The sequence below is a fragment of the Cupressus sempervirens genome, chromosome 11 (genome assembly GCF_028749045.1).
Source record: "Cupressus sempervirens isolate cs-2001-9-10 chromosome 11, ASM2874904v1, whole genome shotgun sequence".
NCBI classification, from domain to species: domain Eukaryota; kingdom Viridiplantae; phylum Streptophyta; class Pinopsida; order Cupressales; family Cupressaceae; genus Cupressus; species Cupressus sempervirens.
Genome location: NC_143128.1, coordinates 729,398,682 through 729,470,770, shown reverse-complemented (window position 1 = coordinate 729,470,770; position 72,089 = coordinate 729,398,682). Strand labels below are relative to the sequence as shown.

General features: G+C 34.4%; 1 protein-coding gene across 2 annotated transcripts; it reads right to left on the bottom strand.

Annotated features, from left to right (window-relative positions):
- Positions 1-30,357: 30,357 nt before the first annotated feature.
- Positions 30,358-56,079, bottom strand: LOC149531707 (transmembrane 9 superfamily member 2-like). Of its 2 annotated transcripts, none has more exons than XM_089811757.1 (7): positions 55,828-56,079; positions 43,996-44,036; positions 43,258-43,840; positions 42,950-43,087; positions 42,479-42,635; positions 41,878-42,362; positions 30,358-31,062 (listed from the first exon to the last, which is right to left on the bottom strand). In XM_089811757.1, exons 1-7 carry the CDS (start codon positions 55,983-55,985, stop codon positions 30,843-30,845), a joined length of 1,782 nt encoding a protein of 593 aa, XP_089667883.1. In that variant the 5' UTR covers positions 55,986-56,079; the 3' UTR covers positions 30,358-30,842. The 2 variants fall into 2 exon arrangements, with proteins under 2 accessions (XP_089667883.1, XP_089667884.1); XM_089811758.1 differs by lacking the exon at positions 55,828-56,079 and adding an exon at positions 54,726-54,811.
- Positions 56,080-72,089: the final 16,010 nt, after the last annotated feature.

The following is a 72,089-nucleotide window of genomic DNA, read 5'->3' as shown; positions in this document are numbered from 1 at the left end:
ATTATTTTATTGATGAAGAGGATTTGAAAAGGAGAGATAGCAAAGTGAGCTAGTCAAGTTGTTGAGAAGAGAAGTTAAGTATCATGGAATCAAAATGGGCACTTGATAAGTTAGTCATTGACAAGATAATGTGTTATTTTACATTAAGTAAAGAAGCCATGTGAAATGATGTATGAGTGAAATGAAAAGTAGTTGAGTAAAAATCTAAGCTTGACTAAGTACTAGTGTTGGTCAATCAATGAAGTAGTTGAAACAAAAGATTAAGGAACTTAAGAAGAATCTGAAAAAATAGTATAAGTTGAGTGCTAGTTATGGCCAAGCAAGTTGGAGTATTGATCGAGTGTTACTAATAGAAAATCAAGATAGTAAATGCTAGGTAAGATAGAACAATTTATTCTAAGCTACATAGTATTGACCAAGGAGAAGAACTTAGTGATTGTCGAGTGAAAGCAAAAGTTACAGTTTCTAAGAGAATCAAGTTTGAGGTCAACATAGTTGAATTTTTGAGATGATAAGAATACATAGATGATGATTGATGAGATAGAGTATTTAATGTATGAATTGAGTTTGTTATGTGATTTAAGACAAGGATTTGATAATAAGTTTCTAGAAGTATCAAAAAAAATAAGAGAACAAAATGATGGAAGGATTCGTTGAATCTAGCGTAACCCTAAGATCTATGGTGATTTTTAAGTGGAAAAAGATCATTATTACCTATTTAAGGAGGCATAAGAGATGTTTCCTAAGGTTTTTTTTTTTTATTGGAGATCTTAAAAAGAACCTATGGAGAGAAGAGAAGAAGAAGAGAAATGAAGAGATTAGTGAAGTCTGATTGCTTGAAGGGATGACAAGCATATCAATGATGGAGGTGATAATGAAGGCTATTCAATGAACCAGAAAATAATTGAATGGAGATCTGAATTTTTTAAGTGAGTTGTGTTTTATAGACCAAACCTACTATTATATTCTAACCATTGTGGCAGTCAAAATCCTTTAATCAAGGTTGACCTAATAGTCATTTTGTAAATCATTTAATCAAGGTGATATTCTAATGCAATGGTCCAAACTCCTCTAACAAGGTCACTCCTAATAGGGTGATTAAATCATTTAATAGGGTCACATGTAATAGTGTGTTTTATAACCTTTAATAGGGTTGGCTCTTAACCAAGCTCACTTTAAAAGACTAAAAAAGTGGTAGCATGTTACTTGTTGGTTTTTCCCAGATTGGGTTTCCACATTGAATCCTACTATCATTTACATGTGTGAACATTATTCTATGCATGCTATTTTTATAGTTGTTTATTTTAATGTTAGTCAACGCACATACAAAATAGAGAGTTAAAGAATGTTAAGTTGTTAATATGTTACTATATAAGTCACTTATTTATTTTATGAGATTGTTTGAAGTTAGTAAAAGTTGAATTGGTACATCTAGATTTGAGGATAACTAATTTAACCCCCACCCCCCCCCCCCCCCCCCCCTTAATTATTCTAATAATTCTAACACTTATATCTTTGTATAGTTCATACTATTCCTTCTACTCGAATTGTTTTAGAGAAAAATGAATATTCAAGAATAGTTGTTGCATTAGAGTAGGGAGAACAAACAAATGTTGTAGACTATGCAACACTATGGCACAATAGACTTGGGCACATGAGGGAGAAAGGTATGAAATTACTTTCTTCAAAGAAAGTTTTACCAAGTTTGAAATCTATCAATATGGATATATGTGAAAGATGTGTGTATGGAAAATGAAAGAGAGTTAGCTTTGTAAAGAGTGGGAAGGAAAAGAAAAATAAGAAATTAGAGTTTGTATACATATATATGGGGACTAGTTCAGGTAACTTCCCTTGGTGGCTCTCATTATTATGTTACATATATTGATGATACAACTAGAAAGTATAGTTTTATTTCCTTAGACAAAAATCTGATTTATTTATAGCTTTTAAGAAATGAAAATGCTTAGTTGAAAATTAAGTTGGTAAAAGATTAAATTGTCTTAGCTTTGATACTGGTGGTGAGTATTGTAGTAATAAATTTAAATATTATTGTTCCACTAATGGTATTCATAGCTAGAAAATTGTTCCAAGGACTGCACAAGAAAATGGAGTAGTTGAATGCATGAACAGGACAATAATGGAGTGTGCAAGGAGTATGAAGTTACATGTTGGGTTACCCTTAAACATGTGGGTGGAGGTTGTCGATGCTACTATATATTTGATTAATAGAGATTCATCTACTCCTTTGGGTTGTGATACTCTAGAGGAAGCATGGACTAGTAAGAAGGATGGCCATTCTTTTCTCAAAACCTTTGGTTGTGAAGCATTTACACATATAGATTCTAAAAATATAATCAAATTGGAAGCTATATCTAAGAAATGTATATTTTATGGATATGGAATTGATGAATTTGGTTATAGGCTTTGGGATTTTGAAAATCATAAAATTGTAAGGAATAGAGATTTCATATTCAATGAGAAATTCTTATACAAAGATATGTTGCAGCAACGTGAGAAGAAAGTAAATGATTATGTAGTGTTGGATGATACTCAAAAGGATAATTTTTCAACAATCCCTCAATGCTCCACAGCAAGCACAAAAAAAAATACCACACAATAGAGTGAATGTTAGATAGTCAATGAGGCTAAGTATACCTACAAAAAGATTCCCTCACTCTTTGTATTCTATTTTATTAACAGATGTTGTTGAACCTGAATGTTATGATGAAGTTATGTAGGTGAATACAAATATTCAATGGGAGTGTGCAATGACAAAAGAAATGGACTCCTTACTGAAAAATTAGACTTGGGATTTATGCAAGTTACTTGTAGGTAAAAGGGATTTATAGAATAAATTGCTTAATAGGTTGAAAGAAGAGGATCGAAATAATAAATAATTTAAAGTTAGATTAGTTGTAAAAGGATTTGCATGGAAAAAGGGCATTGATTTTGATGAGATATTTTCTCTTGTTGTTAAAATGACTTCTTTTTGCACTATTTTATGTATTATGGCTACTAAGGATTTGTATTTGGAGCAGCTTGATGTTAAAATAGCTTTTCTTCATGGTGATTTGGATGAAGATATATATATATATATATATATATATATATATATATATATAGAGAGAGAGAGAGAGAGAGAGAGACAAGGATTTGAGGTCAAAGGTAAGGAGAATTTAGTGTACAAATTTTTAAAAAAATTATATGGCTTGAAGAAAGCACCTCAACAATGGTATCTTAAATTTTATAGTTTTATGCATGAGCATGAATACACTAGGCATCATTCATATCATTGTATTTATTTTAAGAGGTTGGATGATGAAAACTACATTGTTTTATATTTATATGTTGATGATATGCTTGTAGTTGGGTCTAAAATGGATCACATTAAGGGGTTAAAACAACAGTTAGCACATTCATTTTCTATGAAGGATTTGAGGGCAAGAAAAAAATCCTTGGTATGAAAATTTGCAGAGATAGGAAGAATGGAAAATTGAAATTATCTCAAGTTGATTATATTGAGAAGATTTTGCAACATTTCTCTATGGAGAATGTCAAAGCTATCAGCACACCTTTTCCTAGTCATTTAAAATTGACTAAGGAGTTGTGTTTAAAGACATAATAAGAGGAGGATAAGATATCTAAGGTACCTTATGCTTCAGTTGTAGGGAGCTTAATGTATGGCATGGTATGTACTAGGCCTGATATTGCACATGCAGTAGGAGTTATTAGCATATATATGAGTTATCCTAGGATTGAGCATTAGAATGCATTCAAATGGCTTCTAAGATATTTGAGAGGAACATCTATTAAATATTTACATTTTGGGCGCTTTACTACTAATTTACAAGGCTATGTTGACTCAGATTTGATAGGGGATTTTGATACCATGTAGATTACTATAGGATATGTATTTACTATTGGTAGCATAGTTGTGAGTTAGATTTCTTGGTTAAAGAAGGTGAATTCTTTATCTACTACAAAGGTAGAATATGTATCTCTTATAGAGGCAAGCAACAAGATGATATGGCTTCAATTCTCCATGGAAGAGTTGGGACATCCACAGAGGGATAATTATTTGTATATAGATAGTCAAAGTGGCATTCATCTTGTAGATAATTATGCTCTACATTCAAAGACAAAATGCATGCAATTGCAATACCATTTCATTCAATTAGTTTTGGATGATGGATAGTTAAGTTTGGACAAGATACATATAGATGATAATCCTACAGATATGTTTACAAAGGTAGTGACAAAGGAGAAATTGAACTCCTCTTCAACTTCAGTTGACCTTCTAGAATTAATAGAATAAAGGAGTAGTTGAGTCCAAGGTATTTCAATCCAGTGGGGGCTTAGTGGAGTAACGGTATTGCTACATGGTCAGTCTCCAAGAGGGAGATTGTTGTCTAGTCTAGAGCTTGATTAGTCCCCAAGTAGAATATTTTTAGCTTGTGGTGACTAATTAGAGAAGTATTGTACACTCACCATAATTCCTTGGTTTGGAGTTGGGCCCCGAACATGGGATTGGGGGTGGTAGCTCCCAATACAACCAAGAGTGATAACTTAGAGCTATTAGGGGTTTAGTGGTGTAGCCCTAAGAAAAATAATTTGGGGCTATTTTATTGGCTAGTTTTTTTGGGGCAACCTCTAGGGCCTACTATTGGTACACCCAATCTACTATGCTACTAAGATAGGTTAGAATAGACATCAACCATCTCCCTCCCTACTAGTTTTTACTAGATGCTCCAGCTCACCTCCTCCCCTATCGGCAAGAGTTGAATAGATATGTCAAACTAGACATCTACAGATAGTATATTATCTAAACCTAGGTTGATCCTATGGGGGATTTACACTTGAGGATGGCATTCTATACTGAACACTTCTGGGATATTTAAGACGGGATCATTTGGCACCTAATCTACTTACATAGATAGTGGACCCATGCCTTATTTATCTCCCTTGGCTCCTTCAGGGCAGGCTCTCACTAACTCAAAATTCAAATCAACCACCATATCGTAGAGAGGATCAGGTTTGTAGACTTTGTTCCATGGAGGAGGTAGAATCTGAGACCCATTTCCTTTTTAGATGCCCCATATACTATGAGATCATAGGGAGATTCTATTATTTGTTTAGAGAGTATAGATCCCTTTTGGACTTCTTCAGGTACATAGATCAGCATTGCCTTGCACTCTAACTTCATGAATCCATACAGCTTTGTGACCAGACTTTGTAGCTGTCTTTCCTAAAGGGTCAAACCTGGGTACAACTTATCACAACCTTCTTCTCTTCCTTATCTCATGCCTAGGGGTATGAAGCAACTATATAATTTCCCTGACGCCGACCACTCTAGATCAGTAAAACCCTATAGTATTCCTCTTCACCAATGACACTCCTCCAGCAGCACTCAATGATAGAATAGAGCCCCTAGGCACCCCCATCCATCTCATTCATTGTTTTCCTTCTTCCCTTTGAGGAATGATCCCTAAACCCTAATCATTTTTAGGGTGACTTTTACTCTCTTCTTCATCTTCTATTTTAGGTTTGTGCTTTCTCTTTTGGCGGCATCATTTGGTGTTTCATTTTATACTATATTCTTGGTTGTAAGCTCCCAACCTCATTGACCCATGTTTTGGTCTCTTGTTGGACACTTATATTATCTTAACTTATCTTATCTATCCCTAATTTTGTAAGCCACCAAAATCTTGTATAAAATGGCTTAGGGTTAGGAATTTCATTTGTGTGATTAGATAGTAGCTTCCTATGCTAGTATTGAGTTGTAAGGAATTACATATTGTAATGATTAGTTATTAAAAATATTGAACTCTTTGTTTGGTGGAGAAAGCCCAAGGATTGGGTGAACCATGTTAAATCTTTGTGTCTTGTGTTATCTTATGTGTACATTAGCACTTTTTCAAATATTGGATATATTTGCATTTAATTGTTATATTTGTCTCATTAGTCCTAATAGTTTTAATCCTAAGTTAAATATATGTTGTAATTTAATGAGGTTTTAATAAATTTATCCACTTTAGACCTTGTCCATTTAGGTTCCCTAACAGGGCATCACATCTATCATCAGAGCCTTAGGTTGCTACTCTAGGAGTTCTGGGGTCCATCTATGCTTAGAGATTGAGCTTTTCTTTCTTATTTACCAAAGCTTAGTCAATAGTAATCTAGAACCAAACCTAACATTAGATAACCTTTGTAAGATCATAGAGTAATTTCTTTCATATCTCTTTGTGTTACAACTCTAGGATACCTCGTGTAACCTATGAAAGGGATAAAGGTAAAGCTCAAAACTTTCCTCCTAGATCTCACTAAGAAAGATCTCATGAGGATTACTAGGAAGAAGCATAACATGGGTATGGTAGAGAAGAAAGAAATTAAATTCAAGAATCCCAAGGTGACCAAATGAGATAGTTAATGAAATTTTGCTAAGGCTTGACCATACAGAGAACATGGTAAATCATGAGGAGGGAAGCTCTTCTCATGATAATAATAGGGAAAGAGATAGAATACCTAGGACGAGAGTGGCAATGGGGAAAAATAAAAACCTAGCAATGAAACACAAGGGGTACTTTCTCATAGTCAAAATACCTCTAATTTTTTGCATTGAAAGGGGATTTGTGGCAAAAAATAATTGTTTGATCTTGAAAGGTTTTTTACCATGCATCCCTTTAATAGTAATGTGGAGGCTAGGTGCACTATCATGCACTTAAGGAATTTTTCCCTAACTTAGTGGTGTGAAGAAGAAGAAAGACTCTAGGTTAGAATTAATACTATTTCTTGGGAACTTTACCTAGACTACTTAAGGGATCAGTTCTTGTCAGACTAATGGAGAAAAAGTAGGGAAGAAGAATTCCACCATTTTAAAAAATAAAGCATGATAATAGAGGAGTATGAATACAATGTGTATGAGCTTAAGCCTTTAAGAGGGTACAAAGATGATGGACGTGCTTGTACAACACTTTATAGAGGATTAAGTGATCACATTTTGGTGGAGTAGTAGTTTTTGAACCTAAGACTCTCTGAGATGTGTAGTCAAGGCCTTTATAGTTGAAAATATTTGAAGATGGCTTTAGGTGATCATTCTAGTATTCAAGTGAATAATATTAGATCAGGAACCAATAATCATTTTTCAAAAGGGGCACACTTTCAAAAGAAAAAAAAATTCAAAATAATAATCAGGGTGGTAGTAAGTCTCAAAACACTTGAACCTATAATAATTATCATTATAAACAAAATTATAATTCTTTACAAGCATTGAATTCTCAAAATGTCAGTAAAGGGACTTATTAGCATTCAAGTGCCCCTTCCTCTTAATATAAGCTTTAACTAACTATAGAGGCATGAATTCATTTCTCATATATTAGATTGTTCAAGTCTCCTATGATCTTTCAAAAGATAGAACTATAACAATAAATCTAGAAATGAGTAGACACACAAATGTCGCTTAAATTTTAAAAAAATGGAACAAATGATAAGAAACCATAACATATAAATTTTTTAATCAATGTCTAACATTTTTTTCAATTTAAGGAACAAACAATGATCTCAGGAAATCATTCATGCTAAATCTACAAGTCATGGGCAAAAAAGTATAAACATTGATCTGACCCTCATTGACTTCTGATCTATTCATCTATGTCCACAACCCACTATGATTTTCATTCCCAAGTGATTTTTTCCCTTTCCCTTATTGGGTGTTTCTAGCCCCCAAATCATCTTCCTCACATCCTTTTCCTTATGCATACATGCTCCCCTTTCATCTCCCTTACAATTTCTACAACTTCCATAACTATCCAAACTAATGGTTGATTTATAAGAAATGGTAAAATGAACCATTAATTTCTGATAAGATAAGATAATTTTATTAATGTCCAACAAAAGACCACAACTTGGGTCTATGGGAATGGAATCTTACAACCAAGAGGATAGTAGAAAAATGGAGCACCAAACAATGTCCACAAAAGAACAAGCACAAAAAATGAAGAAGAAAGCAGGAGACATCATGGAAAATATTAGGTATCCATCTTCAAAGGGAAAAAATCCAACAATGACTTATATAGCCGATAGCTACCATGGACCCTGTGGTGTAGCTGAGTGCTAAAAGAGGAGTTTCATTGGTCACTGATTTGGAATGGTGCGTGTTAGGGAAATTGTATGGTTGCTTCACACCTAGTGCCACAGTTAAGGGTGAGAAGAAGATCATGATAAGTTGTGCCTAGGTCTTATTCATGGAGAATGATAGCTATAAAGTATAGTCACTAAGTTGTAAGGACTCATAGAGATAGAGCACAATGCAATGCTGATCTATGTACCGGAAGAACTCTAAGAGGGATCTGCAATATTTAAACAAACAATAAAATCTCCCTCTAATCTCATAGTATATGGGGCATCTAAAAAGGAAATGGATATCAAATTATGCCTCTACTAAGGTACAAAGTCTACAAACCCAATCCTCTCTAGCAATATGGTGATCGACTTTGATCTAGAGTTGGTCCAAGCCCACCCTGAAGGAACCAAGGGAGATACATAGAGCATGTTTCCAATGTCTATGTAGGTAGTCAAGGCATACAATAATCTCATCCTATATATCTAAGAAGTGCTCAACATAGAATGCCATCCTCAGACATAGACCCCCTAGAGGATCAACCCAAGTTTGTATAATATACTTCCTATAGATGTCAAGTCTAACATGCATGTTCAAATCCTACTGAGAGGGAAGGAGATGAGTAGGAGTGTCCAATGAGAACTAGTAGGGAGGAAGGCAGTCGATGTTTATCCCAACCAATCTCAACAAGATAGTCGCCTGAGCATACCAATAGTGGGCTCTAGTGGTTGGATCAGAGTCTATAATATCAACTAAAGAGAAATAGGCTAAGTAAGAGTATATGTGTTGTTCTTTAGTTGAGTCTAAAAATCCATGAATATGGTGGAGAAACAAGATTAGGTCAAAAATGGTAGCAAGTCTGAATGGGTGGGCTCCAAACTCAGCCAAAATAACACTATGGGGGGTGGATCTATGATATTTGATCATTTGATAGAGGAGTAGAGTTTGAGTATGCTCAATCATGACCTAGTCTAAGTCCAAAAGGGAAGGCCCCCATACCATTGAACCATAGAGCATTGTGGGTCTTACTAAGGAATCTAGGAAGGATAGCTTAGATAATGTGTCCTAAAAGTGGTGTCTGAACCATTGTCTCTCAAGCATGGCAAGGCAACCTAATCCTTGTTGATCTGAGCTAGAATGGCTAATCTCAAGCAGAAATAGGATCCAAAAAACTTAACCCCAAGGTATGTGTAAGATGATGTAATCTCAATTTCCCAACCCTTGAAGTGAAAATGGAGACGTGAGGTCTTCAAACCATTGAAAAGCATAACACAAGTCTTCTCTAGGTTCACTACCAGCTATCACATGTCACAAAAAGATGCATGTCTATCCAAAAGCCTTTAAATACCCTCAAGATAAGAGGCAAGAAGAACCACATCGTCAGAAAAGAGAAGGATGGAGATCAATACCTGGTGTAGATGGCAATCGTCACCCAAAAGTGAGTCATTGAGAAAGGTCTTGAGCTTGTCAGTGTAGATCTTGAACAAAGTGGGTGAAAGAGGGAAGCCCTAATTCACACCAATGGATCTTTGGATAGGGTTGGAGAGGCCCTCGATGGTCCTAAGTCTACCAACCAATGTCTCATATAATCTCATGATAGTCGTCAGTAAGATCTCAGAAATATCAATATCTCTAAGTCTCTAAAAAAGGGTCACTATGGAGATGGAATCAAAAGCCTTACAAAATTCCACAAAACAATTGTAGACTTTCTTTGAGTGGTGTTGAGCCTCCTTGATAATAGCCCATAGTGTCAAGTTATGATGCATGGTCTAGTAGTCTTCCTTGAAGCCTACTTGGCCCTTAGACCTACAATTTATTCTATTAAGCTCACTAGATAAAATTGTTTTCAACAATGTGGCATAAAGTTTGGAAAATGTATGCCCAATCATTATGGTCCTATAGTTTTTAGGATCGGGTGAATAATGTGTCTCAACTATGAGTTCAAGAAACCAAAACAAACCAGTCTATTAAAGAGTGTAGAGAGATAAGGGCCCAAGATTGTGGTACTGAACTCGTAAACCCTCATCATCAGCTGCCCTACTGCATATCATAAGTCTAATGGCCTCATAAATGATGGAGGTGGAGAACAAGTAACAATGGGGGGTGGGATGGGAAGGGGAGCAAGCTGACCCAGGACGTCATATATCATGGAGACATGGGAATTGAGGAGGTGAAGGTTGGGGGAAGATGGGGTTTGGAGATTTCAGGGGAACCTGATGTGCCAAAACATCTTGGGACATTGAATAAGTGTATCATGAAGGAATTTTCCCTATGAAGTAATGTATAACCACTTCTTATGGTGAAGAAAACATTTTTAAGAAAGTTGTATGTTGGTAAAATTGGGGGAATGAGTATCGAAAGCCAAGTGCAAGGAGTGATGGAAAGTTTTACAAGTATCATCAAACCATTAGCTCATGGGGTAAGTACTTTGTTGAGTAGATCTGGGGGTTTTGGGAATGGAGCAGTGGGGGATAGAGAGGAGAGCTAACTCCTAAATCATGGTGGCTAGTGAATGAAACATGGTGGACACCTAACTATGATCTATGAAGCTAGCGGGTTAGAGGAGTCTTCTCAAATGAAAGATAAAGAGTTCTTGATCACTCTCATCAAAATAGAAATGAGTATAGGGTCAAATTTGAGTAGGGGGCAAGAGGTGGGTGGTAGAGGGTGGGAAGAAACATGAATTGAAAGGCTACGGAGAGCATGATCAACCAAGGTAAGATAGGAGATGGTAAAGTTGTGGATGGAGGGGAGGAGAGAAGCAACAGTGAGGATGTAGTCAACCACACTCGCACCCCCACTATGAGGCCAACACATAAAAAGATCAAAACCTAGTAAGAAAGAGAGGTCATTCAGAATCACCAGGTCAGAGGACTCACAAATCTTGGGAAGGTGGTGACCATAGCAAGAAAGAGGCCCACTATAATCCTTGAACAATCATTGAAGCCCCATACTAGTAGGATCCCTCTTTGTAGTACAAATCAAGTTTGACTCATGGTCATACTGGGGGTCTAGAGATCTCTAGTTCATGCATTAAAATCCCCTAAGATGATGATGTCACCCATAGCCCCAAACTTGGAGATGCTCTTGTATAGGTCTATAAAAGGGTTCCCATCCTCAACACTATACATGGCATAAGGTGAGGAATTCGGTGGAAAGTAGCAAACAAAAATGAAGATATCTCTCTAATAGAAGCTAGTGCCCCCAACATGGATCCACATAAATCTAGCCTATGTGTTAGAAAGAATCAATTTGGTAGTACTGAATAGATCATCTCTAATCAAACATGCAACCCCACCAAAATCATGCACACCTCCTAAAGTGCGGACCTCCTTTATATAAACTGAAAGTCATTGATACCCTATGTAACTTGGAAGGGATTGTGCAGGACTCTCATGAGTCTTGGTAACAACCAAGAAATTAGTAGACCCAACTACATTGTGAAGTAAGCCTAGCAAAGATCACAGGGAGCCATTGCCATTCCAATAGTTGACAAGTAGAAAGCTAATGGGGAGCTTAAACCTGCCCAACTATTGGTGATCAAATCATCATTTGGCATGGGTATGTCTCACTTCCCAACCATTGGGAGGTGAGTCACAAATAATTTCTTTTAGATTCCTTATAATTTCCCATTTCTCATTACTCCTTATGTCCACCACGAGACTCCTAAAGTGATTTAGTTCAGCTACCTATGATTTTGTGAGGTTCTTGTCAAGAAATATCTTAGTGGGAAGAGGGAAGAGCTTCTTCTTTGCCCTAAGAGCTTGTAATTGATCGATTAGTGAGAGAAACCTAAGAAAAAGGGTTCCATCATGTCCAAACCATGCTCTATCTAATGTAATATCTGAAATACCCAATTGCTCGCTAAGAAATTAGTAACCTATAGGAAGAGAATCAATGGAGGACGAAGGAAGACCTCTAACCTAATCTTTAGCCAACTTCTCTTGGACAATTTTTTCGATCTCAAGAAAAGCTGTAGTTTTGGAGTTCTTGTAAGTGGAAGCCCAAGATTTAATATGATGCTTTGTGTTAGTCAAGAGAGATGTTTTCTTATTAATGATCTCAATTTTCTTGTCCTTGAGGTTTCTAATATCTCTGAAGTATTCAATAATGGAGTTGATATCTTTTGTAATGCATGTTGTTTGGGTGGTAAAAGTTTCAAAGAGATCATGGATGCGTGAAGAATTAGCCACCACCTACTAGTTCAAGTCATTTAATGTCTCCAATAGGGTGAATAGTGTCTTGGAGAGTTTGGTTCATGGATTCATATTTTTGTAACTGTACTAAGAGACCTTGGGAGACTGCAAAAAGAGAAAGAGTTGTGACTTTTAAAGTTGCATTATCCTTCTCTAGTAATGTTAAGTAGTCAACTATTTGTTGAAATATTGTTGGATTAGGTGGGGGGTCCATGATTCAAAATTAAAAACCATCACTACAAAGTAACAATGCTTATGTAGTACTTGTATAAAAAAATGTAGATACGATACTATGTGACTCTGTCCAAGCATAGGGGACCATATTTCATGAAATTTATTGTGTCAAATAGTTCATGTGTCATCAAATACAGAGATCAAAGGCCGAACATTATGTCAATAGCTCACATGTAATCTAAAATTTGGTCAGAAAGTTGTAGTGATAGCTCTGCTAGCGGCCTTGTAAACTGCTCCCTCCTATTTTTCATGGCACACTACACCCTACAATTTCTCACAACATTGCACCTTCCTACTATAGTTAACCACTCCTTGCACAGAAACCCATGACCCCTGCACTCGGCAACCCACAGTAACCCATGGTAGAACAAAACAAAATAAAATCTAGTGAACCCCACAAAAACCCATGGCATAAGATTAAAGGAAAAAATCCATGGAAACACATGACAAAACCAAGCAAAATAAAATCTAGTGAACCCCACGGCAACCCATGGCAAAGCTACGTCTTCTCGATCACCTTTAGTCACTGGTCTCCTATTGCTTCATGGTGCCTATTGAGAAATTGCTACAATGAAGTAGAACCAGATGAAGTATTTAGAGAAAGAAAAAGAAAAAGGAGTCATTCATGTTATGTTGCACAAATATCTAAACTCATCAAAACCAATAACAAGTGCACTAATTAACCACGAAAAAGTAAACCAATATTATTGATGTTCTTGAATCAAAACCCCTAGGGGTTAGGAACTCATTGGCTAGGTATAGGTAGCTAAAATGGATATGATCTAGGTGTTACAAAAGACTTGAATAAATATGCCTATCATATATTTAGGTTATATATATTCAACAATTTGCTATATTGTCTTCTATATTCAACCATTCCCTTGATTATATGTCATATTACATTATTAGAAGTACTTTTTTATGAGAATCAACTACTGAAGTAGGCATGCCTTCATCTATGATGTAGATTGCTACTTATCAAAAATCATATACTTTGATTTTCAATGCTTTAAGTGTCAAACAATAATTTTCCTTTTTATCAATAAAAGGCATGCCATGAGCATAAGACATAGCAACAAGATTAGGGTTTGGTACAACACTTTGTCCATTACTCAATTTTCATGGCACACAATGGCATGAAAAGTAATATATGGACAAAACAATAGACTAACAAAAGAAATTTCATTATTGAAAAGGAATATAATGATCTAAAAATCAATTATATCTTATAAACAAGAATATAAGGATAAACCCTGACATAGATTACAATCCTAAGATATTAAGAGTTGAAAACAAGAAATTCAAATAAATAAAAATAAAGAAATACACATTTTCAGGAAGGAAATAAAATTCATCTAATCTATATGTCACTATAAACTTCTCATATGGCACCATGAATTTACAAATCCACATAAAAGGACATTATATATACATATATACATACATGTATTGATACATATATACATACATATATATACATACATAAATACATATATACATGTATATATATTTATATACATGTATATATGTATGTATATATACATATATACATACATATATATATACATATATGCATACATACACACACACACACACACACACACACACAAACACACACACACACACACACACACACACACACACACACACACATATGTATGTATGTATAGATCGAACACACACAAACAAGACTCTCAAACTATTGGCAAGGGCACAGATACATTGAATAAGAATCGTAGGTTGGCTACGAATATTATCATTGTTAGAGATTTATATAGATCAATGCAGGTGCAAGCAAGACATGCAATACATTCAGATTGCATCATATATCATAAATTGTGGGGGATATACTTGAGATCGTCATTTCTATAATATTGTAGAGGATAACAATAACCAAAATTATTTCAAGACAATGATTGTGATGCAATTGGTCGAAGTTCTCTAGTTTGTTATCTCTAGCATAATAATTCCTAGATTGTCTCTAGAAATCAATTGAAGCTTCCATTCATGTTTCTCCTTTAGCGGTAAATGGATCCAGGATCGCAAAAAACCCTCTTTCACATCCCTGGTAAAATTACATGGAGACAACATAGGATATGCACATGTTAACTCGGCACCTGTCCGACTCACTGTCTTCAACAATTTTTCATGAAAACATAAAGCTCGTCAATCATCATGAAAAGAAATTGTAAATCTCAAAGAAGTTAAACAGTGGAGGAAAGGTGTCAGTCTAGATTTGGAAAAGCTCATCTTCTCTATGTGATAATTATGTCTGGCCACCAATCATAAAAGAAAAAAGATTTTCTTTTATGTCAAGTCCTCAGTCTAATTTAAAAAATTTGATGGCATTCACAGAAGAAACTAATGGTGCTCGAAAATGAAAAATCAATTAAACACAAGGGCTCAGATAAAACCTAACCTGTAGATGGCTCTGTATCCATATCAAAACCCTAGCAAAAGAAAGGAAAAATAGGTCGAAACATGTGTTGATCCTCCTTCCTACAAATACTCTCACCCGCAACATTCATTAATGCTATCAAAATAGTGAATTCGTTCTCTATCTTAGATAAGACAAATAGTTTGATTCAATCGATCAGGAAGCGATTAAATGTCCTAAAAATAGAAATCATTTAGGAAAAGATGTCGGCAAGAGGTGCAAAGAAGTCAAAGCCTCAGATTCTGTCAAAATCCAAGGAAAATAGCAATGCTCGAGTAATTTTGGAGTCGAAGCAGGGTTTTTACAGCTCTCGGCCGATCATTTTCTCTACTTTGAATCTTGAAAAACAAATTCATTTATTTAACCTTACCAATTATGCAGATAAAGATAAAAAGACTTTGTTCTCCCAACAGACAATATTTCTATCAGATTCCTTCTCGAAGCCCCCGAATCTAATTAAAAGTCACCCTCCCTTTCCTTTTCCTAAAATCTATATCCCGCCTCATCACAGGAGTCCCACCTTAAAACATCCTATTTAGCCTAAGAAATAGCCACCCATGGTACCAAAACACATCTCACCCAAATATGAAGAAAATATCATTATTAATAGTAATCAGAATAGTGAAGATCATTGGCAAAAATGCCAAAATGTTGGTATCTTTGCATTCTGTAATGGACCTAAATAAGAAATGTTCAATCTCATAAACTAGTTAGAGTAATTCTATTGAAACCTAGTGAGTATTTCTCACCATTCTGATAGATTAGTGTATATTCATTGCATTAATGAATATGTTAAAAAAGATTTTCTTTATTTTTATGATTGTTACTTCAAAGGAATTGTTGTTAAATTCTTTGAGTGGATTCCAAATTGTAAGGAAGAAAGGCTAGACTTTTTTATTCCAACTTGGACAACCCTTCAATCTCTTCCTCCAAAATTAATGCATATAGAAACTATCAAGAAGCTAGGGTTTTCTATGGGTGATTTGATTGGTACAGATGCATCTTTTAAATACTGTAATAATGTCAAACTCTTGATAAACTATAAAGTAAATATCATGGAATTCAAATTTATTAAATTAATAAAAAAACACAACTATGTATAACTTAAATTGCCTTAGAACTGAGGGTAAAAATTTAGAAATAATTAGATTGAATGATGAGAGGAAAATCATTTTTAAAAATATTCAACTTACTCCAAATCTTGAAAACACCTTTCCTACGATAAACATCAAAAATCATAGAGAGCACCAGAGGAATGCCATTAATGAGAAAAACCTCTTGAAGACAACTCTAGATTCAGTAGGGATAGCAGAACCAGATATTGAAGATGGTACAACAAGAAAAGATAAGTTTTCTCGATCAAGCTCTACCACTAATACTAATAACAGCTCACTTTGTATTCCCAAGAAAGATTTGGAAAAAGTGGTAGAGTTAACACATGAGGGTCTATAGAAGACAGAAAATGGGAAATCAGGAAGTTTAGTGAACAACAAAGGATCTAATAAAATGTTAAGTGTAGAGGTCAATAAAGGAATCAGCCCTAATGAACAAAGTATGGGTGAGGATCATAGACCCAAAGATCAAGATCACTCCAAAATTAAAGAAATTTTTATACAAGATATGGATAACATAAGGCAGTAGAGTACAGGGATCAGCAAGAAAGAGGTTAAAAAAAGAACAAAGAAAGTAAAGAAGGGCAAAAGAAACAAATTAATCAATGAGGAAGGTAAATCATTAGGTAAAAAGTCAAAGGCCTTGGATAACTCAAGCAGTAGTATTGAAGTTTTAGAAAATAACTTATTTTTCTCTAATGAAGGCTCTGAATTGGTAAAGCCCATATATACAGAAGGAAAATTGGAGACTCTACAACAACAAAAAGAAGAACATTTATGGGAGAACAAAATCCCCAGTAAAAAGGAAATAAATAGATTCACAAAATTTTGGCAAACTCCACCTACTAGTAAAGAATCCCCAAGCATGATACTAGTGAGCAAAAGGTAAAGGAAAGCATCTATAGCAAGAATACTAGAACTATAACACAGGACTTTCATGACTTTTTGAACAATGATATGATCAAGGATGTAGACTTGGAAAAGGAAATTTCAGATGAGATTGAGAAAGAAAACTTGGCACTATTAACTGATGAACTAATCCAAGTATTCAACTTTGAGAATATAGACAAGAGCAGTGAATCACAAAAAGAGAGATTATTGCAGAGAATTTAAAAACTTGGTGGAGATGATTATACTTTTGAAAACTTAAAAAGATATCTATTAAGCATAGAAGAAGAAGACAAGAATAGTAAATACATACAGAATTCTAAGTATAAATAAATGATAGAACAAGGCAATGTGACCAAGGAAGGCAATGTCAGAAAGATTCTAGATAAAGATGATAAATCTACCAAGGATCAGATGACCATTGCAGAACAATTATTGCAAGAGCTAGAAAATGAAGAAAAAAATGAGACAGAAGGAAAACAATCTGAAATCATCTTAAATGCATAGGAGAACATAGAGCAGTTGGGTATTTTAATGAACCAAGAAGAGATAAATGTCCCTAGATATGGTAAATTGAAAGCTAAAAGAGGTAGGAAATCATTTAAGGAACTTAGAGAAGCAGATGAGCAGGCAAAAAAGCAGCAAAAGATTAGTCAATTATTTAATCCAAGGAAGGGGAAGATCCTTCCCAAGTCAACGTGAATATCTCTACTTGGATGCTAGGGGTTTAAATGCTCCTAGCAAGAAACAACTACTAATACAAAGCCTAAAACAATTTGAATCTGAAATTATAATGTTACAAGAAACTAAATTGAATAAGGAAGAAGGAGTCAAGCATGATAACAAATTAGGCAGCTAGAATGTTAACCTACAAGAATCCAGAGGAGCTTCAGGAGGTTTAGGCCTAATATGGAATCCTAGGAAAGTTACCCTTAATATTTTAAATTCAAATAATTCCTAGATGAGCAGTAGAGTAAAAAGCTTTAAAACTAGCATACAGTTCATCTTAGTAAATGTATATGGTCCAATCTACAACATAGATTTAAAAAAATCCTATGGGAGGAAATTAGTATGTTTATTAATGAACATAGTAATGAAATTGTTCCTTTAGGTGGTGATTTCAATACTATCTTAAACATAGAGGAAAAAATTGGAGGCTTACAACAAACCACCCAAGCAACTAAGGATTTTTAAAATTGGGTTGAAGGTAATAATCTAACTGATGTTCCTATAAATAATGAGAAATACACTTGGAACAATAAAAGTCAAGATTTCTCCTGTAAAGCTGAGAAATTGGATAGATTTTTTATCAAAGGAGAACTCAGTGATTTTAATTTCAACATCCAATCCTCAATTCTACCAATAGTGGGATCAGATCACTACCCTGTTCGAATTGTTTTATCTGAACCAAATAAACCTATTAGGAATCCTTTTAAGTGCAAAAAAATGTGGTCTGTAGACAAAAACTTTATGGAACTTATTAGAGATTGGTGGAAGCAAGGCAATTTTAAAGGTTCGAAAATGTATATCTTTGTTTCCAAGATGAAAATTATCAAAGTAAATATACTTAAATGGAATAAAGAACATTTCAATAACATATTTAGAGAAAAATAGATATTGAGGAAAGATTGAAAGAACTAAATATCGAAGTAACTAAAAAGGGGATGAATAATAATAGCTTTTATTTAGAAAAAGAATTACTTGCTAAGAAGGAAACTACATTGGCAAAAGAAGAAATCTTTTGGAGACAAAAGTCAAGAGAAAAATGGTTGAAGAAGGAGATCGAAACACAAAAAAAATTCATAATAGTACACTTCACAAAAGAACAATTAACAAAATAGTAAAAGCCAAAGATCCTTTGGGCATGTAACCATAGAAAATCCTGATAAAATAGCCAAGATTTGCGTGAGACACTTTCAAAATATTATAAATAACTTTGATATCTCAAATATGGTAGCTCAAGAAAAAATCCTTGGAGACATACCTAAAGTGGTCTCGCTAGAAGAAAATAGAATGTTAAACAAACCCATCACTATGGAAGAAGTTAGATCAATGTTATTCAGCATGAATCCTGATAAATATCTAAGACCTGATGGATTCCAGGCTTTCTTCTACCAAAAATGTTGGGATATAATCGGTTTAGATCTTTGGAAAGCCATTGAAGCTTCATGAAATGGTGGATCATTATTATCTTAAATTAAATTTACTTTTCTTACCCTAATACCTAAAAAAGGGGATCTTAAAAATCTAGGGGACTTCAAACCTATTTCTTTATGTAATACTATATATAAAATCTTATCTAAGATCTTAGCTAATCAGCTTAAACCGATTCTTTCTAAGCTTATATCCAAAGAAAAAATAGGTTTTATCCTAGGCAAATCAATCCTAGATAGATTACTAATTATTCAAGAAACAATTCATTCAGCCAATAAGAATAAAGTGGCAAGCATGTTCTTGAAACTAGATATTCAAAAAGCATACAACATGGTTGATTGGAGGTTTTTATGTAAAACTTTAGAAGCCTTTAGATTCTCGCATCAATGGATTAATCTTATCTACCAATGTATTTCTACAACTAAACTTCTAGTCCTCATTAATTGAACACCTAAAGGCTTTTTTGAAACATCAAGAGGCTTAAGACAAGGAGATCCCTTATCTCCATTTCTATATATGATTTTGGTAGAAGCCTTTGGGAGAGAAATAACCAAAGCACATACTGGGGGGAAAATAAATGGTATCATTGTAATTGAAAATGTTCCCAATATTACCCACTAGCAATATGCAGATGACACTATTTTGTTGTTAACCATATTGTGAGTTGCCAATGTTTTGAATTTTTCCTAAACTGTCCATCTAGTTATTGAAGCTTCTTATTGTCACTTTGTGTCCTCCAGACCATTGAAAACATTGTATAAAGCCTTCTGAAGCTTCCCATCATTCCTTCTGATTGTCTGAACCTCTTTGAACCACTTTGAACCTTAGTTCAAAGTAGTTCAAAGCAGTTCAATCAAAAGGTTTTTATGTTGACCTTTGTCTTCTATAGGTAATTCACATAAGACTACAAAGTGTTCTTTTGAACTACTTCGAACCCCTTTGAATCTTGGTTCAAAGCAGTTCAAAGCGGTTCTACAACTAAGGTTTTCTAGCAAAAATTGATTGTGGATTGGTGAAGCTGTCATTTTCACATGACATAAATTACCATATTAGGAGGCAATAATTCAAAGGACTGCCTTAATTTCAAGCATGGGAAAATGCCATCATGATTTAAAGTGGAAGATCTTTTTTTTGAAAATGAAGGATTGGGTGTCAGACAAAGTTAATCATTATTAGTACAGTTGCAAAGGGAAGTATTTAATAAAAGGTCACCTTGAGAGATTTCAAATGTGTGAGCCTAGCCGTAGTTGATCTATCATGAATGCCTCATTATGAGGTTGTACTTTTGCATGTATGTTCTCTTTCCCTTAAAAAGAGCATAGTTTTTCCTTTTTTTTATCATGTGAAAAGGAGATTTGAAGAAGGAGCTACTAAGGGACAAGAAAAGAGGTTATTTTCCTTGGCGAGTTGCAAAAAAACCTTCTTTTTATTCTACTGTCTATGTGCATTTCTAAATAGAATCAGTTTGAGCCCTATTTTCCTTGTTTAAGATGAAATTTGTGTTACATTTCTTTGGGAATGCTTCAAGTTTGGAATGCAAGAGACCTATTATTTTTTATACCAATTTAGAAGGTGTTAGGCTGGAAAAGTTACAGTCGAATTTCCTTGAGCAAGCTGATGAATTGAACGGTTGTATGGAAATTTTGACTAGTGGTCTGATTGAAGCCACAGTTTTCCCTCCTACCCTATTAAGCCCTAAATTACTCCAACTCTGTATTGACCACTATGATGTGAGAAGTAAAAATATCCTAAACAAAGATGGAGAACCTATACTATCAATATCTAGGGAAACTATTGCCTCAGTGTTGCATCTACTAGAAAATACATTCGTTGCATTTTCTCTCATCCAATCCCTAGCTGAATACCAAGAAAACCCAATAGAATACTGTAACATCCCAGCCAAAAGGTGGACAACAACTAATTATGGTGAAGGTTCAAGGCTACCCAAGATAGTATTAAAAGATTACCTCAAACCCCATATTCATGATCTCTTAGTGTTGTTACACCGAGTTAAGGGTTTAGCCAATGTCCTCCTTTTTAAAGAATGGATGTATCGTTATGTTGAAATCATTTTAAAGTAGAAAAATGGATGGATTGGGCTGAAATAATTGCTAGCTCATTAAGATCATAGCTTAAACATGCTAAGGAAACTAAGGAGAATTTCTATATAGCCTCTTATCTTACATACTGCATTGCTTGTGTTAGTAATCTTACTTCCCTACCTCATGAAATTTGGAGTGAGGAAATAACTATCTATCAATATTGTCCCCTACTTCAAACAGATAAAGTGCTAGAAAATTTTAGAAAGATACATGATGTATTGGTAGAAAGTGCGCATATATCTCTGAAAAAGGCACCCATGCCCAAGTTGTCCTTGGAAGCCCAGAAATTGATTGAAAACTATGGAAGCTATTACATATAGTTCCCTAAGTTCACCTATTTAAGATTAGGTGGCTTCGAGGATGAACCAATGACGTTACCACGTTAGGCACTTGACTATTTTGTTTTAGTTGAAGTCTACAAGCAGTTATTCTCTATCATCAAGGATAATCTACCACAAGAGAATTGGGAGTTGGCATTTCCTATCAAACTTAGTCCTTTGACTTGTAGCAGCACGATCAATGCTTCAGTCATAGGAAGTAATTTACTCGATTTTGGTTTTGGGTCTTACCAAGGAAGAAGGGATTTTGATAGTAAAGGATTTGCGGCTCAAGTTCTTGGTCTGAAGGGTCAGTTATCCACAATCCCACACCTAGAGGACTTATGGCAGGACTATGAAAATGAAGAAGAATTGTTAAAAAGGGACCACTCAAGATTAACATTTAAACAAATAAATTCCCTCAAACTGAAATTTCAACTAGAAGGAATAGTTGAAGATGGTTCAGACATTGTTGAACCTGGGTGGGAGGAAGCCAGTGAGTCAAGACAATTAGAAGTGGATTGGAATCAGGAAGAAAAAGATGATATAAATCTAAGAACAAGATCTATTCTTACCCATGCAAACAATTGGCTAAGGAGGCAGAGCATGAAAGTAGTCAATGAACCATCTCTAAAGACGGTTTCTTTTTCTGAACCACTAACCTCTGACATCCAAGTTTCATCTCCTGTTGCAGGTGGTGCATTGATTCCTAGTAAGCAAAAAAGGATTCCAACTCATACACAAAACACAACTCCTTAAACCAAATCTAAAACCAAATCTAAAGCTCGTATGTAGCAAGAAGTTTAGAAGGAAAAGATGTTGACCCAAAGACAGGATTTGGGTGATGGTCTTGGTTTCTCAGACAATCCTAATGGCGATGTGCAATTTATTGAAGCTCCTAGGGCAAACCAACCTAAATTCATGACTCCTACCTAGGATACCCAAGCAATCTCTGCTAATCCCATTGTCCCATCTTGGTTATCTAGCTCAATCAGTTAGAAAAGAAATTTGCAACCAGTATGTACAGCTATAAAAGATATTGTAAAAAAATATGTGGCACGTGGTTCCAAAGTTGAAAAGCTAAAAATTGATGCCCATTTAATCAAAGATCTAGTGATTGTGAAAATCATAGCAGAATTGGCCATGTATAAACAAAAATCTGAATCTAGAGAAAATGACAGCAAAGGCTTCAAAGTTACTTCAATTGAACTTGGGACCATCAACAGAAATATAGGTAATAACTTCTTCAAGTTTTCTGTTGATCATATGTTAACCCGGTCAAAAAAGGATAGTAGGGAGAAGAAGGAACTCAAAGTCTTAGTGGTGACCACGGCTGCTTATATCGATTCGCTAATGAATCTCGGGGCCCTACCAACTATTCAACCGCCTCAATATTTTGACCCTAATTCTGCAGCCAGCCAACAACCGGTAAAACAAACGCAAAAGGGGAAGTTGCTTTCAGATGCAATACAGGATTGGGTGAATTCCATCATCAGGGAAGGTAATAAATTTATCTTAGATTTCACCACTATGTATGCTGAAGGGGAAACGCTCTTGGGAGAAATTCAAAATCTTATTCCAAGGTGGAAAATCGAACGGAGTCAGTGTTAGGTTGTTGTGTTCCAGGTGATTGAAGTTGAAAAATTTGAAGTGCTTAAATTCCTAAGTGAGAACCCTATGAAAATTGTAGATTCATGTATGTTGTTCATTATGAAAAATAATATGGGCTGGAAAGAATCGATCTACAAAGAAGCTATTAAAGAAATGCAATCCATCGAAAACAAGATTGTTGGGATGCATGAGGAGCTTCTTAAAGATATAAATATAGTGAACCCTATAGAAATTCTACAATTTGATTATGGTAACATGGATTCTAAAGCATTAACAAAAAGCTTCAATGATGCTATTGCAAAGATTAAGGACAATGAATTGCCTACTGCTAGTGATTTCACCATACTAGCAAATATTGAATCCATGTTATGCCTAAACAGGAACCTCATGTCGCGATAGAGCTTGAAGATCAAAGAATTCAAATGGCAAAAGGATGCTTGTAGGACTAAGCTGCTAAGTTTGAAGAACCCCCATTCTCATGTGACGCAAGAATTTATGAACACCTTCAGAAGTTGGAAGTTGGTAAGACAAACTATGGGTGAAGAGGAAAAAGTCGACGATGAAGTCTGATTGGGATAGTTACATTTGGTTGTGTTTTGGGCAACTGTTTTAAAAACTATTTTTTGTTCTTATCTTAACTATTTAAACTGAAATGGATGGGCTTTAATGGAGGCCTTTCAGATATGTAATGAAACTATAAATGTTGGGGCACTGAACTAATTAGTGGTTAGAATAGAAAGCTAGAAAATACTATGATAAATAGATACTTTTACGTAGCAATAGACAAATAGCATATATATATATATATATCATCTTTGATCCCACTTTAAAATTTGGTGTTTGAAGTGCTTAAATCATTGTTACTTTGTGAACATTTGATTTATCGTTTGAAGATATTTGTTGTTGTTTCTTCTATAGTTCACATTGATCAATTTTCTTGAACAATTATTATGAATTTTTTGTATCATCCTTTCTTTGAATAAATGGTTATGATGAAAAGATTGTGAATTCTTTTATCTTTATTGCATGAACGAATTATCACCTCACTACCTAGGAGTATGTGAGAGTCCTTATGTGCTCTCTGGAAAAAGTGTGAAATTGATTTTTGATTCATTGATAGATCTTTTAAAGGAAGTTGTACCTATAAATACAAAGAGAAAACAAATAATATGAAATTTTCTCAATTGTTGTGAACATTTTTGTACTTTCCAAGTCTTGGGCATAGAGCAAATTATCATTGTGTAATTAGGAAGACAATCTGTTCACTAACATTTGCCAAGTGAAAGCACCATAAAAGAGGCCCTAAATATCAAGACTATCATCTAACTGTATATGGAAGCATTTGGTCAAAAATTTAATGCAACAAAATCTGAAATTTATTTTATTAACACCAAACCTAATATTGAAAAATAGATTTGTAAAATTATGGGGTATAAAAGAGGCACATTTCCATACAAATATTTAGGAATAGAGTTAGAGAAAGGAAGTAAATATAAAAAGGAGTGGAACTTGATTCTTGAAAAATTGGATGCAAGGATAGGATGTTGGAAAGACAAATGGCTGACAAAAGTTGGGAAAGTCACTAAGATCAGAGCAGTTTTCTCTGCACTTCCAACATATCCCTTATCATGTCTTCCTCTATCTAAACACATCAATAAGAAGCTCAAGGCAAAGCTTAGAAATTTTCTCTGGAATGACTTTGATGATTCAAAAAAATAGCTCTCATAAAATGGGATAATATATGTAAGCCAAAGGAGCTGGGAGGCCTAGGGATAAAAAATTTAAGCTTGCAAAATGAAGCATTAGTGGCTAAACTAACCTAGCACCTTTTTGAAGAAGGGATCATAAATGGGCTAAAATCATGTATAACAAATACCTTAATGTTGATGATCCCTACTCAATCTTTAGAATGAGGTCCCTTCCAAAAGGATCTGAAAGCTGAAACTTTATAGCTAAAAGTTGAGCCCTTATTAGTAAATTTCTCACATGGGATGTGGGTAAGGATGATGAAGCTTTATTTTGGGAAGATTCATGGGATGGTTATCCCTTAATAGATAGGATGGGATTCCCAAAGAGTAGTAAAGAGCAATTCATCATACTTTGGGGGAGCAAGGTTAGTGATTACAAAACAAGAAAAATTATTAATGGAGTCTCTAATTGGGAATGGAAATCCGTGGAAAATTTGGATATGGATCCAGTAGTAAAAGAGGCGTTTGAAAAGATAATTAAAAAAAGAAAAGTAAAGCAAGTAGATAGAAAAGACAATCTCATTTGGGCAGCATCGAAGGATGGCATGTATAGTGTGAAAATAAGATATAGAGCTATCACTAATTCCCAAAGATGGGAAGAAGTGAATATTCCACTTAAACTCTGTTGGGATTCATTTTGTCGACCAAAGGCAAGATTATTTTTATGGTTGGCATTTCAAAAAAGGATCCTAACTGCCGACAAACTCTGAAAGCTAGGTATTGAGGGTCGATCAAGATGTGTAGTGTGTAAGCAAGATAGTGAAGATTCTGATCACTTCTTATACATTTGCACATATTCACAATATTGTTGGGATTGGCTCAGACATATGATGGGTTGGACTGCTCCCATGCCAAAATCCTTGGATTTTCTTAAGGGATGGCCAACAGAGTGTAGTAGTGGTATTTATAGTAAATTGTGGAATATTTTTCCATCTATCCTTATGTGGGAAGTTTGGAAAGAAAGGAATAGAAGAATCTTCCCCGATCAAGATATGCAACTAAGAGAGATTATTAAAAAAAATTAAGGCTTGTATAGTTGAGACTTTAAATTCTCATCTTAGGAAATCCTAGACAGAGGAAGGATCATTTTCAAGCCGGTATGGATTAATGAAAAAGAAGTGGGTAAATCTAATTAATCCTCTACTTGTATATAAAAAGAAGAATAAAGAGGCCAAAGACCCCTCCACCAAAAGGGTGGGCCAAGTTAAACTTTGATGTAGCCTCAAGAGGTAATCTTGGTTCTACAGGAATTGGATGTATCATTAATAATCAGTCAGGTAAGTAGATTGCTAAAAGGGCTAAATCTATAGAACCCACTACTAATAATCGCATAATTAGAAGCCTTGCAAGAAGGTCTTCAAATATGCTTAGATATAGGTTTACCTAAGATTATTATTGAAGGAGATTCTAAGATTGTCCTAAATGTCATTAGGAAGAGAAAGACACCTAATTGGGTTTTAAACTCGAAATTGGAAGAAGTGCTTAATATTCTGGATCGTTTTACAAATTTTTGGATCCTCCACATTTTTAGGGAAGGCAACAAAAAGGCAGATCAATTAGCAAATAAGGGTGTGGATGGTGAAAATATTTTAATATATAATGATCAAATAAGTAGTCTTGCATAATGTAAGATAAATAATCAGAATCCACATTATTTTTCTAATTACGACTAAATAAATCTTCCAAATGAGGCCTAAGGATAACTCAGAAAATAAGAATTAAATAATATAACATCTATAGTATTATTAAAATCCACTTAACATTGTATTGGAATTTTGCAATAGTTATTATTAGACTTTAGATGTCTTTTAGAATATATATGTATCATACTGAACATGTAAAGAAGATAGAAAGAAACAATTAACAGGAAGGCTAGATTCAAGCAATCCTGTACCATTTGGTTAAACTTAGAATTTTATTATCTTCAGTCCAGAAATTCAAGGATTTTATTTATTAATTTTATCACTAACTAAACTAATGTGTTCGTTAAGTGTTATTTGTGATCACCAAGTTAATAAGAGGAAATCATTTCTTTAGAAGTGGATCCTACCTAAGATACTAGATCTGATCAAATTTTTTAATTCTCATTTTTTTCAAAGAAGTTTGATTGATCAATTTTATATTATGTATCTTCTTGGACTCAAAATAAAAGATTGAAATATTCAACTGGGGTATGCCCCTTTTAATTATGTAATAATATAGGACTATGGTCCCAAGCAAGACTAGAAGTTTTCTTCTCCGTTCTTTCCTACCAGTGCCCGTTTGAACGGAATTACTTTATTGTATTTTTATTATTATTAATATAATCAAGGCCTTGATCGTTTACTAGTGTGTGTGTGTGTGTGTGTGTGTGTGTGTGTGTGTGTGTGTGTGTGTGTGTGTGTACATATCACACACACAGGCACTTTTTTACCACTTACAATAACATTAAATTGTGTAGTTAATATTAATAAAAACTTGTAGAAATACACTTGCATAACATTAATTTTCAAAAAATATAGTGCACTTAACCTAGACAATTTATAGTGCACTTAACCTAGACATAAATTTATGGTGAACAAGCTCCAATTTTTAATCCGATGGGCTTAGTTGGAAACTTTCTTCATTTTCATATTGGATAAGTTTTTAGCTTTTTGGTTTAATTGGAAAATTTCTAAAAGACATTTTAGAATTGGTTGGAAACTTTATGTCTTTATTTGAGTTAAAATTTCATTTAACAACCATTCACAATCAAATAAAAAGGAAGAAATATGTTATGTGCTAGATTTATTATTTTTAGTTACAAGCTTGTGGATTACATACTTATAAAAGTCTAAATGGTGATAGATAGAAGAAAGTGGAAATGAATTAGAAAGATTATTACCAAGCAAAATGGACAATCTCTAAGGCTTGCCAATAATCCTATGAAGGTGTTGTCTATTAAATTCAAAAGAGTGAAAGGTTGGAAGTTTAAAGCAATTTTGCAAAATGAAAGTATACCATTTATAATGACTCTTAGGCCATCTGTAGAGGTAATCTATATATCTCTACACAAGATCAACTTTTAATAGTGGATAATATAGATTTATCTAATAACATTATTTTTTTCTTTTCTTCTAGGATATGATATGAAGTTTTGATAGTGATTATGTGAGAATGAAAAAAATAGGACAAGATGTAATCCATAGTAGCAATGTATATAAAGTTGAAATATAGTTGGGTTTTGATCATGTATTCCTTTTTGGGTTGATCATTGTTCTTGAATATATGAATGAAGATGGATTTAAGTGCACAATGGGTTTTTTCTTTTTATTCTCATTTTCATCAATATAAACTTACAATTTTCATTTGTCATTTTGGTAAGTACTTTTTATAATATTATTATTTAATGAGAAGAAGCCAAGATAAAAGAATTAGTATTTTTCACTGTGCATTTCTCCTAAGAGAAAGTGATTAATATTTAGTATTTTCAAAATATTTGATTTAAATTTTTTAATTATACATATATTTTTTAATTAGATTATCTTGATAAAAAGAAATTATATTATAAATTTAATTCATATTGTTTAAAATATAATTTTTTATTAATATTTTATTCAATCAAAGTACTCATGAATAAATTCTTCAATACATTTTTAAAATATACTTTAACTCTTTAATTGTTAATTTATGTTTCAACTATTTTATAGAATTCTTGAATTCATAATTTAAAAATTAAAAAATTTATTAAAAAAACTTTTTAAATGATATCTTTTCACTTTTTCACGCTTTTAAAATCTAAAAGAGAGTTTAAATAAATCAAATACATGTTTTATAATTCTAACTTGAAGAAATGACATTTATTAAATTGAAAAAAATTAATATTATTTATATTTTTAATAATTGTAATATTTGATTGTTGATATTTATTTGTAATAATAGCATTGTAATTATTTCACAATCTATAGATTAATTTGGTTATTGAAAAATATTTTTCATATTTCTAAAGTCAAAAAGAATATATCACCTTCATCAAGATTATGTTTATGTTTAGATTTGATAATATTTCATGAATATTATATTTTTATAAATTTAGTTTATTATGAAATTTGCTAATTTTAAATCAAATTTATTTTATTGCTGCTAAATATATTATTTTTATTCAAAGAATAGTGTATTAATAATAGATATTTATTTAATATGTTTTAGAATTTTTGATGAATAATATGTATGTTAAATTATTTCAATTATTTATTAAATAGTAATTTGACTTTTTTTTCCAAATATGTTTTTTTTTTTAATTTTTCCCTCGTATACCTATTATTTTCCTTATTTTTCCTCATATTATTTCATTTATTTTTCTTATTAATTTTACATGATAGACTTTTATGGTAGAACTGCTAGTATAGATTTGTAAGCTTAGATTATGCAAAGGAGGTATGTCATGATATAAGCACTGGCTTTAGCATTAAAGTAAAGCTGTTTACTGATCTGAATGTTAAGTCGTGTTCACTCCACCCCACATATTAGCAACACCAACTATATTTATAGTCCTAGAAAAGAGCAAACAATAACATGACTATGATGCTTAAGAGACAATTCCTCTAAAATGTCATATAACTGATTATTCCTCTAAAATGTCATATAAATGATTATTCCTCTAGAATATCATTCTCAAAATAAATACTCTATCCTTTTAATACTACTAAGTTGTTGGGTCTTTTAATGATGTCATACAACTCCAATATTAATATTTTGATACCAATTTCTTTATTATGAGAAAATAATAGAAGATCAAGAGTCGCCACTTAAATTACAATTTTTATTTTATTTTAAGAATCTTTAAACAAAATATTATATTCCAAAAGACCTATGAAAAATTTTCCTAGTAAATGAAGCAAAGAAACTTGACCATGTGTGATTCAAACATTAAATTTGAGACTAGAAATCTCTCTACAAATTCATAGATAACATGATTTGACAAGATCCAGCCTGTCATTTACATATATAATCAGAAAGTTTAGTAAGATAACAAAAATTTAAATGGTCATATTCTCATGAGCCCACATCCCAACAAAACTGATCATACTAAACGCAACGCCCTTGTGTCAAGGATACAGCAATTAATCAAGACAAGTTTAAATGTAGTTCTCTAACTTTGAAAATACATTCAAATTAACTATTGAAATTACATATACTACTTAAAATTGTTGTTGGGAATAAAGTAAATCTTTCTTCTAATTCTAACGTAGCAGCTCTACCATAAAATTGTAGTTGAGAATCAAACTGAATCTTTCTTCTGCTGCTATAGAAGCTCTGCTCTCAATTCCAATTGTAGTTGTTCAATACAAGAGCTTGAATTTGAGATCCTCGAAATCAGCTTGTTATTATATAAATTTTATATGAAACTAGTGCCAGTGGCTCTCATACTCATGAAGCTCAAAATTTCTACTAATAAAGATGCATCACTTCAAGTCCTTAAGATAATGAGGGTATGCCAGGTATTATTTTGAAATTGCATAAATTATTAACCGTAGTTGACATGGATAAAATAGTTGCTACTAGGCAAAACAAATCTAGTACATGGCCATGTGATTGCAAGCCTAGTGGTACCAAGAGGAACATATCAGATACTTTCAATAAAAATAGTGCAACTAAATAGAGTACACACTAATGGAAGGCTAACAATTGCAGTTCCCTCTGCTTTTGTTGGGTTCATCCGAGGATTTCACATAATTGAGGTACAAAAATATTGGCTTGTCGTGAAAAGCATGTCACAGGGAGCAATTGCTTCAGATTAAGAATTTGGCTTTAGTAATAATATACTAATCATTCAAAAACCACTTTATCTCAAGCTGGTATTGAAGCTTACTTCTGTGCTCCTTTCTTGACATCAAGGCCATAGATTTTACGGGGATGGGAAAAGAGGAAGATGAAGAAAAATGCACAAGCCCCGTCATAAAGGAAAATTATTCACACTTAATCGAGCGGTATATATGGCGGACAAACAGTAAAGATGATTGAAAACCAACTGTTCCAAGCATTAAGAAGAAGCCGTAACATACACAAGCCATGTACCCAAAGAAGAATGACACTTGCATGAATCCAGTCATATCTGATCGTGCAAAGTAATAGTAAAAGCAATATCCAAAGACAAACAAACCAGTTGATCCTCCACATAGAACAGACCTGCATTAATATCATAAGAGTATTTCAGTTAATCCCATTGCTCAATCAGATCAGATTAAGAACGAATCATAATTCATGCAAAGAAGCCTTCAAATTCGTATTCATTAATGTTTAAAAGACAATTTTGAGCAGTTGAAAATATAACAATTCTATTTGTATAACCTAGGAAACAAAGTTCACACAGCAAAAACAGAAAAAAATTGATTTCACAAGGAAACAAACTGGCAAACTTGTGAGAAAGATAAATATTGCCTCTTACGTAATTCATTAATTATATGGTCAAACTATTATGCCCATACAAACTCTCCTTGAAACACAACCAAATTACCAACTGATTAATATGATTACTAGGAGTGCAGTACACTAAATGTAGGCCATACAATAGGGATATGTATGCCTTATAATAGGGCAACTCCCATACAGCGCTAGACCACAATATTGACATCTAGAGGTCATTTGCAAATTGCACGTCAATGCCTATTTAACCAGCTTATGAGTTAAGTATAATTGCTTAAACTTCGGAGGCAAAACACTTTGAAGGTTTAAAAAGACCCAATTGCAATGTCAAATGAATAAAAAGGACATTACCACACCGAGAATTGCCTGTTTTAAAATGCTTCGAAAAAATAATCCCTACTAAATATAGATTCAAAGAGGCCTCAAAAGACGAGGAAACTATTTTTCAGTTGAAGTACAGGCAGTTCCAAAGCTCTTCTCAGTTTTCCCTGCATACACACTATAGGAGAAACATAATACAAGGTCTAAGAGGACCAGAAAATTTGTAATTTCTAGCATATATGCTAGAAGGAAGAAGTTCTTCAGCTTGTGAGCTCAATCATGGAGATCAGAAAAGGTATTCACCAAACTAGCCCAAGACAATGTTGTTAATGAAAAATTTAAGGACCAAATGAAACTTCGTCTAAAAGTGACAAACGGTATTCATAGCACACGTGGAATCCATGATAAAGAGGGAATGAGGAAAACTGTCTACAGAAGATTCTGATTAATAGTTTAGACCTGCTGCCATCCAATGCATTATTTCAATGATTTTGTTTGCTCCTGGTATGGTAAACCTAAAGTAAACCTTTAAAAGCCTAATATATTTAAACATGGAATAGCCAGCACTCCATTCTTAAAAAAGAAGTCTAACCTATGTTTCAAAAAGGACTGAATATTTCTTAGGCAACGAAAATTATATTAAGAATTGTTTTATTCACAAAAAAACACATTTACCTAAAGAATAGATAGATACAAAATATAGAGCTATTTTATAGCTAAGACAAGGACACACTTACATAGAAATAAAATAAAGTGCCATTTTACTTAGCAAGTACACAAGAAAAATGATTTTTTTACTTTTTATACTAACTATTTCTATTAGACATCATCTACTTTATCTTTCACATTAGAGAACTATGTTATTTTTCAATAAAGAAAAATAGGTGAAATTTTGAAATCAAAAGAAAATTTTATTACAAAATGCATACAACCATGGATTTACTCCAAAACTTTAGCAGAACTGAAGGCTCTCACTGAAAATATGAATTAAACAAGCTTCAGTTTCAAAGGAATGAAAAAACAATGGGATGACTGCTACAATTATTATTATTTTTGCTAAATTGAATATATACCTTCTACTATTTTCTTCTCTTTGCATTAATCTTATTTTTTAATTAAATTCTCTTTAAACTTATACTGTTACATCCCCTATTTTGTTGTTTTTGAAAATTTATTTAGCCGATGATATTTCAAGCTAATCCAAAATTGTTGGTTAAATTAGTTACTCATTTTCAGTTCATATGAATGGAAATATTAGTTATTCGTTATGTTTCATGTGGAATGGAAGATGTTGGTTAAAATGGTTAGTTAATATGGTTATTCGTTATGATAACTAATTTTTATTTATATAATGTGGAAGTATGCTTTCACCATGTTGATTATTTTTGCACGAAGCGCAGCAATGAGAGGAAGCATTGGCAGAGAGGGAATAGGGCACGAGTGCACCAACCTGCCATTGAGCTAACAGGTATGAGCCTAAACCACCATGGTTAGGGAAAGCAGGTCGGGCAAACTAGATTACGCCAAGTGTCCACCATGAGCTAACTGGTCATCTAATCTAAAAAGATACATAAATATATATTCACTTGAACATTAAGTGAAATAAAAACAATTGTTACCTTTGATTTGGGAATCTGGATGCTCTGCATCCTTCTTGTGTTGTCAGACATGACTTACTATATAAATAATACCCATAGTACTTACGTACATTTGTACATGTTACATATATGTATATGTATGCGTATATTTAAATGTAACGTACAAGTATACTTATATTTGAAATATAATGTATATGTATGTATGTGTATAAATAACATGTACAAACATGCATAAAAAATATGAGTATAATGGATATAATAAATCATGGAAAGGATTCTATTAATTGTCCTCTTACGTCAGATTAAATTAATGCATGAAGTCTATCAGCCTCTTATCATTTCTTATTATTTCAGTCCCTTTTTATTTTTATTTCAAGTTCCATCAAGATTGTAACTCATGCACGTAACTCTCTCTTGGTCAAGCTCAATTCATTTATAACCGAGCATTGTTCTATAAGTTGGCAAATTGCAGTCTCTCATGGGCTTGCTCTCCTTTCTCATTTGTAATTTCTGCTATTCCACTTTAAGTTTTTATCAGAAGTTAAATACTGCTGTAAGCACTGACAAGCAGCCAATAAAGCCATACGTTAAAGCTCACGATTACGAGCGGAGAAAGACATCTCTTTCATACCTCAACACATCCCTGCCAGGTTATATTTGATAACTCTTCCATGCCATTACTATCGTTCAATGGTATTCTGAATATTTGCATCAATTCTCTCCTCGTTTCTATTGGTCCAAGCGGACATGAATGCTCATAAAGCAGAGTTTGAAACTATGTGCATAGACATGTTCATGGTATGAGCCATCGGCTCAAAATGTTTTATATTTCTCTACCTTTTATCTGTTTTTATAAGGTGTTATTAAGAGACAAATCATGTGTAAACACACTCTACATGCTACAGCGGCACCCTTCCATGTGCCGCTGAGAGCATAGAAATTTACCCCATTAGATGTGGGGCGGTTGAGAAGGCTTGCCACTCTCTTTGCATGCATTAGCAAGAGACTCTTGAAGGAATTTGATAATCTACGTTGGGAATTTAAACCAAGCACCATCAAGGAAGGCCATGCAAGGCAGATATGTGTGGTGTGACCCTTGTAAGATAGCCAATATCTGCATTTAAAACAGAATTTATATCAGAATCAGTATAGAATTTATAAGCTGAAAAACAGAATTCTAGTTAGCTCATGGTGGGTAGTTAGGTGTAGTCTTGTTTGGTCAAGTGAAGCGGTGGATGATCAGGCACATAGTGTCCATGTAAATCCCTAGCCAGAGTAGGATTAGTGGCAAATGATGCTGCTATGATCACTAGAGGTCAGGATAACTAGCAGGTGGATGGATAGGCTGATAGGAAGGTTTCACAGTCTAGCCAGCTGTGTAGTTGACACTCTAACACCAAGATGCTCAAGTGGCAAGACGAGATGGTTTTCCCGTGCCTTATCCCATGCAGGGTAGGGCCATTCTCAGCTGAGAGTGAGAGGGGGGTACACTAGGTCTATGGTTCAGTGGTAAGCCTTTGACAATGCTTCTCCTCTCCACCAAAGCCAAGACTTGCACTAGACAGATCGGATCTACACTCTTAGCTTGATACAATTTAGCGAATATTTGAATTTCCTTTCATGATCATTCAAGTTCAGTTAGACATGTATTCATTTTATGTTGCAGTTGCATTTATTTCATTTTGGTTATATGATGTGATATTTAAATCTATCAGCTAGTTAAAGATCCCTCTCTTCCATGCAATTTAATCTTTTAGTTTAATTTTAAAAATGAAATAAATCATTATTAGTTAGTTAAGGCCTTTCATTAGAATCAGTTAGTCTGTTATAATTGTGAATCTCATGCATGTGAACATATGCAAAGCTTATTTAAATGTTAAATATAGAGAAACTAAGGGGTAGGAAAGATGCACTTACGCTCCTTGTAGTTTACTCTTCTTTCTCCATTTTTTTCTGTTGTTTGTTCTCAACTTTTTGTGCTCTACATATAATAATGTTCAAACATCTCCAAAATACCTAAAACATCGATTGATTTAGATTACCTACAAGTCAATACTATTGGTCCACACACAAGTAAATATACTGAGAGGGTGGGTGAATCAATATATTGGTGATCACTTCAAATCTTTTACGTTTCTTCTCTCAGACCAGTCTACTATTAATAATGATTGTAAATCAACTAGATAGGATTAAGCAAAAACAATTATCACAAAGGTAGCATCACATAACACATGTTTATCTCATGGAAATGCGACTAGGGTGAAAGCCACAGTATGTGAGACAATCCACACAAAATTTGCACTCTCCTAAAGTGCGCCCGGTCAAGAGCTTATCTTTGTTAGAAGATTACAAGGATTTTGTCAAGTGTCACTCAATCAAGGGATTTAGTAAAGACTGGTGAGGGTCTTGCACAGTTAAGAGTAGCTTGGTTAAAGGACTTAGGAACACAAACTAATGTGTCACCCTGTTAAGGGATTTGACTACAAAGAACTTGTCAAAATTCTCCCTCGACAGGACTTGTTGTTGTAGTGATTATAAAAAAGAAAATATTTTGATCTAAATAAAGTAGCTACTATATTTAGTTGGATATAGATCACCTGGATACACTTGAACTTGTCTGAACCTTGCTTTGCTCTCTCTTGGCTCTACAAATCAAGCACGATCACTATGTGTTAGCATTGTTGGCTATAGCAAACTTCTTCATTGTGTTGATCAGCACACTAGCTCTCCTCAACGCACTATCTTCTCAAACACTGTTCTTGACTCTTCTTCATCAATCTTCTCCTCTTGAGATTACACTTAGCTCAGCTTTGTGGCTTCTTGCTCTTACACTCTACAATCTAAGTTGTTCTTTCAAAATGAAAATATTTTATATCATCCTCTCGAGCTCTATAGTAAACCCTATTCCAAGAATTCAAATTTGAATTCTCCAGCCTATGTCTAGTTTGTACTCATGTCTCTGTCTTGTGTCATTCTTGTCAGATGTACCTTGTACAAACAAAAGTCACAGATGTTCTATGGCTTCGATAGCTTGCTCTACAAGAAAGAATTCTTTTGACTTTCCTTGATGTGAGAGCACCATCACCATTAAATGCAATGTCATGTGTGATCCACCTACTTCGTGAGGTGTTAGTCACAAGTACCTTGCCTTTGCACCTCCATCCTACTAGCGTGCATTATCCTTTCTTTGCATTGGCCAGTCATACCAACCTGTCTTCTTGCTTGACAATTTCCTTCATATTCGTACGTACTTAGCATGATTTCGTCTAAGTATGATTGCTCTTCTTGCTGCCTCTGCTTGGCTTGTCCTTGTTCCTCTGGTCATACCCATGAACTAGAGTCACACCTATGTGCTTACAATGCTTCACTAGACGTGGCTTCATATCAGTCAATGTTTTGTCTTCATCTTGACATCAATGACAACTAGTCTAAGTTGCACGGGTACCTCCCCCCCCCCCCCTCCGGACCACGTACCGGTTCGAACCGGTTCGTGGTTCTGGTCCGGTTCGACCTGGGTTCAACCTGGGTTTGTTTTTGGAGGCCTGGTTCGATCTAGTTCGAACTAGGGTTCGAACCCAAGAGAACCACATATAAAATTTCGGACCAGGGTTCGAACCCAAGAGAACCACATATAAATTTTCCACATTACAGCATGTTTTAATTTAATTTATGTTGATACATCTTGGGTCTGGGTTGGTAGGCATTACAATGCCACAGTTTTTTAGTGTTGAGTAATCCCTAGCTGTAAAACACTTTCTATTTGAATCAAAATGCTACTAAATTTGAGACACCCACAAGAGAAGATGCTCAACATGTGGCGACCACCATGACCAATTTCGAGGAATTTCAGGGCCTATTTGAGTAGCAATATGAATTTTTCAAACACTAAACAATAAACAACGTTTTATTGGGAAATGTTGCCCTGCAGAAGAAAGTTACGATCACATGAATATGGTCAGGTGGGGCAGCTACTTACCACATTGTCTATCACTGTTTGGCTGATTATTTCTCCTCTAGGTATATTAAAAATTGTATTAAAGAATATTGAATCTGGGACATCAGACTGTGTTATCCAAAGGCCTCCATGAATGGTCTTTTTCCAGTTTACTGTTGTTGATCAGTGCTTGGGAGATTGTGCCCAAAGAGATTGAAGAATATTAAGCTGGTCAAAGGGATTTACCTTCTGCAAGCTAGATCTAATTAGTTTTTAACCACGTTCAATTGATTATGTTAATCATACTAAGAGTTTGGTAAATAAATTTATGAAAAGAAGAAATTTTTATTAAAACTTACTGTTGATCTGCATAAACTAATCAGATACAATTATGAATTTTTTAAATGAAAGGGAAGAGATCTAGTCGCTAGGGGTTCCAATGATTGCTGTGGTTTGCTACTATATTGTTTATGCTGTTTTAAAGTTTTTTGTTGTTCAAATGTGTTTATGCTACTATGCTACATTCTAATTCTAACTCATGCTTCGTAAAGATGTATATATATATATATATATATATTTTTTTTTTTTTTTTTAAATTTACATGTTTGTGTACTAACGAACCCAAACTAACCCAAACCCCTTTTCAAAATTTTGTCGAACCAGCGAACCGGTTCTCGAACCCAAACCCGGAACCGAACTGCGAACCGGCAACTTAGCAACTAGTCATAATTGGTCACACCGGTACCTCCACCGATCTGTCCTTTTTTTGACAGTTATGTCAACAAATACTTTCCAATTTAACAAACCGAGAGTAGCTTAGCTAACCTTGCTTAACCCCTCCACCTGCCTAAAATGAAAAAACTTAAAGTTTATCTAAAGTATGTGTCTTGACTCCTGAGCACCAGAAACTTTAAAGGCTAAAGATAACCATATGTTAAAAGTGATATTGGAAAAATTAATTGCACAAGATTTTTTTACAATAAAAATTGTTAGATGGTAATATTTCACAAGCTATACTTGTCAGTGGGAAAAAAATAGTTGTATAGTGTAGTAACATACTTGATGGCCATGAGAAACATTGTGATTTTTTATATATTCCAAAGTTCGTGAGCTTGACAGACAAGCCAATTGCTTGTGCTACATATGGCATTGGAAACATGAGAGCGCCATATGATAGATAGCATGCTGTGTGTACCTTCTTAAAGAATTGTGAATATAGAATCTTGATGACCGAAATACAATTGATCATTAAAAAATCACTAGCTTTTTTTCAGTTCCAAAGTTTGAGAGCTTGGATGACCACAAAAAATGGTATAACTAATTCCCCTTTCTTTACATGCACACATAAAAACAAAGCACGGACATACTAACTAGACATCATCAGGCGTGCATATGGTGGTAATCATAATAACACATCCTGGACTTATTGTTATCAATAAACTGAATAGTCATAATGGTGAGAAGACTTGGCACTAGAGAATAAATCTGCAAGAGCTGACTATATTTCCAATTCACTAGCAACAAACCTTCACTTTTAGTTTTGGCATCAATTCTATAGCTAGTATGGTAACACACAGGCAATCAAGAGAGGACTATGAGTATGATGATAACCTATACAGATGGAAGGTTCTGGTACAATTAGTTTTGGCAGAAATTTAATTGCTAGTATGATAGCACTCAGGCAATCAAAAGTGACTGACTATGACGATAGCCTATGCTGACTCGAGGTTCTGATACAAAGGAAAAGAGAACAAGTTTTGTGGGCAGTGAGACAATTACTCTAATCCTTACAAAGTTGGAGGATTTAAATTAGCTTACAAAGTTCAAATTAAAAAATGACAGACTCCCTCCAACCAGAACACATGCATGGAGACAATAAATATCACAGTACAGTTAGCATGCAATGCATACTATGTAGAGAATTATGGGTAGAGTATGGCTGAGACTCAAACCCATGATAGAGAAAAACAAGTTGAGTCCATCACAAAACCTTGAAGCATGAAAAGAAGCACTGCATGGATACTCAACTGTGAAGTGTTGAGAAAATACCTAAGTTGCCGATTCGGGTTCTGGTTCGGGTACGGATACGGGGTTAGAGTACGTGGGTATGACAATTTTTTCCCCCTTTGTGGATTCAGGTTTGTCTACACTCTATATATGTATGTATTTATGTTCAAACATCTAAGTTATAATAACCAAAAGAAGAGTGATACTCGTAAATCCATATTGGCCAATAAAATTATAATTAAATAATTGTAATATTGTATTACTAATATAGTTTCAGATTACATGCATTACAAATTGACATCAATCCGAACATGATCAAAAAACATAACGATTGGCTGGGTTATACAAATCTATCAACAATAATATACTCAGATCTTAAAATAAAATAAAAAATCAATCCTTGACCTTGAAATGAATCGAAGTGGGTTTCTGTTCGCTACTGTCATAAAGTAAGGGCATTACATAGACCAATTTTAACTTGAATAATATTACCAAGCTGTTGCAAGACACTATCTAAAGCTGATACAAAGAGCATGCTGATGAACAAATGAGAAATACATACATAACTGACCTACTGCCTTGGGGTACTTCCTGGGTGCCCACGTTCATTGTGTGTCCTTCTATGAAGGACCCACAGAGAACCCATGAAGTACCCTGGAAGAACCAGTACCAAAACTGTACCAGTACCAGGACCCGGGCCTAAACAGCAGTACCCGGCAACTGAGGAAAATACCAACTCCATGCACCTACCTCAATCTAATGAAGTTCCATAATTAGATTTGATGCCAGTTTTTGTAATTAGTTTGGAGCATGGCAATAACTCAGCAAGAAGCTGACTCTGCTCTACTGGAGAGTAGAATCATGATTACTCGCCCACTCAGGTGGCTATGATGTTCTGTAAAAATGACTGATGAATAAACTACATGATCACAACAATTCCTTTCCAGCCAATCATGTTTAGATGTGTTTGCATCTGCTTTGTTCAACTAAAAATTCCTCTGCTGCTGAGAGATGAGAGTCTTTTGGGATATGGTACAAGCCTAGTAACAAACAAGAATCGGGGAAGATAAAAATTGATCATAATTCAGCTATTTTCTTTAAAGCTCACCTTGAACAGTTTGTTCACTAGAACACCATTATTAATTGGTTATCTGCCATATGGCACAAAAACACCACTAGCACATAAACTTGTTTCTATTTGTCTACCACTATCCTCTGTTCTCACCACAAAACATCCTACGTAAAATGACAATTAGTCAACACATATCATAAAATGATAGTAAGCAATCCAGTTTACAGTAAGCCATCTGACAACAAAACAAAACCTTGCAAAGATGCACCAAGGTTATGAGGGATGGAGAAGGGAATCCATCCTCCCTTTCTTTGCAACACCTTCCTTTATCTCAAATCCCAATAAAGTTTCATCAAAATGAGCTGGTAACCATTCTGCTAGCTAGGTGGAGAAAGAACAGTAAGGGTCGGGGAAGTGTGCAGTGAGCTACATTATAGATACAGCATATGACACAGCATTCTTTAGGACTCCATTAGATATTTAAAAAGCCTGGAAGAGATTAAGGTCAAGTGTAGCTTTATATAGTTGTTAGCTGACCTATGGGATAGAATCATAGAAGCGATTGAGTTTTATGGCCTCATCAGCAGATGTTTCGTCAAGCTTGTGTTGTAGCAGCAATTTGAGGATGCTAGCCCAAATCTTGAGGTTCTCTAATGGAAGCTTATGGGAAAAAAGCACTTTTGTAGCTAATACCCTTTCCATTGACTTTTCTCTTTGGCAGAGGCTTGTTTTGACCAGAGCTCCCAGACTCAAACTCGGAAAGGCCAACTCGATTCGTAACTTGCCTACAACTTGGCAATGATTCGCAATGACTCAGCAAAACAAAAAAAAACTTGAAATTATATAATTTTATAATTGTATATATATGAAATTATATATCATATTACATAACCCAGGCCAAGTTATAACAACTCGGCCAGGTCTGCTCGGCTTGGTGACTCAGACTGCTTGTACGACTCGCAGCAAGTCATGGAACTATGGTTTTGACCATACAATTCCCTATTGCTGGCAATTTATGTCCTCTTTTCAACTACAGAGTTATTCTTTAGTCTGCATGCTAAGGATCTCTATCAGCCCATCTCTGGTCATTATTTCATTATATGGTAATATTAATTGTTGCTTCATGTCCTGTGAATCCTGCGAACTAATTGATCACCATTTATTCATATTAGATTCTACATTTTCTGTAATTGAGCTATTTTAGAGATCATATTCACTCCCAAATGAATGTTGGCGATGTTCTGCCAGGGATTTTTTTTAATTTGATTTTTCTGATACATGCTTCTCCTTAGCATAGTTCCCATTTCTTTTTCAGAGGACCTTGCTGGTAAGGGTGGTGGTTGTTTGGTGTATTCCATAGTACCTTCCAGCTATTGGTGAAGCTTGTTTTCCACTCAAAAAAGCTGCATTTGCAGGTCCAGTTATTTTTTTGTAAATGCTGTATACCTGTTCGGTAACTTTAAATTGAAAATCAAGCAATTTCAAGGAAAAATTAAATAAGAGGAAATAACAAGATTTGCCCCACTGGAGCTTGATAGATGCAGTTGTGTCAAGTGATATCTCCATGCAGAAATATAGAATAGAAACGATGCATTTCACACCATATTATGAAACATATAAGCATATAGATTTTCAGGAAAACATACCTCCACCACCATTCATGGTCCTCTGCTGCAAGCTGGAAGTATGTTAATGCAATGGTGATAAATGCAGTGACAATTATAAGGATGATGAAGACAATGAAGAGAATGCTGTATATTGTGTAAATCTTGTGACCCCATACACTGGCAAAAATATAATAGAGCTCAATGTAAATGGCACTAAATGGCAAAAAGCCTGCCATGGCCATCTGAGGAACAGCCTTTCTGTACCATGGCAAAGGAGGAATCTCCCGGGGATACTTTGTGGTACGGCATGGAGCATGAAACTCTGTTTTGCTGTTTTTACCAGCAATGCCACCCAAAACAAGCAAGGGAGCAGTTATTAGTGTCCAGATAAGAAGAATTACAACAATAGTCCCAAATGGCAGTGCTGCTGTAGAGGTATACATGATGGCTACTGTGTTCAGGAAGCAAAAAGTTAAGAATAAAGGCCCACAAAATATGCAACCTGTCAGCAACAGGTTCCTTACCTGCGCCATGAAAAACGTAGATATTCACCAACAACAAAAAAGTACAAAGATATATTCAAAAACATAGAAATTTACTTCAAGAGAAAAGAAGAGAAGCAATGACATCTTTGCAATACCCAGTTTGTTCCTTCAAGTTGACCATAGAATGAGGCTGCAACATAGCCTGCAATGCCAGATGTAAGAGAATATATGACCACAAGAGCAGTATATAGAGCTCCCCTATTGTATGGATAGAAAACTCCCACCAATGCAAGCATAAAGATGAAGATAGCTCTGCAATGTAAAGATGGAGTAGCACTGTATTAGCAAAAGGTTAATGTTTATAGAATACTTATTTTAATCTACCATGCCGCTTACAAAATATGAAAATGATTTTCAGCATCATCTTGGACTTGAGGGTATAAAAGAGTATTGAAGATATATAGGCAATGGCTATTCACAAAATCAAAATAAGGGAAGGAAGCAAGAACAGAAGAAGATTATTTCATAGAGAAAATACAGAATAATAGAGTATATTGCATGAAACTTTAAATTTTAAATCACTGAAGGAAAGGATATTATCCAAAATTTGATTTAAACCTACTCACAGTGCTAGAAGCTGAGTTCCAGAACCCAGAACAGCAGCAAACAGAGACTTGTGTGAAGGATATCGGAAGACATCTCCATGAATGTACTTCCATCCTGTCTCCTCTTGATCATCCAGTGTTTCCTCATCACGAGAATATCTTCACATTAATAAGATACGAGACACAAGTTTAAAACTAAGCATAAAGAAATGTTCACTATTGTAAATCTTACCCAAGATTATAAGTTTCAAGGACAAGAAAGCATTAAGAATTCTCACTAATAAAGATTGAAAAAATTATGTGCAATACCAAAATTCAAGCCACATTACTTGATAAAATCATTCTTCAGAATACGCATGAGTATCGTTGCAAGAAATCCCGTCAAAAGCAGAACAGTTACACATGAATTAATAATAGAGAACCAATGGATTTCCAAATGTTGAGGTAAAAATGAAGACTTTGAATATTTATCCATTCGGTGTTGAAAAGGAATGTTAGTTTCTGCCCACTTGACTGAGTATGTGAACTCAACCTCAATTTCCTTGCCATCCATAATATCCACTGTGTATTGAAGATCTGTGCTCACCTTAATTTCTATCACTCTGTCATTGTTATATAGAATAGCAAATTGCAAATGTCTGTAAATCAGATACCTAGGATCTTTCTGTTCTCCCTTCATATTTTCAATCTTTCCAATAAAACCCCATACAGGCAAATCATCATAGTACATCTGAAAGTAGTAATCATTCTTAACTGCATCTCTGAACTTTATCAGATCCACTTTGGTCAATAGTTTCTTGCAAAGAGACTCCATGTCTTTGTCCACTCTAAATTTTAGTTGATACCTAGCATCAACCATACGGTCACCATTTAATAATTCTCCAAGGGCCTCCCTCTTCTCGATCACATGATCTGCAATTATTTATTAATCAATAAAAGCAGAATGGTTCTCAGGGCTAGAAAATGTAATGAGAGATGGCATCCTTAAGTTAAAAAAATTGTAATATCCAATCCTATACTATACAGAAAATTTTGAGAGAGAAAATGCTATTCGGTATATAACAAACCTGGTGGGCAGAATGGCAAATCAAAATACCGATATGTTTCACTGCCAAAACATCACAATGACCACATTAAAAAAGGAAAGATCTTCAAATTACATATTTTATGTAAGTGGCCAGTATCCAGTACTAATTGTAATAAACATAAAAGTGTACGCTATCATGAAAGATTAAGTAACCTTTATGCCGAAAAAGTCAAGCTTTGTGAAGAAAAGCTACTTAATTTCTAACTACTGCATAGTTCCTAAAACATATAAGTGCAGAGCAATCCAGCTACCACTTGCATCAGAGTTCAATTGCTTCCATTCATGATCATTTCACATTTGTTTTAGTTTCCTTTATTTAAGACAATAAAATCTTATATTGGTAAAAAAAGTGTCAAAGGCAAATTTTAAATAATGATTTAAGTACTTATCTGAATAGCAATCAACATTGGTAAAACAACACTCGCCATATAACTGAAATAATAATAGATGAGGCATCAACTCTATGAAGAATATTAAAGATGAATGCTAGGAATTGTAAGTTGGACAAGCTTTATATCCAAAGTGTTAGTCCTAAGGGATTAGGAGAGAGGAGGGGGTGAATCATTAATCAGCCAACTAATCAACATTTTCAACCTTTGACTGATTAAGCAAATTAATAACAACACATAAAAGCATCCATCACATGAAAACATTAACAAAGCTGACACACAGATTTTGGAACCACGGAAACCCGACTTGGATCAAAACCCCAGTGGGGATTAATACTCAGTGCTCACATATTGTGTACTCTTCTGAAGTACATGCTGTTAGAAGTTGCAATGCTGTTAGGTGCCACCCTATTAGGGGGTTTAACTCTAGCCCTGTTACAAGCTTTACCCTGTTAGGGGTAGCCTTTTTAAAGGACTTTGAACACTGGCTAAAGTGCACCCTGTTAAAGGATTTACAACAAAGGATCTGTAAGGATCCACCCTGTTAAGGGATTTTAACTGTTGTAACTATTAGGGAAGTACAGAAAGAGTGATCTACATAACAACACTACCTTTGCCTGATCAGATCCACTAAAGCTCAAACTCACTTCTCAACACACTCAACTTCTTCCTAGTTGGACCGCACCTTGCACTTCTTCACCACACTTGTTCAATTATGATCAACATTACAAATTGTTCATCTTTCACCTGTATATACCGGTTTTCCAATTCCACTGCCTTAATGAAACCCTAAATATATTACTAATATGAAATTCAAATATCCCACTTAGATCCAACCACCATAAGGCAATATCTTATGCTCTACAACACTTTTACACAATCGCATCAGCTAATCCATACAATTCTATGACACAGATCAAACACATTTTGACCAACCACTTGCTTCCTCTAGAATCTTCTCCATACACTATTCTCGATCAATGTGATGTCAGATCATCACCTCCAGATGTTCATCCATGTCACTAGATCACTATTGACTCATCCAAAGTCACTGCAACCTTGTCATCGGTCGCCAATCATCAGCTAACTAATTGTTACTCAAGAACTCATTTTTATTTCACTTGTTCATTAAACCTATCACTACTTCACCAGCCACTTGTCACAACTTCAGCGGTCATCTTTCCATCCTGAAAATGTTTTACTTGTAATGATAATGAGTTGTTATCCTAACCACATCAGCTTCACTAACTTCTTCACATCATCCTATGATTGCTCCACTCCATTCAACATGGATTTGATAAACTAATCAAATAACCTATCGCTTGCCACTAATTGTTCTAGTAGTTGCACTATGAATTCACCGATCAGCTTACTCAACAGTAGCAGTCACCATATACACTTCAAGAGACATCCCCAATTTGCTCTTGATGAACACACTCATTGATTCTCACTACAACACTCTATTCGTCATAATTTTGCTAAGCAACATACTAGGAACACTAGGTCAATAGTTGACATTAATGACAACACAATAACTGATCATCATGCAATCAAATTCGTATCATGACATCACTAAACATCACCAGTCATCACATCGTCAGTTACATCAGTTATGCCAACACAAAGAATTTGTTGTTTTCATCTAAGTTGAAAGGAGAATCAATCTTCAAATATTTGTCAGGACTGAACAAACTTTGGTCTTACAAAGCTTGCCATAATCCCATTATTCTTTTGTAGAATCTCTGCATCTGATTGTGAAGTCCCCAGCACTCAACTTTGAGAAGTTACAAAAGTACTTGGTAATCTTCAAATTGACCCAACAGCATCAGCTTTGCTTTTCTATGACAATCAGAGTATGCCCAAATGATAAACAACTAAGTCTATCGTGTCATAAACATCCACATTAAAATTCATCATCATTATATCCTGTTGTTGGTTGATAATAAAAACAATTATCTTTGTAATCATCCTACAAATAAGCAGATTGCTGAATAATGACCTTGGATGCTTGGAAGGGATAAACTTGGGATTCTATATGGTTTAGTCATTAAAGCGGTATTAGATTTATCATAAATATCAGTAGAATATTTAGGCAACATAGTTGTTTGTGTTTGCTAAACAACATGTAGACTTTTACACCCACTGGAAGCTTCATAAAAAAATTGTCATATGAATATTATTTGTATTTTGAAGCTTTTGGCCTATATATAGCATAATAGCAGCACCATAGAGAGCAAATTTACAGCTAATGAAATTATTCAATAGACCACATGATTAAATGAACAAGAAAGGTCATTTGAACAGTCATTAAACCCATTTTCAATATTAAGTATTTACAACAAAATCATGTAGCAACACTTGTTAAATAGGTTGCTAATTCTTCATTTGAAAGGGATTGGAACATATTCCTTCATTTACTTAGTGAACCATAATTAAATTGGCAGGGTGTAAAACTGCATACCTAACTTATGTGAATTCCAATTTGCACGTTCTTATGCACAAAAACAATGGGTATGAGGAATAGGCTACAAAATTATGGCTGTAGGCCCAAAGAAAAATGATTTGAATCTTTCTTTTGTTGGACGATTTCCAGTTTTTGAGGTGTTGAGTAGCCAACATATGTTTAATCCAAGTGGCAATGGGGTTCCACATGGATCTGTTAATGTTAATGATCATGATGATGTTAGACCTAATGGTTAATCAAATGATGCTATTGCTGAATACTAATTGTATTGTTCTATTTCAATACATATTGTCTATCATGACATTCAAATTTGACAAATTAATACTTAATTCATATCTTTTATTTTGAAAATTGCAATATTTTATATTTCTGATGGTTTTGTTTAGCATATTCAGATATATGGTATTCTAAACTAAATTTGTTTTAGGCTGAAAATATATACATTTGTTTTTATATGTTTTATATATGGACTTACCCAGAGCGTACCCAGCCCACCCAAAAAACCTGTTATACTATCATATCATACCCATGTACCATACCTGTATCTAATTCCAATTGGTAATCTAACAAGTTCTAAACCTTTAAAAAAGCATAATTTCTGAATCCTAACCCTACCTCAAGTTTTAAAGTTACATTTTTATGATAGTCAACTTGTAACAGTTGAAAACCAACAAATGACTTCTTGCAGCAACTATGTGAATGCAAAACAACTTACTATAGCTGTTGCAAAAGATCAGTTTTCTATCCCACAACAGTCGTACGTTGCTGATTGCTTCTTGTCTAAGTCATAATGTTCACCATATTTCATTTTCGAAATTCAAAATCCAAAAAACACCTTTAGAAAGCCTAAAATTCATACAAAAACACTAAATCACCACTAAAGTCATCTATTGGAGCTCGTGCAATTTATAAAACAAAAGAACCAGTGTTTCTGTGTCATAAAAAACAGCAGGGGAGGAATCAATTCTCCAGTAGCCATCAAGGGTTTTCCAAATCTACAATTAGTTGGTCTCAAGCAACAGATTTTATAGATAAACATTGATTCATCACAGAGCCTTCTCCTTTCCATTGCCCACAAATGTTGAGGACACCTTGTTAGTATAATGTATTACATTGATTAGGGTAAACAATTAAAGAGGCAGTTTCTGCATGGCTAAACTATTTAACTTCTTTCTGTCATCTCCACCACTTTATAAAATGCCTATCAAATGTAATTTCTAGATGCATTGAAATAAAATAACATATTATGTATTTTCATAACAACTGGTACCAGAGGCGACTCCCTGAGCACTTGTGAATATGAAATGAGTATTTGAAGTTGTGCATATATTTATGTGCCTGTGAAAATGGTGAGAGAGAACAATGAACAATCTTTGTGCTTGTGCTGCGACAAACAAAGCAATCTTTGTGTGCATAAACAGATTATAGTTTTTCCTTTCTTTAATCTGCAAGGAGAAGTTAGGGCTCAGAAACAAATATTCTATTTTACTGAAGTAATTACAGGAAAATAAATGGGATATTTTGTTATGGAGATTGTGGTTGATATGTTAAGTAAGTATTCTGGTTTTAATTTTCATACTTGGAAAATGAAAATGCAAATGCAATTGATGAATAAAAATTTATGGGGAATAGTAACTGAAAAAGCACGCCCAACTACAGATACAAGTTATTAGATTGGTGTAGCAGAGATGATAAAGCCAAGGCTATCATCGGTCTTGCACTTAATGAATCTCAGTTGCATCAAATAGATTCAGATAAAAAATCAAGTGAAATTTGGGATAAATGAACCATTGTTTGGAGCAAAAGTGCTTAATGCAAAGTTTTCTTTAAAACTTCAACTGTCCAGACTTAAAATGGAAGATGGAATCACAATGTCAAATCACATAAGTAATTTGAGGCTCAGACAACTAACAGACATCAAAGCTCCAGTAGACAATGATGATGACGCTAGAGCTATATTGTTAAATAACATGCCTACCAAATATACTGATATTATTTTTACACTCAGCCAAATAACCTCCCAAAACTTAGAAGATATGACCTCAGCTATTTTAGCAAAAGAAATGAGAACAAATGCAAAAGATTCAAAAGGTGTTTCTCAACTAGCATATGTGTTTTGGATTAAAAGCAAAAACTGGTTTTGAGGGGACCTGAAACCCCATTACAAAAAGTTACAAAAAAATATTATAAGTGAGACCCAAAACAAAACTATGTTGTAAACTAGCAAAACCTTTAGAACCAAAACCTAGCATAAACAAACAGCCAGTATGCAACACCCAGACCCAAGAACCAGCAACCAGCAGAAAGACCAGAAAATCAAAGAAGCTCCTTGATACAAGTTGCCATTCCCTCCTTGAGTCCCAACAGGTTATGCATAGAGGACTTGATATCAAGGAGGGGTTAAGCCACATCAGCAGACAACTTCCTTGTCATCGCTCAAGCCTGTTTCCCTGGGCCAGAAACCTGCCCAGCCACGTCACCAGCTTCCACATCCAGGATTGGAGAACCAGAACGAGTTTCCAGCATACCAAACACTTTGTCGAGACTATTGAATTTGGAACCAAGAATTTCATGACTTTTATGGATGAGGTTTTTCATACTAGTTTCCATGTTCCCCATTCTCTCCAGCAAGTCATTGACCTTCGTCTTCAGTCCACTGTCATTAGTATTTTCCACCATATTCTTACCAGTATGAAACTGGTTCTAGATATCATCAAATTTGGCCACTAGGCACCTATATTTCAGATATAAAGATTTTATCTCCTAGAAATTTAATTTCTCGACATGGAAGGAGTACATAGACATGCCCTTAGCCATTTGCAGCACACCCAGCGTCAGTTCACCCTTATCTTGAAGATCTTCAACCAGCAGCTTGACATTATGCTCTTCTGAGTCACAGTCTTCATAAGACAGATGTTCCTGGCATTTTGTTCCTCCCTGTTGTTGTATCAGACTAAAATCTTATTTTACTCAAGGCAAAGATATAATTAGATTCTGAAGATGATTAATTTAACTGAGATGGAGGTGAGAAGATCCAATGCTATTCTTATCTGCAATTCGCAATATATATACTGGAAGACTTGTTAATGTTATGTGTTCACTGCATATATTAAAGCAAAGAAGATCGCATATTATATATGTGGGCAGATGAAGGAAGTCACGGCTAATAGCCGTGACTCATATATGAGTCACGTATATTAGACATGACTGTTATTAAGTCACAGCTTTAACTAAACTCATTAGTAAAGACTTGCGCCCGACACATAAGAAACTACGCAAGCGTAATACAAGCACTCGATATTATATCGAGTTTAATATAAACTGACACACCATAGTAATAGTCAGTTTTATATATAATATTAATATGAATAGATATGAAAATCAGAACTTATGTCATAATTTATATTTAGAATAAATATATATATATATGTTTATTAAATATCTCATATATAATATAACATAAGTCTAATTATAAGAGTTATAAATAACTCTTCAACTAATCTATACATCAACACTCCCCTTTCTCCTCCATAACCGTGTCCTTACTCTCCTCTTGCATAATCCTAATACTATCCATATCCTCCTCATTCCTCGGAGATACTGGCATATCATGATCTATAGAGCAATCGTAGTCCATGAGGATAGGGACCCTCTCACTCTTCGCTATACCACACTACCAGTGTCCATATTTCGGTCTTTATTCTCAAACACGGGAAGCAATTTTCTCAACTAGAAAATGTGTTAATTGTTCAAAGCCATAAAGAAAAATCAAGTACAAGAGATGAGGAAATCAAATGTTACTATTGTAAGAAAAAGGATCACATAGCCTGGTCTTGCAAAACCCAGGCTAGAGATGTTCTTAAAGGAAATCTTAAAGATGAAGATAATATTACTTGTGTTGAGAATGGGGATTCATCAAATGGTGAAGCTATTATTTATGACGTTCTCAATGATCAGGGAGATGTACTATAGGCTTTCACTTTATGGAGGTTGGTGATACTGGAGGTTGGAGGGAATTTCATCATCTCAAGTTAGCTTCTCACTTTGAGATGGTGTTTGGCGTGTGAAGCATTTTTGCTTAAAATTATTGTTTTGTTCTTGCTAATGGTTTTAAAATTACATATGTTATGAAGTTTGATTTGTGGAGACAAGTAGGGGATTTTGTGTACAGTTTGAGATGGATGGTTGTCCAGTAGGTTACAAAGTTGTGATTCGGGAGTTATGGAGGGAGAACTCGGAATCTCAAATAGGGGCTATGCTTTCCTGAGGGTTGCAAGACAACTTCATGGAACTCCACTTGATTCAAGATTAGCTTCCTCAACGAGGATTTTCACAAAGATGTGTATACATCTTGTATTTATCAACTTTTAATATGCAAGCCTCAAGGAGGGGTTTCCTACAAGATAGAGTGTATGATTTTAGGGATACAGAAACAATGTGATAGGGGGAGTTGTTGGTATAATGTATTACATTGTTAATAAATGTATTACATTGATTAGGGCAAATAGTTAGAGAGACAGTTTCTGCACAGTTAAACTATTTAACTTCTTTTTGTCATCTCCACCACTTCATAAAATGCTTATCAAATGTAATATCTAGATACATTGAAATAAAATAACATTTTATGTATTTTCATAACACACCTCCTTGATTTAATTAAATTCAATATCATCCAAAAAAGCCTTGAAAAGGACTGATTTTGAATGTTAGTCCTCATGGCCCTCAAAGCTGCTTATTGTGTGCTAGTTGAAGAAGGGTCTTTTGGATTCTTTGTTAAAATATTCTCGATTAAATCAATAATATTTCTTCTTTTCCTTTTGCTTTTTTGTTTATACGAATTTGTGTATTAATTTAAATGTCAGGATTTAATTTCTTATTTTGTATTTATATCTTTATATGTATTATTAATACCTAATACATTTAGATTACATTTTAATTTTAGAATTTATATGTTATGCATTCCAAAATCTATTTAAACTTTAATAGTTTTAATTTATTTTATTCAGTTAATTTTTCTTATAATAATAATAACAAAGGACTTGAAGAACTCAAGAGGAACAACAGTTTCTACAACATTAACAAGCAAGAAGGTAGGAATACATGTTAGTTGTGAGAAATGACAACAGAGCTATCAGAACTAAGGAGGATCCCCCTACTGTTCTTTATTTTAAAATTGGTACAATATATTTCAGTAAAAATAAAAATTGTCAATTTATACTGTTGAATTTCTAATAAAAAGTTGTTTTTTTAATCTTATCAGTTGACGAGTTTGTTGTGAATTTCTTGCCCCTCTGCCGAATTTGACCACTAACACAAACCTTGTGATATTGCTTCTTGCAGATGCTGCAGAAGGTTCTTTGTTGTCTCACAGATATAAGTTGTTGGTTGCTGCCTGCAATTGTTGCAATTTGTTTTGGTGTCTTGCAGCAATTGCACAAAGTTGATCCTGATTCAGAATAAATAGTAACCAAGAAGAAGCCTTCATTTAGAAAAGAGGACTCGGCTATATCTTCAATGAGGCTTTGAATGATTATAACTGCTCAGAGATGTAGGGGCATTGATTTCCACTTCATATTCCAGTCAAGGAGGATAGGAGCCTTAAAGCTAATTGTGTTCTCAACATTTGTTTTATAAATGTACTCTTAAGACTAAAAATTTATTACTTTATGGAAGTTTGAGAATAATTACATTAAATCTTTATTTGTGTTTTATTTTTTAAGTTTAAACTTTAAACCTCTTTCTCTGCACTCTAACTGGCATGAAAATATTAGTTCTTTTTTCCATATTTTATGAACATTTTTTATTTTTTAGTTTGTAATAGTTTTCCGTTTTAAATCTATAAATGTAATACTACTCTGATATACACCAAAATCTGATCAGATTAGTATAAAAACTCCAGCACAAATGTCTTCTGTAGAAAATTCTACAGCCACTATTGTCATGTCAAACTGGTGCACAGAAAAACATTTTAAAAAGTTAGAAGTTGGGACCAAAACATTCATACCAAATTTACCTAGTGAAATGGCAACAATCCCAAACTCTATACCATAAAACTACGAATAAGGTTCTATCCTCGCAGATCCAAAAAGGCATTCAAAAAACTCTAATAGCACATGTATGTATCTTCCCTGGCATAGCAGACTGCATATGTGCATGCTGTCGTTTCACCATATATGAAACCTAATATGGTGAGAACCTGGTCCCACTAATAATTGATTAAAGAAGCTATTATGTGTTGGAAATGTAATAGAACACGTATGATGCCTAATAAATGGATACCTTCTCAAAAACAGAAACTAAAACAATGGAAACTTCAGCTGTTTGTCATGAAGTTTTTCATTAAAGCTTAGTGAACAAATTGATAATGCTCAAAAGTTATTCAAAAAAAAGTTCAAAAGACCTAAAGGAATAGTGGCATGCAAGCAGTGGAAGTAAGTAATTTTGTACTCTAATCTGAGAGTAAATCTCAATAGGCTTTATCGCACCTTGGACCAGTTATATCAACACCTAGAGATCAGGCATGAACTTATAGCAATGCACATACACAGTGCACTATCATATCACAAACCCAAGTTCAACCCATGTTTTCCTTTAATGCTTTAATCTTTCCCACTAAAAGTTTGCCTGAACTTTATTTTCCCTCTAAATGCCCTAGCAATAGTAATTAAAGGACCACAGATAAAGAGAACTCAGTCAAAACTAACTTGCATGGGTCCGAAAAGAATATTGCACAATATGCTCTATATCAATGTACTATGTGAAAATGGCATTTATAAGAAGAGAAACAATGATGTGGGAAAAGCTGCGCACTGTGCAGTAAAAACTGCAAATTGCCCAACATGTAATAGTACTTAAGAGTATGATATCATGTTAAGACTTGGTGAGTCATTCCAAGAACTCACAACTGAATCTGAGTCGGATTCAGCAAATCTGTGGCCAAGAATTGCAGACTTGGCTGAGTATGCTAAGAAAAACAGAGTATAGGTCTCGAAAATTAATGTAAGATATTATAGTTTTTTTAAACTGCCAAGTTTTCACTTTGGTTTTTCACCAAGTCCAAGTCAAAAAGAAGCTTCTTGAGTTTTCACTGAGCCTGAGCCTCAACACTTGGAATGAGATGGTCAACAACAACACAATCTGACATTTAATCACAAATTAATTAATGGTTTACAAAATCTAGTAAAACATCTCTGGATTAGATCATTAAATAAATGAACTACAACAAGCTGAACTAGTTGTGGTTATTGACCACTAATGCCTATTGTTCAATGTTGATAACAAATCAACCCATACCTAAATTGAAGATATCAATCATGCAAATTAATCTTGGCTGTGGGGAAATAATAAGAATGTCACCTATTCACCACAATTTGGCCTCAAGTAATGGATAATGGAATGCCAATGTTGATATTTTCTTCATCTATTTCTATCTCACAAATACAAATACAAGCTCAACTTTCACCAACCTCCACTGAACTCTCTTGTCTACACACACTCAAAATAATAAAAACTGGATACCTTGCTATCTTTTCTGGACCCAAAATGAAGGGAATGCTTGCAATGTTCCTTGACATGTCATAGAACGTTACCATAGAAGAAATGTATAGAGCATTGACATCATCTATGTGAGTACAAAGGCCTAATGCTACTAAAACTAAGTTAACACTTTATGAGAATGATAACATTTAAAGTATACCACTCCAACCTTCGTGTTTGCTTAGCTTTGAATGCCAATTTGTGTTCAGTCAATTATTACTGCACCAACCATTTCCACAGCACCATTTATGCTGATTTCAATGAAAAGTAAAAATTTATTACGTACAAAATCAATGACAAACTAGAAGAGTAGACCCATACCTACAATCTAGATTATGTCCTAATTCCTGGTTCCATTCATCATTTCTCTACCATACGGTCTCACAGAACCCGGCTAGATGCTCAATAAGATTTTGGTAAGTAGTAATGAGAACCAATCCGCATCACAACCCATGTCGGCTACAGTGTTAGAAATACAGCTTATACTCTCCTTATATCAATCACAAGCATTGGAAGCCTTTTGCTGTCGAGGAATCTTTCATTTGCAAGATTGGCAATTATTATATTCGCCAGCATATTCCGATAAGGTACAGGCCCGTGCACACGTCTCCTACTGTCTATATTTAAACGCAAAAGTCCAGTCGGGTAGAGAAAACCCTCTTGCCGGGCAGACAGAAGTGATGGAATCAAGCTTTTACCATTTAAAAACGTGAAGAGTTTTATCCAGTGTTGGACACCTCTTCCCTCATCTGTGGTTTGCAGAATTCACGGGGTGACCAAGACCACATTCATTATTAGTATGGGCAATGCAGTAGCATACATTAAGGGTATCAATCTGTTGCGGCAACTACAAAAACCTACCTGATGATCGAGGTCCTAAACCGGTTGAACTTAAAAACGGTGCAAGCCATTGAACCCCCAGTATCACCAGCTGAAAATTACCTCCCATAGCTATACCGGTACGAGAACATGTTAAATTGGAGTTTTCTATGACAATGTCCAACAGATTTGATCCTGGGTCTCATCACATAAATTTAATCCCTTCCCAAACCCAACCATGGGCCTCATTCCACCATAAGCACATTCCCGCTTATAGCATATTTTTCAGCCCCACCCAACTTTCCCCAAGTGTACCGCATGCATTTCACAAATGATGCTCACACTCAATCTTCAATAATTACCATACCTTTTTCAAAAACAGCATACACTCATGATGACCTCCTAGATCTGATCCTGTCCACATGTAAATGAGGACGGCTAGATTGAATAAACCACATATCTGGATTGGGTGTAGAGATCAAGAGAGAAACGCGTGTTAATTAGTGACAGGTTCTTAAAACTGGACATATCAGCAAATTTGCAACATGCACGCAGGAAATATAGAGATCGAGACACCAATGCAGAATAAGAGTGAAAAATGTACCTGGGATTCTGAAATGGGCCGACCTTGTTAGCATACAATGGCACCTCATCTCCCACTTTGTATTTGTGATCTGATGCACACCAGCCAATTTGAAAACTGCATATTACTAGCACAAGTATCCTGAGGACACACATCATTGCCTGCTTATTCATCTCCATATCCACTCAAACTTCGATTTTCTCTGTGATCTAATATTCGAAGAAGCGAAGCTTCAAATCTAAACTTTTTCTTGTGGACTATAAAAGAACCCACGTTAAACCATTTAGGCTAAGTAGTATTTATAAACTTTTTCTTTATCGTTAACCAGTCAAAACATAGAGCTCATGGCCGTAGGCAGAAAATGCATGCGGATCTAGGTACTATGGAGGCCTAATACTTATGTACTAACAGATAATTTAGCCAAGAAACCAAAGGCCCAATTCCTCAGACACTGTTTCATTAAAAAAAAGTGGAATACATATAACTAGCACTTGCACACAAAGAAGATGAGAGGGGTATGCTGATAGTAACTTAAAAGTGAAAGTTTATATAAGATGGTTGTCTGTTTTTTTTTTTAAATTGCTAGTCATGGTGTGTGGATTAGTTGGTTGAAAGAAAGAGTTGTCATTGTGGAATACATATAACTAGCACTTGCACACAAAGAAGATGCGAGGGGATGCTAATAGTAACTTAAAAGTGAAAGTTTATATAAGATGGTTGTCTGTTTTTTTTTTTTTAAATTGCTAGTCATGGTGTGTGGATTAGTTGGTTGAAAGGAAGAGTTGTCATTGTGGAGACCCGAGTTCAAATTGTTAAGTATTATAGCTTTGTGAAAATTGAATTTAAAGCATCTTGTTATTAAATCAAATTATGTATAATATTATTATGATATAATTTTATTATAATCTTTGATCATTGTCATATATATATATATATATCCCCACACACACACACAATAGTATATTACATTTAAGGAGCATTTAATCTTTGGCTTAATACCTTTATAAATCTTCACTTATCTCTTTCATTCTATCTAAGTCTATTGGCTTCGACAATATTGAACTTGTATTACAACCTTAACAACCGACAAGACATGCCTTTTGGCATAGCCTCATACTATCATATAAAGGTGCTTTGAGTAAGACTAAGATCAATAACCAAGGCAATCATCGGTCCTCTCAATAGCACTTCATTAATATTTATTTAATTTCACTTTCAAGTTTATTACCATATCATATAACATTATCTTATATTAATTAATTGAAATTTCAATTATTAATATATAGATATTATATAAAGTATTTAAAGATCCACTTCAGTACTTCAAGTATTGCAAACTATTATTTTGAAATTGAGATTTACGCCAAGTAGAAGATCCATTAAACTTTACACGGTATCAAAGCCAGGTTGGTAGAGAAATCTTGAATTTCATTTCAATTAAAAAAGGAAAGACATAATGACAAACAATGTCAAAGTGGAAGATAGACTTGAAGGTGCATCAAACTTTTTCTCTTGGAAAACTCGTATTATTATGATTCTTTAAGAACTAGAACTAGAAACATTCATTGAAAAAGATATTCCAATACCTCAAAATGAATCAAAAGGACTCACTTGGAAAAGGCGGAATAATAAAGCAAGGAAAATTATTGTCGATTCAGTAAAGGATCACATTCTTCCTTCTATATCATATATCAAAAGTGCATATGAAGTATTTAAGACCATAAAAAATACATTTGAGATAAATAACTCAAGTAGACCGATCACCTTAAAAAACTCAACTACTGAATACTAAAATAGAAAAAGGGAATTTTGTTCAATCTTACTTCAAAAAAATTTTTGAAACAAAGAAACACTTTTTGTTTATTAGAAACAAAATATAAGATCAAGAGCTCTCATTAATAGCTCTTAGAGGACTACCAATGGCTTGGGATACATTCATCCAAGTGGTAAGTAGACCTTCAATTCCTACTTTTCATCAACTAAAAAATGAATGCATATTAGAAGAGTCACGGTTAATATCCAAAGGAATCACATCAAATCAAGAAGGAAAAAATCAAGCTCTTCACACTGTCTCAAATAAACGAAAGAGAAAATTCAATAGAAGGAAATTCAATAATAAGAAAAAGAATTTTAGAAATAAAGATTACTACAAAGTTAAGTGTTACAAGTGTGAGAAGATGGGACACAACTTCAGAAACTGTCTAGAGAGACCAAAAATACTAGCCTCCCTAGCTGAAACAATTGAAGATGATGATCAACTATACTATTATGCACTTTCAAGTGAAATAAATTCAAATAAGAAAGCTTGGATTGTAGACAGTGGTGCATATCATCACATCTCTAGATTCAAAGATATGTTTGATACATTTGGAACTTATATTACTGAAGGAGTCACAATTGGAGACAACCACCTATCTTGTCAAAGGCATTGGGACCTGTTCTGTCAAATTAAAAGATGGAGCTACACTTAATCTCAAAGATGTATTATTTGTACCAGGTATAAAGAGAAATCTAATTTCAATCTCAAGTCTAACCGATGATGAATATCAAGTCACCTTCAATAAAGACAAAGTACTATACTGGCCTAATAACTCAAATCTAAAAAGAGTTATTATCATAGGGTCCACATTTGGAACATTATATAGATTAAGCAATATTCAAAAGCAATCCCTTAGTCATGAAACATCAAATGTTAATGAATTATGGCATAGACAACTTGGGCATATTGGGTTCAACTCACTTCCAAATTTAGAAAAGATCACTTCAGGAACCCCTAAACTAGACTCAACCCATATAAGAACTTGCAAAGGATGTGCTCTAGGGAAAATCATAAAAAGACCATTTCCCTCTAGTGAACACAAGGCAAAATTAGTTTTGGAACTAGTCCACTCAGACCTATGTGGACCCATGCCCACACCATCTCTAGGGGGATTCCTTTATTATATATCTTTCATTGATGACTTCTCTAGGAAGACTTGGATCTATTTTTTGAAAGTCAAAGAATCTAATGAAGTACTATCAAAATTCAAAACCTTTAGAGCCCTAGTAGAAAATCAGACTGGTAAAAGGATTAAAACATTAAGATCAGACAATGGAGGTGAATATACATCTGAAATCTCCAAAAGTTTTTGCAATTCTGTTGGGATTAAGAGGGAGTATATAGTACCTTATAATCCTCAACAAAATGGAGTCGCAAAAAGAAAAAATAGAACCATCATTGAAGCCACAAAAGCTATGTTACATGATCAAAATATGCATGCTTCATTTTGGGCGGAAGCCTCTAAGACAACAGTATACATTCAAAACAGATGTCCACATTCAATTCTAAAAATACCATACCAGAAGAAGTTTTCTCAGGGACTAAACCAGATTTAAGTCATCTCAGAATATTCGGATGTCTAGTCTGCATGCACATACCCAAAGAAAAAAGGACTAAACTCGAACCTTCTGGAAAGAGAGGTATATTTATAGGATATAGTTAAAATTCCAAGGGTTATAAAATTTATATTCCCAAACAAAGATCAATTGAAATAAGTAGAGATGTAATTTTTGAAGAACACTCTACTTTAAAACTTTCAACCAACATAGAAGATGAACCAAACTCAGATGATGAAGAATCTAGACAAACTAAGACTCAGAGGGAGAACACATCTGAAGGAAGAGAATCAGATATAGCTAATGTGGAAATTACTAATGGGAAGAAAAGACCATTATGAGCAATAAAGATGATTGAAGAAAATGATGTAGAACCAAATGAGATCTCAAAAGAAAGCAAGAGAACTCAAGATCAATCATGTTACATTGTTTTGATAACTTAGCTAAATAAAACCAAACCATCAACAACTGAAGAAGCTCTAAATTCACTAGAGTGGAAAGATACCATGGTGGAAGAATACAATTCCATACTTCAAAACAATATCTGGGATATTAAACCTAGACCTAAAGACAAATTAGTTGTATCTTTGAAATGGTTATATAAAATCAAATATGTCGCAAATGGAAGTATTGAAAAACACAAAGCTAGATTTGTTGCTTGAGGGTTTTCTCAAAAAGTTGGCATTGACTATAAAGAAACTTTTGCTCTGGTAGCTCGTTACACTTCTGTAAGAACAATCAGTGCAATTGCAGCATCCAAAGGATGGAAGATTCATCATAAAAACTACATTCCTAAATGGGATCATTAGTGAAGAAGTCTACATAGAACAACCTGAAGGGTTCAATGTGAAAGATAAACTGTTGTATGTATGTAAACTCAAGAAAGCACTCTATGGTCTCAAACAAGCCCCTCGAGCTTGGTATGAAAGGATAGACAACTATCAATCCAAACTTGGATACTCAAAGAATGAATTCAACTCAAACATATACTTCAAAACCTCAAAGGATGAGATGTTAATACTTGTTCTATATGTTGATGATTTACTAATAACAGGAGATGATAAATTGATTGAAAAATGCAAACAAGACCTCATAGCCGAATTTGAGATGAAAGATCTATGTTTACTACACTACTTCTTGGGACTAGAAGTTAATTAGAAAAAGGACTATATCTTCTTACATCAAGGAAAGTATACTCAAGATATTCTAACTAGATTTGGAATGATGGATAGTAAGCCCTTATCTACTCCGATGGAAACAAACTTGCACAAGCTAAAAGAAGAAGCCATAAAATCTGAGGACATCGATCCTACTCTCTTCAAACAAATTATTAGATCTCTTATGTATCTTGTAAATACCAGACCAAACATATGTTATGCTACCAATGTCCTAAGTCATTTCATGTGCAAACCAAAGAAGATTCACTCAATGACTGCCAAACACATCTTGAGATACTTACGAGGAACTATTGGTTTTGGTTTAAAGTATTAAAATGTTGAGATAAATCTTGAAGGATATACTGGCTTAGATTGGGCAGGTTGCTCCTCAAATCATAAAAGTACTACAGGTTGTTGTTTCAATCTTGGGTCAGCAATGATATCTTGGTTCAGTAGAATACAACTAGTTATCACCTTAAGTTCTATTGAAGCTAAGTATGTAGTTGCTTCCATGGGAGCACATGAAGTAGTTTGGCTAAGGAAACTCCTAGTTGGGTTGTTTGGAAAACCTCTAAATCCTACAGTGATTCATTGTGATGATTAGAGTTGTATCAAACTTTCTACAAATCTAGTTTTCCATAATTGATCAAAGCATATCAAGACTCCTTATCACTATATAAGAGATATGGTTGGCAGAGATATTATTAAATTAAGTTATATCAATACAAATGAGAAAAATGTTGATATTTTTACTAAGCCTCTTGCGAAGTTGAAAATTGTGTACTTCAAAGGTAAACTTGGTATGACATTGTTGTAAATGCATGTATTAACTAATATATTCATGAATATAAAAAAAATTTCTTGCAAGCTTGTGTTGTGAAAAGTGACAACTTTTCTTGTGAAAGGTGACGACCTTTCTTGTGTGTTGATCCTATTTAAAGTGATGACTTTATTATAGTTGATCTATCTTCAAATAGAAATGTTTGAAGTTAGGGTTATCCTTGTTCTTTGAGCCGAATTTTGCTGGACACATTGATAACCTTCATGGTTCTTTGGGCCGGATTTTGCCAGACACCATGAAAATCCATTGTATATTTTTTTTGGGTTACACCTTGACAAACACTATGAAAAATCCTTATTTTAGAAGATGTTTTAAGTTACTTTCAATTTTCCCTCTTGCTAAAGGGGGAGTGTTAAGTATATTAGCTTTGGGAAAATTGAATTTAAAGCATCTTGTTACTAAATCAAATTATGTATTATTTTATCATAATTTTTAATCATTGTCATATAGATATCACACACACACACACACACACACAATATTATATTATATTTAAGGAGCATTTAATCTTTGGCTTAATACCTTTATAAATCTTCACTTATCTCTTTAATGCCATCGGCATTACATTCTATCTAAGTATGTCAGCTTTGATAGTATTGAACTTGTATTACAACCTTAACAATTGACAAATGGTTGTTGTTTTAATTAACCGGCGGGACATGCCTTTTGGCATTGCCCTATACTATCATATAAAGGTGCTTTGAGTAAGACCGAGATGAATAACTAAGGCAATCATCGGTCCTCTCAATATCACTTCATTAATATTTATTTAATTTCACTTTCAAGTTTATTACCATGTCATATAACATTATCTTATATTAATTAATTGAAATTTCAATTATTAATATATAGATATTATATAAAGTATTTAAAGATCCACTTCAATACTTCAAGTATTGTAAACTATTATTTTGAAATTGAGATTTATGCCAAGTAGAAGATCCATTAAACTTTACACAAATCCCAAGAAGAGGGACATCTTTGTGGAATTCTAAGTTTGTAACTCTTGGTCCTCTTGGTCTTCTATTGGTTGTATTTGTCTCATTGTAAAAAAATGGATTCTAAGTTGTGACTCTTGGTCTTCCAAATGTTCTTTCTAGTGTGGTTGTTTGAAAGGAGCTTGAATAAGTTTTTAATTCTCATGTTGTTACTTGAATGGGCATAAGATTTGTAGACAATTTCAATATGTGTGTGTGTGTGCACGCGCGCGCGCACCTAACATCATGAATACTTAGTTTACTATAGCCATTTTGAAGTTTTAAAAGGATTGAAATCATGCAAGCCATTACTTCTCTTTCTTAGAAACCATAGTCACAAATGGATACAAATGAATGATGAAGGTTGATTAAGTCAATCATTTGAATGCTAGTGGAAAAAGAGAGACATTTTCATTCCATGTTATAGTTAGGAATATTCTTTTAGGTTTCTAGTAATTTGGTGGTTGCATCCTCAACTACGATTAGTTTGTGCAAGATATAAGTCTTCCATTTGAGGTGAGATTTACTTTGAGTTGTACATTCAAAAGGATTTTCAATAATATCAAAAGAAGGATGTCTTCTAGGAGGATTCATTCAATATTCTGCACGGAATCCCTAATTAAAAGTTTCATTTTGAGAACTTATGACAACATAATTAGGAACCTTAAGATATAATAATTGTTGTTTTGTGGCTAGGCACAATTATTAAATCCAAATTAATTATATCTAATATGTCCTTGTAGCAACAGACATTGTAAGGTTGATGTTATGCATTGTTTATCTACTCAAAATAATAACATGGGTATCAAGTGTTGTTCAAAGTATAATATAACATGTTTCCATTTTAAGATACATGAAATGTAGATCAAGTAAACTAGTTAATTGACAATCCAAATCAATGAGTTTCAACATGTAAAACCCCATGATAAAGAAAACATAGTCATACTTTTACTTTTGCAAATCTTGTTTATGTAGACTCTTAATGTCACATGGACATTTATTAGTAGTTTTGCAACATGTGAGACAGATTTCTATTTGATTTTCCTTGCACATGTTGAAATTTTCCGGATCTGCTGCAAATGTAATGGCATTTCCTGTGTTGAGGTATATGTTTTCCATATGCAACATCCTCTCATTTATATTGAGCATAGGGTATTGAATAGACATGTCTATTCAATAATCAAATAATTAATTTATATAAACTTAATTATTGTTACATACATACATACATACATACATACATACATACATACATACATACATACATACATACATACATACATACATACATACATACATACATATATATATATATATATATATATATATATATATATATATATATATCACATAGAATTATATCTTATATATAATTACATGTATATTCATAGAGTTATAAGCTACCAAACATTAACACTCCCTCTTAGCAAGGGAGGATAAACACAAGACAAATATTACACCATTGGTAATATTTAGGATATCTCATAAGTTTTCCACCATTTAATATAGCATACGATATCAAGAGTATTGATCTCCAGAATATCAACATATGATATTCATCAATTACTCAAATGAGGGTTTGATATCACATTTGATATCAAGAGTCTTGATCTCCCAGAATATCAACATCTAATATTCATCAAGTACTCAAAACAAAGTTTAGATATCACATTTGATATCGAGAGTATTGGCCTCCCAAAATATTAATGATATTCACCACTTACTCAAAACGTTTAGATATCACATTTGATATCAAGAGTATTGGCCTCCTAGAATATCAATGATATTCACCACTTACTCAAATGATTTAGATATCACATTTGATATCAAGAGTATTGGCCTCCCAAAATATCAATGATATTCACCAAGTACTCTAAGAGTAATGGCCTCCCAGAATGTTGAGATACAAGACATTCACTATTTACTCAATTTATTAGATCTCATAAGTTGATTGTAAAATTGTCACCTTACAACAACTTCTCCCAAATACAAGTGATGATCATTTGGAAGTCATCACCTCCTCATGATATACATAGGGGATAGACCCACATAAATGTCACATGGTCATAGTCCTCTTGACTGTGACAACTTATTAAACATTAGAGAAACCATCTTCACATGGTCTACTCCCTCTTAATCAATAAGGTCAGATTCACTGAAGGTTAACCAATTAGCATCCTCAGTCTTCTCCCTTTAAATCTTAATCTCCCTCTTTTTCTTGCAAGAACATTCTCGAAGGAAAATATCAAGGTATATAACTCATATAGAAATAAAAAAGAGATTACTATTATACTCAAGAATAATAAATAGTCTTGCATTTTAATTCCACTAAAACATACATCAAATATAATTTTGAATATATATGCATTTATTCAAACTTCAATATAGATACTTCAATCTATATTTTAACATATTATTTCATTTTGAAATAAATAACTAAGGTCATGAAATTCATTAAATGAATAACCTATTCAAGTTTAGTAATCAATTTTAACATAAGAATTAAAGAGATAAATACTTACCTCCATGTCACCCTTTTTAAAGATTACTTTCTTAATATATTTATTACTTACTCTCCCTTTGGTCAAGCTAATGTTTATCCTTGCATTTGCACATAATTTTGCGTGAACTCCTTGACTTCTGATCATTCACTTGGCATCTAGATAAAAGGCTCACAACTTACCATTACACTACAAGTTGTTCCCCATTATTTGGTCATTCATTCTCATCATTGACATCATATTAATTGCTGTGTCTACCATTCCAATTGAGGAATTAAGCATTGGAGAGTAATCTCAGAGGTGAGTGATCTACTTTAGTTAGCAATTTTCAAAGATCGACATCACTGCAAGTTCCCATAGATCATTGCGATCCCATTAGGCAATCACCCACTCGGACCTGTGAATCCAATGATATCTTGCAAGATTTCCTGATAAAAAAAGTAAGCAACCATTTTCATATTGTTCATCAACCAGTGAATACGTAATGGTAGTGTGATATCATCCTCAAGCTCCCATGCTTAAAATCAAAATCGTTGCGATTACCATCTATAGCATTTAGTTTCACATCCAATCATACTGCGATATTAAGAATAAAATACGAAGGCATGGAAAAGTCGCACAACACGACACAACATCCTTGAACATCAATATAAGCTAGGTGTGATGCCCTTTGGAGTAAATCATTCTCAGAGACATTGTATTGTTCTAAGACAGCATCACAATCATTCAGGGTGCACAAGGCAAACATATATATTGGATATATACATAGATATCTTCCAATCAAGGTAAAACATCAGTGCATAGTAACTAGTTATTTTTCTCATTTTGCATGCATTGGATCGACTATATTATGGATCACAACTTAAGTTGTATGTTGATTGTATCCCCCCTTCCCAATGCAGATACTAACCGTTGAGTGACCCATCTCTAGGTAGAATGGTTGTGTGTTATTATACAAGCCGAGAAGTCCCTCGGTAATGTTGAACGATTGAACAAAGTTAAAATGCACCATAAAAGCGAGCGAGTCCATTGCCAAAAAAACTATTTTAAAATATTGTTGCTCCTCTTGATAAAAAAAAACGTCTTTCTTGTTTCAACCACTGAAACTGCCAATATGGTGAATTGCATATTCTAAACTACCACATTTGCAGTTTGGCTCTGATACCATGTTGAAATTTTTTGGATTTGTTGCAAATGTAATGACATTGCTTGTGTTGAGGTATATATTTTCCATATGCAACATCCTCTCATTTATATTGAGCATAGATTATTGAATAGACATGTCTATTCGATAATCAAATAATTAATTTATATAAACTTAATTTTTGTTATATATAAACACACACACACACACACACACACACACACACACACCACATATAATAATTTTATATCTCACATAGAATTATATCTTATATATAATTACATATATATTCATAGAGTTATCTGACAGAAGCTACCAAACATTAACAACACAATTAGCTTGGTTTTGAGGATTTATGAAAGTCAGAGGTTGACCATTGCTAGTCTCTTATTTATTTTTCCTTGGTGTTTATTAGAAGTGAGATATTACTAATTTTATTGAATAATCACCATAATTACATAGATAAGTATATTTAACTAAAATTTGGTGCCTATAGATAGAAATATAAATAATAAGGTGAAGTGTATTGAGTAAAACTAAATGTAAATTTGTATTATTTCATAACTATCAAACTATTTTTAGTATATCTATTTAATTTCATTTAAATAATTTAGTTTAATTTAATTTAATATTTCATGTAGATTATGAAATTATAAAATTGTAATTCTTTAATTTGATCTTCTTATTTAAAAATAATTAATAAATAAGTTGTTTTATATTTTTATTTTTTATAATTTGATGTGTTCATAATTGAAGGATTAACTATTAAACAATTATTAGTGCATTGTATTTTTTTTTTTTTTTTTTTTTGCAAAAAGAGGGGTAAAAATTTATTAAGATAGAAAGGAATACAACAAGGAGAGCTCAACAAGGAGCTCGATCCTGAGCAACAAGATCATCAAATTCTTGCACCATCTCAAAGGACAGTTGCCCCCTATCCCTAATATTCCAACCCGGATCATGACTAGAAGCCCATTTGGCTAAACAATCAGCAGGTCTATTCCATTCTCGCGGAATATACTTGAACCTAATGAACTGAAAAGAGGAAGAGAAGAGAAGAATCTGCTTAACAACAGTGGCCAGCTGCCAACTAACATCCTCAAGCTCTTGCGAAGAAAGCATGTTCACCACCACCTGGGAATCAGACTCACAAATAATCTTACTCCATCCCCACAAGCAACACTGTTCCACAACATATAAAATAGCCTGAGCTTCCATGAGATTGTTAGTATAATCACCCTTATGAATTGAGAAGAAAAATTTAACATTCACAGAACTACAACGAGCCACTCTGCCAATACCAGCCGGACCAGGATTCCCACGAGAAGAACCATCAGTGTTAATTTTCAAAACTCCACAGGGAGTAGGAGTCCAGTGCCCATCCCGGTTAATCCGACCCTTCCTCTGATGGTGAAGCTGCCTAGACATAGAAGGAAACCTATGAGCCGCAACCCCATCTTGCAGATGAAAATTGAGGCGATTACAGATAGCAAGATCAACCGGATCCATACCCCCATCAAGCTCACACTTCACAAGAATAGTTTCCTGGAGAGAATGTGATATTTTCCACCAAAGATGCAAAACACCAAGCCGAACATCTTGGAATATGTGACGATTCCTCTCCAACCAGATATGCCAAAGCATGAAAGATGGGCCAGCAATCCAAGCAGCATGGAGAGAAGAAGACTTGGAGGGAGCAATACCCAAGCGAGCCCAGAACTCAGGCAAAGAGGAAGCATGCCGACAAGAGCAACCCCAAGCGCTCCACCAAAGGTGCCATATCTGAGTAGAATAGGAGCAATGGAAGAATAGATGGGAGACAGACTCCTCTCCATTACCACACAAAACACAATAAGAGGGGCCCTGAAATCCACGTTTACAAAGATTATCCCAGGTAAGACAACGGTTGTGAGCCACTAGCCACATGAAAAAATTGCACTTGGACCAAGAAACTTTATTCCAGACTTGCTTCCACCAAGGGACCTCAGCATCCCCAAATAATTGTCTAGTTATCTCCTGATACCCAGCAGAGACATGATATTTACCAGACAAGGTACCGCCCCAAGCCAATACATCTGGACCAAGCAAAGAGGAACACTCTCTAGAGGCCAGAATTTGAGAAAGCTCTTGACGATCCATGTCTGTACCTCCAGGAGGCCAATCAGAGGAATGCTTCCATCTATAACCAACAACAGGTCCCAATTGATAAGGAGTCTTGTAATGAGCGACTTTATCCCATCCAGCGGCAAGAAAAGAGTCACAAAGAGGCTAAAGATGAGGGTATATGGATAAAATGGAAGGGAATCCATCCCAAGCATCAGACCAAAACAAAGCCTGAGAACCTCCTTTACATATCCAGAACAGACCCCTCTTCACCAACATCGCACCTGTCTTCAAAGTATGCCAAACCATTGAGCCACGACCTTCAAGAGGAAGTGCAGAAACAGAGCAAGGATCAGCACCATGAAAATATTTATGAGTGATAATATGAGCCCAAAGTTGATGTTGTCCAGAGCACCATCGCCAATAAAGTTTAGCAGCCAAAGCTTGTCTACTCAATAGAGCAAAATGAAGACCAAGACCACCCTCCTTTTTAGGCCTACAAATAGTTGCCCAATTAACCAAGCTCCATTTAGTACTACGCAAATTACCACTCCAAAGGAATTGTCGAGAAAGAGCATCAAACTCCTTGAGAAAGTAAATAGGTGCAGCATGAACCATGCTTCTATAAGTAGGAAGAGCTTGGATAATAGCTTGAAGAAGAGAAACCCAGGCAGCAGTAGAAAGCCATCTATGAGTCCAATGATTTACCTTATCCTGAAGCTTGGTAATCAAATTTTGCCAGAAGAGACGTGGCTGCCTGGAAATAGCAATAGGAATGCCAAGATAAGTCAAAGGAAGTGAACCTATCTGAAACCGTAGGATACCAACAATCCTATGCTAAATAGAATCAAGAGTGTTAAAAAAGTAAATGAAAGATTTGTGCTCATTAACTTTCTGGCCTGAAGCTGCCAAATAAACGTCCAAAGCATGTCGAAAGGCTTCGGCTTCCTTGATCCTAGCAAGACCGGCAAGAGCAGAATCATCAACAAATTGAAGATGGGAAAGAGAAGGTAAGCCATTACCCCACCGCCAGCCTTGAATAGAATTCTGGGACACCTGATGCTTAATGAATCTACCCAAGCCTTTAGCCATGATGATGAATAGATATGGGGAGAGAGGGTCACCCTGGCGGAGGCCTCTAGAAGCACCAAATAGTTGTGAAGGTTGACCATTAATAAGAACAAAAAAAGAGGCAGAAGTAACGCAACTCATAATCCAACTCACCCAGTCAGAGCTAAATCCAAAAGAAAGAAGAATACTCCTTAGGAAGCTCCATTTAACTCTATCGTAGGCCTTAGCCATATCCAGCTTAACAAACATGGCTCTCTCCCTTGAAGTAGCCATAGAGTGAATAGCCTCAGTAGCAATAACCACCCCATCCAAAATTTGTCTTCCAACAACAAAACCACCTTGTTCTTCTGAGATAATAATGGGAAGCCACCTTTTCAGTCTCTCAGCAATCAGCTTAGTAATAACTTTGTAGACCACATTACATAAGGCAATTGGTCTAAAAAACTCCAATTGATTAGCACCCTCTCTCTTAGGAATAAGAGTCAAGAATGTAGAGTTCAAAGCTCGAAGCATCTGCTTGCTAGCATAGGATTCTTTAACCACCTCCAACAAATCATGATTAATGATGTCCCAAATTTTCTAAAAGAATTCAACTGGAAAACCATCAGGACCAGGAGCCTTCCCCTTAGGCATGCCAAAGACCACCGCCTCCAACTCTTCCAAAGAGATAGGACGCATGAGATAATCATTCATTTCCTGAGTGATAAGGGAAGGAATACAGGACAAAATAATATTTTCTTCATTATCAGCAGGAGGAGAGTCCTCAGAGAAGAGGGTAGAGAAGTATGAAATAGCCTCCTGGAACAAAGCTAGCAAGGAATTCAGTTGGATACCTTGAGAATTAACCAAAGAAGAGATAGTGCTCTGATTCCGGCGAGATTGCACTGTTTTATGGAAAAAGGCAGTATATAATAATGGGATTATAGAATAGTAAATAAAATTATATGTGAACAAATCTAACAAATTATAGTATATATCTTTATAATATTTAAAATATTATTAACAAATTAATTTATAAATTTAAAATTTCTAGTCCCAAATAAATTAAATCTTATTTTCAAAAGTGAACATTATATTTTCAATATTAATAACTATTTTTTATAATTTCAAATTGTCTTCCAAGTATTATAAATCTTTGTACATAAATATATTTTTTTAAATGACATATTTTGTCATAGCAATCCATGAAATTAAACTCCATTAGTAATTGAACATCAAATTTATTTGAATTGTTTTCAATTAGGCATAGGTAAACCTAAAGATTAAGAAAATCCATCATCCAATGGAAGAAAATTATGGTCAAGAGATTTCACTGTCTCTGGCAACAAAAAGCTTAGGGTTCCTATGTGGATAGAGTTCTCGAGTTTACCCTTGCCATGTTGGCCTTTTATTGAGTCCATTGTCAATACCCTTGGCAAAGTTATTACAAGGGAACATGAAAAAAATTCAATGCTCGTCCTCAAAAACACATATGCGTTGAGGTTGATCTCTCCAAGGATCTTAAGGATTCTATGGAGATACAAATTAGTTCTCAAACCTTCTCCCAAAAGGTGCTTTATTTGAACCTACCCAACACCTGTTATAGGTGCTAGTCAGCAAAACACAAGATTTTGGATTGCCCTTTAGCTATGCCCAAGGTTAAACCCTCGCCTAAAGAGGCCCCTGTCAAGCTAGTAGAAGGGAAGCAAAAAGAAGAGTGGACCACTATTGGGCACAAGGGTAGGCTCCCTTGGCTCCTAAACAATCATATGCGACTGTCGTTTTGGTTCCTCCTATTTGAACAAGAGCGCAAACCCCAACCATTGTAAGAATGCAAGCAATTTTTTTGGAACCAAACCCTAGTGTTTCACAGGTTTCAAACCTTGGTAGTTCCCAAGGGATCAAGGTGGCTGCAAGGGCTAACATCTCAGTTGTGATTCGCATTCCTCTTGTTGCTTCCTCTATTGCGACTCAAAATGTGTGGCATTCTCACAGTCCTCCCAGATGTGCTGAGAAACCAGAGGAGAAATGTCGAGCTATTAGTCCAAGGAATTTTCTTTCTAGCTTTAACCAAGTTTCACCTTTCTTGTAGAATAGTTACTCCTCTCTTGAGGATGAGGAAGACATGGAAGAATTTTCATGAATTTTTTTATCATGGAATGTGTGAGGTCTTACCGACCTCTCTAGAAAGTACTATGTCAGGGATACCCATCATAGACTTGGTAATTTAGGTTTTCTTTGTATGCAAGAAGTTAAGATCTCTGGTTTCATGTGTTCTTTTGCATGTCGCATCATTTGGCCAAGTGGCATTATGTTTTCTTCTCAGCATGAATCTGGTAGAAGTGGTGTGGTTACTCTTTTGTCGCCTTGTCTTCATTCTGCTATTATTTTGTATGGTTTTGACCCTATGCACAGAATAATTTGGCTTTTGCTTTCTGTCAACAATCATTCTTTTGGAGTAGTTAATGTTTATGCTTCTAATGATGATGTGGAAAGATCTCAATTTAGGTTGGATGGCTGACAACTTGCCTCTAGCTACTTGGGTTATGTGTAGTGACTTCAGTATGGTTGAGCTGGCCTTTGACAAAGACGACATTTTGTTTTTTCGCTGGACAACTGAAATGTCCCTTTTCTGATTTTGTATGATATTTCCAACCTTTAATCAGATCTTTAAGATCAAACAACTGATATCACAAAGATCCACCAAATTTCTCAAGAAACCCCAAATCGGGTATGTCGAAAATAGTGCCAAAAAGCTTCACAGCTTCACCTGTTATTAATAAATTTGAAAGTAGACATTTTTACAGAAATTTGAGCAGCATAACAGCCTATAAAATGTCATTTCCAGATCTATATAGCCTTTACAAAACAGCTCACAAATGTAGGACAAAAACTATGCTCATCGGGCTCCCGAAATTAACACAAAAATGCCCGGAAACACCACAAAAACACTAATAAACTATCTCAGAAGTTTAATCACGTCCCAATACATATATTCAGCTCTATTTTAACAGCTTAAAGTCTGAAATACAGCAGCAACCAAAACTGATATGAAATGCTCAACTGAAAACACCAAACTCATGCAAAAAACCACACCCAAAAACCCACAAATCTACACTGTTCAGCACAAAGGCA

Bases quoted from the DNA above. Each gene is read 5' to 3' on its own strand.
- LOC149531707 (XM_089811757.1), bottom strand. From the start codon at position 55,985: ATGGAGATGAATAAGCAGGCAATGATGTGTGTCCTCAGGATACTTGTG. The intron at 44,037-55,827 runs GTACATTTTTCA...ATGTTTTGGCAG, and splicing joins GGCCCATTTCAGAATCCCAG to TGAAACATATCGGTATTTTG. The intron at 43,841-43,995 runs GTTTGTTATATA...AAATAATTGCAG, and splicing joins TTTGCCATTCTGCCCACCAG to ATCATGTGATCGAGAAGAGG.